The 72089-nt window shown below is 36.0% G+C and overlaps 2 protein-coding genes across 3 annotated transcripts; both read left to right on the top strand.

Moving 5' to 3' along the window:
• Positions 1-3732: 3732 nt before the first annotated feature.
• On the top strand, positions 3733-11266 carry LOC149842557 (uncharacterized). The gene is made up of 5 exons (XM_090001491.1): positions 3733-3902; positions 6065-6172; positions 6853-6999; positions 10794-10892; positions 10983-11266. Exons 1-5 carry the CDS (start codon positions 3765-3767, stop codon positions 11094-11096), a joined length of 606 nt encoding a protein of 201 aa, XP_089857617.1. The 5' UTR covers positions 3733-3764; the 3' UTR covers positions 11097-11266.
• A 26008-nt stretch (positions 11267-37274) lies between these two features.
• Positions 37275-71440, top strand: LOC149842556 (uncharacterized). Of its 2 annotated transcripts, XM_089999276.1 has the most exons (9): positions 37275-37593; positions 38683-38735; positions 45486-45545; positions 45649-45726; positions 52284-52413; positions 56495-56547; positions 69551-69736; positions 69847-70044; positions 71198-71440. In XM_089999276.1, exons 1-8 carry the CDS (start codon positions 37302-37304, stop codon positions 69991-69993), a joined length of 999 nt encoding a protein of 332 aa, XP_089855402.1. In that variant the 5' UTR covers positions 37275-37301; the 3' UTR covers positions 69994-70044; positions 71198-71440. The 2 variants fall into 2 exon arrangements, with proteins under 2 accessions (XP_089855402.1, XP_089855403.1); XM_089999277.1 differs by lacking the exon at positions 71198-71440 and having other exon boundaries at positions 69551-69746; positions 69847-69965.
• The last annotated feature ends 649 nt before the right edge of the window (positions 71441-72089 follow it).

The raw sequence follows: 72089 nt of genomic DNA, 5'->3' as shown, positions 1-72089 counted from the left end.
AAAGAGATTTACACTTGCACGAAATCTTCAATCAATTCACTTGTAAACTTCTTCAATTTTTTTCTTCTTTCTTTATTGCCATAGTTGAAATCTAGTTGTTCATCATCAAAATATCGTACTTGAATTATCGCGTACAGCTTTCTTGTCTTAACATTTTTCTGATGTAAAAATATGATCTTTTGACATGAAAGTTTGGCACATTGTGGGCCGTTGATTTTTGAATCCCTTTAAAAACCTAATTACTTGTCATAATCATATGATTCAAAATAAATTTCTTACACAAACCATATAGATCATATCATTAACATTTGATCTACAAAAATAAAAATAAAAAGTGAAGAAAAAAATAATTTCTAATCACTAGTTTGTTACCTTTGTTAGTAGCCAATATTTACCTATATATATATATATATATATATATATATATATATAGAGAGAGAGAGAGAGAGAGAGAGAGAGATGTAGCTTCCATACGGTTTATCTACTAAATCGCTCGTACACCTTTAAAAAACATACTCATGTTTTTTTTGCTTAATTTAAACTCATAGATGTGATATCTATGCTTTATTTAGTAAAAAACATGTATTAGTTTAAACATTTTTCATGTTTAGATGCGTTCTTAGCTCAACAAAAAAAAGGTCCATATTATACAAAAATTTTGATTAACTAAAAATAAAAAATTCTTGTTATTCAATCCAAAGCATAGTTTTTATCCAAATTATAACGAGATTGTTATGATAACTTATCATTAACTTTAAACTCTCAACAAGTCTTACAAATATTTAAACTACAATAGTCATGTGATTAATAATTTGATCTGAGAAAATGCTTAATATTTGTTTATTTTTCTCTAAAAAAACTCTAGAGAAGCATGTTGAAGCACAAGAAACCCACACGAGTTTGAATGACAGGATACAACCATCCCTCTGGACGATTGTGTCCAGATCAGTGTGGAACCCACGTCTCACACTAAACAAGGGACATGGGCGTCCTTTCAAAATGGGATACAACTGTAGTGTTTCTTCAGGACAAATTATCGGACCCCGTGCGGACAAAGCCGTCTAAGATGCATTGTCCTGGACGACTTGTCCAGGGCATCAAACACGCAGCCAAGAGACACCACGTGCCTCAATTTTGCCTAGCCACAAGGAGAAATATATGAATGTAAAAAGGGGAAGGAAAAGAAAGAAGGTCACGGGTTAATTAACAAACAAACAAATGGGAATGCCAACAATAGAATAAAAAAAAATACCAACAGGGGCTCCACGTGGTTGGTAGGAGCTGTTGTTGCACGTCACTTGTGGTGGGATGTTGCAGGTTCAAAACCCAGTGGTATGCCTTTCAAAAAAAGAAGAAGAAAGAAATCTTATAAGAAAACTTGTTTTTCTTATGGCTTTGGCCAACTACTATCGACTCTTTATTTCAGAGTACTCGCTCGTAACTGCCCCACTCCATCATGTTGTGTCACAGAGGACCAACATAAAGACTAGATGTTGATCCAACGCATGGGTTATGGCAGAGTCCAAACTCCAAAGCCACCGCCATGAGATTGTTTCAAAAGGAATATATGAATTGGAAAATAATTTGTTATATGAATTTTCTCCCAGTTCGGAGTCTTTTACAAAAAATGTCAATATGCATTCGTTAAAAAGAAAACTCAAAAATCTGACAGATTTTGAACAATATGCAGAAAATTATGCCAAAGAAGTCTAGAGACTAGAACTACATAAATATCAGCATACCAATATGTAGTTTCTAGCCTCTTTGCCAGTGTCTTCGTCAAAGATAGGCCGACTATCTTTAAACAAACTGTCAAACCTTGAAGACCTATGAGGTCGAGAAAGACTTCTTCATGACTGAATTGACTATGCCTTTGTGACTCTTCTATAGACCATGACATACTGTAGTCAGCAACTTTTGTTGGGTCCAGTTTTTCATGTACATGTATTTCTTCTCTTAACACTGGGACTTGGTTAACACATATTTCATGAAACAGGGGGTGAACATATCTAGGTTGGTTTCATGGACCATGATATGAGATAGACAAAACATCCTACTATCCATTTCAGACACAAACAGGCCTCCCCATGACAAAAAATTGTTAATCCTAGCAGGTTCGTCTGTCCTCTCTTCTGAAAGCAATTTGGATTCAAATGTAGGCAATATCGGAGCATATATATATTGCAGTGACAGTCAACACATCATGAGTGACTATATAGGTACTACATATTTTTGGTTTTTTAATTTGAAGACTAGGGTTTTGGATAATAGGAGGAGTAGCAATAGTAAAATCCATGGCTAAATTGAAAGAACTCTTCTTCACAAACATACATACTCCAGTTCACATGTTACCAGTTAACAAATTCTAGTTAACACACATATAGATCACATCTGCATGGTGAAATTTTCAAAAGAAAAGTAAAAAACCTATGACAATAAACATATTTGGTTGATAAACATATTCCAGTAACCCTATATATATATATATATATATATATATAGGGTAACTGGAATATGTTTACCAACCAAATACCAAATATGTTTGCTGGTTATATGAATTGAGATTTTTATAGTTTTTTTGCAAATCTAACATCATCGATGCATTCAGCGTGGTCCATTTGCTAAGAATTGACTGGTGAATCATCGTAATAGGATCAAGAAATGTGATTTTTTATGCTTGAATATTTATAAAAATTCTAAGCGATTGATTTTCAACCCTTAAAAGGTCCTTATATATCATAATTGGGTGATCCAATATCATAATTGGATGATCCAAGAGTTTATTTCTATAAAACCAAATGTCTAGATCACATCCATATGGTGAAATTTTTAAAAAAAGTAAACAACCAATGAAAACCTTGTTTCAACTCACTAAACATATTTTTGTTACCCATATATATATATATGATAACTAATGTGTGAACCACGATTTTTATGGATTTTTTTGTTCTTTTCTCTTGAATCTAACTGTACAAATGTGATCTGAATGCTTGGTTTTATGAGAACCCGTTGTTGAATCGTCCGATTTTGATGCCTAAATAAGATTTTTTTATGGCTTTAAAATCAATGGCTCATAATCTTCATAAATATTCAAGCATTCAAAATTCACATTTTTTTCATAAAAAATACATGATCCAATGGTAGATTCCTAGCATCATCATGCCAAGCACATTCGCATGGTTGGATTTAAAAAAAAAGGTGTTGAAAATGCTCATATTTCTAGTTCTTTATATATATATATATATATAAAGAACTAGAAATATCAGAGCTTCAACCATGTGGATGTGCTTGGCATAGTGAATTTGCTAAGAATCAACCATTGGATCATGTATTTTCGATGAAAAATATGATTTTTGAATGCTTGAATATTTATTAAGATTATGATCCATTGATTTTAAAACCTTAAAAAAATCACATTTATGCGTCAAAATCAGATGATTCAAGAGCAGGTTCTTATAAATCTAAGCATGCAGCCGTATGGCTAGATTCAAGAGAAAATGACAAAAAATCCATGAAAATAGTGATTCACAATTATTTATCATATTTTCAGTTCTCTCTCTCTCTCTCTTTCTCTCTCTCTATATATATATATATATATATATATATATATATATATATATTTGTTCTTTAGGCCCAAGGTCTCATTAGGCCCCTTCAAAAATCATAGTTTTAAGTAAGTATATATATCTATAGGTTTTGTTTAGTGGAAATCAACTTTTGGATAACCGAGAATGATTTGGAGGGAGGGTTGAGGAGGAAGACGGATGGGAGGCGGACCGCCGGCCTCACTTCTCTCCAGAAGCGGGCAGTCGCTCATTGTGGGGTTCCTGGCCTTCCACGGAAGAGGCAGACCCCTCACCGGATACCTCTGCCGTACCGTCTCCATGTCGCACTCCCAGCAGGCAGGTCCCCCCCCCCCCCTCACATTTATATTCCTCTTTCTCTGTATTTGGTTTCTTAATTCTGGTTCACTAGAGGTGAAATCGATGCTACACATTTCCGTTCTCTTCTTGTGGGAAGGATAGAGCGGGGAGGGGGGGGATTGCAGAAATCATAGTGCGCTATGCTCTAGTTCTTCATAGGTTTGAACTCGAAATTTTCCTCTATCAGATCTTCATCACTCTTTTCAATGGCCATTTATTACCTTGAATCGCAAAGTTACATTCCCTAATCACACCTTGGGATATAAACAAACCCTAGAGCGGATTGTTGCCTAATCTGCACCTAATTTTTTTAGACGCATCCCTTGAATCTGAACAAAATATATGGGTTGGAGTTTTTACGACCATTTAGGATCTGAGCTTTACTTATACTATGATCCAGATGAGTCTCCTCGATCATCTTCGTTACCTTGGGTTTAAATACAATACCATGACATGGCATGATTGTATGAAAGATGGCACTTTCTAAAAGGCACTATGTGCTGCTGTTTGGAATGAATGTTCCAATGACTTTCCAAATCTTATATCATCATAGCAAAGTAGAATTGGATGGAATACTCCCAACAATACCATATGAAGCAAGGTTAATAATAACCATCTGACATGCTCATACTCTTGATCCACCGGATCATCAACCGAATCCTTATCTCTGAGCCAAAATGTGTAACTTATAATCACGAGTTAAGTAAATGACGTGGAAAACATGATAGGATATAATGCAGATTATGGAAATTCTAGGTTCATGTATATTACTGGTGCATGAAATGACATTGTGAAAAACTGCAAAGTTACTCAAAGTAGAAGGCAGATCTCTTCAAATTAAACGATTATAACTTTCTTGTAAAGTAATCCTCATAAACCCATGGTCTTGACTGGAAACCTCCAGCTGTTTTGGTGCATGAAGAGTGTTTAAGGAAAGAGGCATATGCCTAACCATCTATGAGAGGCCTATGCCTCCCATGAATCAGTGAGCATATGGTTCACCTCCAAGGGGCTGCATCTCACTTTATGCCTCGAGAGTTGAGGCTTACACTTTTTCAAGATGATTAAATTTTGTTAGTGTTGTTTTTCCCAAAGGTTTAATTTATATTTGTAGAGTTTTGGAAATAATATATATTTTGGGCTTTTCTACCTTCAAGCGTTCAAAGATACAATGGACTTTCATTACCATTTCATATTTTTATCTTTATTTATCTATTAAAAAAAAAACTTCACTTTTTGTTTGACACTTCATGTCACATAGATAATGATATGGAAATGTGGTACAAAACAGGAGCTTTTCTAAGGGTGCTGAAATAAAGTTAGGATTATCAATGTGAAAACACAATTCCAAGTAAGAAATGGGTTAGATTTGGCTTAATTTTTTTATAACATATTCAGATTTGGGGTAGGTTTCTGGTTAGGCTTAATACGCATTAGGCACCCAACCTGACCCACTCAGCATGTAAACATTCTTATAGGTGAGATGCAGTCATGCAGTCAATGTATTCTTTGTTGCAAGTGTAACAGTTGGGCTACTTGAAATCTCATGTAAAATAATTATAAATTCATAAATGCATCCATACCTACACAAGCACACATGCACGGATGCATGCACATGCAATAGTTAGTTGGCAATGTCAAGTCTATTAATTCATTTCAGTCTTCTGAATTATCTAGATTTGTGTAGAAGGGGAACTTTACCATGATTCTCCAAGTACAACTCATTCGATTTTATATATTTAGGGGGCGTTTGCATGTCATGGAAACTGGGACTTTTCCGCTGAAACACATTGATGGGCGTGCATTTCTGTGGGCCCCACCGTGACCAAACAAAATGGGCACTCCTTTTCCTCGTGAAAAAAGAGCCCAAAATCCACGAGAACCCCCCACTTTCAGCGGAAAGGGTTCCTGTGTGGGGTGCCCTGATTCCTTTTCTGCGGAAAGGAAAGGGCAGAAGAGGGTGCGTGACACGCTAACACCCCCTTATTATTTCTAGGATATGGTTGCCATTTGTTTCTTCTTGAGGATTTATAGTGTAATTAAAGAATAATACTGAGGTCATGCCCTTCATTTGATCATCAGATCTTTATAGTAGTTCTTGCAGCATGTGTTTGCTGAAGTGTACCTATCATGTAGGACAGGAGCCAGAGATGTACAAATTTGGAGAAAACATAATTGATAGGCGTCAAGTGTTCTTAACCACAAAACTGTCTTTTGCATTAGTCAACATCAAGCCGGTTGTACCTGGTGAGATGTCTTATTTCATGTGGAATCTGATGCCAGCTTTGTTATAGCCTGTTGTTTTTGTTTTTCCTTTTGCTTATTCAGTCCCATCTGCTCTCTGAAGGAATACGATTAATGCATGCATGACTTAAGTCTTTGCTTTTTTGTCAAATAGAATGCATTCTTTTTATTGATAAGGTACATTTGGTTTTTTTTTTGCAGGTCATATCCTCATGTTTGTTAATATAAAATGCTCAAACATGTGAACAGATAATCAACATTTCACTTTAAGTGAGGTGGCTCTGGTTAATGTATGTTGAGATCATCTATCATATTGTTGTTTATGACCACTTTATTTGTATACATGTGTGTGCTGTTGTTTCTAATTTCTGCATGCACTTCTTAAGTTTGTTTGTAGTTTGTATCATATTTTGAGCATTGATGCTATGGCTGATAGAATACAGTGTTCTCATGCTTGGTCTATCTTGCATCATCCATCCTGAGATGCATGCCCTGATACATGTTTTCCACCTATATAGGTATCATCCTTCTGTAGGTCATTCGGGATGGACAGCATTAGTGATCAAGCATGATACAGTTCACTTTTGTATTATGTAGGAATGACTGTATTATTACCCCCTCGCATTTAGTTTTCAATACCATTATTTTGCGCTCTTCAAGCTTTTTCTCTCCTTGACAATGAATACATGTTTTGGTGAGTCCAAAGCGGTTGGCAAAGCGGTTTGTGGATCTGACTGCTGAAGAAACTGCCGACCTTTGGCTTGCAGCAAGGCATATTGGTTCCAAAGTAGAGAGCCATTTTGGTGCTTCTTCTCTCACATTTGCACTTCAGGTAATACTTCTTGAAATCTTTGATACTGCATGTGGTATTTCAAGACTCATCTCCTCTTTTCTCTTTTTGTATCTCCAAAAAGATAAAATTTTATGAAATGGTTTCTATTTTTTTTTAACACTTCTTAAATTACATTGTGAAACTTTGAGTGAGCAATGATCTATCTGAAGGCTAAGAAATTGGTGGGATCTTTATTAAATGAATTCATAATTTCTAAGGCCATAAGGTTTGATTTTTTCTTGTTTGAACATATGTGTGTGCTGTGTATTTTATAAATCATATTAAAATTATATCATGCTTGTTCGAAAATGTTAGCAATACTTAACAAATCACAATGTGATTTTTTTTTTCTTTGCATGAAATTGGTTGCTTAATTTCTTATTTTTGAATTTGAAATGTTACTTCTATGTAAAAAAATATCAACAATCTTTTTCCTCTAGAGAATTTCCTTCCCTCAAAGTTACCAAGATTTTCCCAACAAAAAATAAAGTTGCTTTCAGATTCTCCTTAGAAATTTCATTGAGAAGTTGTTGATACCAATAACACTATGATACATATTATGGGTGTATTCCTCTAGCCATGTAAACTTGCAAGGTTTCATTTTGGTTCCTTATGGGTCACATTATGTTATAGATCGTGTATAGTTGGAAAAAAGAGACTCTTTGAGGACTACTTGGTGATTGATTGATTGGTGGATTGAAAAGAAGAGTAGGCCCTATTTATAGTGTTTCGAGCAGGAAACCTTGCCACAAATACTTAAAGGGTTAGATATGTTAAGGCATGTTAATGCTTGTGAATGTGAAGCTACTGGTCTTATTCTTTGTGCGGCTGGCATGGGCCCCTTTTTTGTGACTCCACTTTGGTTGGTTGTTGCTCCCTAGTTGGTGATGCTAGGTCTAATGACACCTTTTAGGTGATTGGAAAAACAAAAGCACCTTTTAGGTGACCTGTTGAATGTTTCAACAATTTCTTGATAACAATCCACAGCCTGGTCTGTCCTTAACAAGCTTTGTTCCTGATATAGTCGCTTTTTGCTTCATGAAATCGACATGATCAACTAAGACTTGTTCTGCACCTCATACTGATACAGGCACTTTCCTTTGGGAAGGTTACAAAAAAAAATGGAAACGGTAATCTTGGAAAGATAACAGTCTACCAACCATTTTTATAAACTTCCTGGCTACCTGACAAATAAATGGTCTACTGATTCTTCGTCCTTCAAGCAGAAAATACATCCATTTGCCATTTGAATGCCCCACTTCTTCAACTGATCTTGAGTGAGCATCACCTTATCGATAGCAGTAGCACATTTAAAGGTGATAGCTGCTCTAGGACTATGTTCCTTCCACCATGTTATATTGCTGAATTTCCATTTCTCCCTTTGATGTCTAACAGAATCCCAAGCTGATGCTGTGGAAAATGTGACTGCTTTAGTCCAAATTAGCTTGTCTTCCTGGTTTTGATTGTGGGCAACACCATTAACAGCTTGAATAATGGCTCCATTACCTGCATAAAATCTATGTAACCATGACACACCAAAATGGTCGGCGGATCCATGTCGACACGGGGGCGGTACCGGACGCATTATGGGTACGCCATGGGTCGGGTCCCGCACTGCTTCGGGTCAGGTCCAACCCTGACCCAAATTATTTTTTTTTGGTTTGATGCATGGTTGCCTGTTGAGGAAGCGGGAGTGAGAAGCGATACGGGAAGCGGGAGTGGGAAGCAAGGCACTTTCAAAATTTTAGGAAGCGGGAAGCGTGGGATGACTTAGAAGTGAATCACGAACCGTCTCGGAAGCGACCTAGGAAGCGAGAGGGAAGCGAAAAAAGAAAAAAGAAATAAAATAAAAAATGAAAAAAAGAGGGAAGCGTGCTTCCCATAAAAGGAAAACGCGCTTCCGAAACGCGTATCGGGGAAGCGCGCATCAGGGAAGTGCGCTTCCCCTACTATATAGGCGCTTCCGGTAACTCTGGTTTGATGTCGGTAAAAGTCAGGGAAGAAGAAGAAGAAAGAGAAGGAAGAAGAAGAAAAAAAAAGAAAGAGGTGGAGAAGGAAGAAAAAGAAAGAGGAAGAGGAGAAGAGAAGAGATAGAGAGGGTTTAGATGTGGAGTAGAGAGAGAGAGAGAGGTACCTTGCTGGAAGGGTTGTGTGCCTCGTGGTGTTGCTGCCCGGTGTGTGAAGGAGGAGAGCAGGAAGGAAGGAAGAGACTCGGAAAGGGGTGGGGTTGCGAAAACCTGCCCTAATCCCCTCTTTCCCCTTTTCCTTGTCTCTCTCTCTCTCTCTCTCTCCAACTTTTAAAACACATGGCTCAAGAAGCAGCCAGGTGTTACCTGAGTCTGATCCAGGTCAGGTTCAGACCTGACTCTGATCCAAACCTGGTTCTGATCCAGATCTAAATCATGCCTGATCTGACCCAAGTCTTAATTAGGCCCAAGTATGAATCAGCCCTGGGTTTGATCCAGGTCTGATTTCGACCTGAGACTAACACAGGTCTGAATCAGGCCTGGGTATAAATGACCTGGATCTCTTTAGACCCAGGACTGGTTCAGACTTGGGTATTTGGACTAGACCTGGATCTGTTTTGGTCCAGGTCTAAGTCAGACATGGATCAAACTCAAGACTGATTATATATATATATATATATATATATATATATAGAGAGAGAGAGAGAGAGAGAGAGAGAGAGAGAGAGAGAGTGGGGATTGTGCTACTTCCTGTTTCATTAAGTTACCTGCAAACCTGGTTCTGATCCAGGATCCAAACACTTTCTTCTCTCTCTCTCGTACCCTCATTTTTTAAAATTGCTGTGTTGTACCCTCCATACCCGAACCCAGGTGACATAGCATAAAAGAGTTGGATAACACACAGGATTGACACGATGACTCTTCTAAAACATCCCTTACTTTGACTTTTCATAGACTTGAATTCTCTTTTTGACTCTAACAGGCTAGCTAAGTTTGGAAAGGGCCACACATGTAATCCATGACCACAGGATTACGTGTGTGGTCATGGACTGACACAGGACTAGTGGTCATTGATCTTGGTTAGTGGCCACGGATGTAATCCATGACCACTAGGGATGGCACCACTGGCTGGTAGGAGTCTCATGACTTTTACCTTCATATGTATTCATGTGCTTGCACCCATTTTAGAAATGCAACTATCAGCAGTAGCATTTTCTTTTTGGTGAATAGAGCTTCATATAATTTCTAAAAATAAATTGCTGAATAATTTTAGTAATTGAGAGATAATTCTTTCTTTGGGGTTTTCATTGTTTCAGTCTTTGTTGTAGGATTCAGTTATCTTGCATAAGCCTCCCAACCACATGCAAGCTTGGGGAAGTACGTAGATAGATCACTTCCTTTACATGATTTAACATCATCGTAGTTTTGCCATTTTTCATTGGAAATAAGTGATAATTTATCACAAGGCCTATTTGTAAGAATGGATCATTTCAGTTTCTACTTGATCAAGGGTAAGAGTAATACTACCAGCTCGAGGCACTGAGGTTCATTAAATTAGAGATTTGTAAATCGGATGCAATGGTTTCACTTTGTTTTGCAGGAATCCAGAAAAGAGTCTTTTAGCAACTGACATCATTTCTTTTCTTCTCCCTTTTTCTTTCGAATATCACAATAATTTGTTTTATGTAATTTTCTATGCTGAAGAGTTTTTCCTCACATTTAGCAAATAATATCTCTGTAACACATGCTGTGTGATGGTTATTGAATGGGTAGTTACACTAGGTGTCCATGAGACTGTCAAATATTCTAACGACATGATTGTGACAGGATGGTCCAGAAGCAGGTCAAACTGTTCCGCATGTTCATGTCCATATCCTCCCCAGAAAGGCAGGTGATTTCGACAAGAATGATGACATATATTATGCAGTAAGTTTGGTATTCATTAAGTTATTTCTTTCATCATCACAAGTGTTAGCCACAAAACTGTTACAAAAGTGATTTTGGAGTATTCTTCAGGTTGATGAAAAGGAAGATGGTTTCAACCTAGATAAGCAACGGCGGAACCGCACAATGGATGAAATGGCTGAGGAGGCAGAAGAATTGAGGAAGCTCTTCTCTGATAATCAATAATCCATTTCCTTGTTTATGAGCATGAGCACTTATATTTGTAAGTACTCAGCTCAGTGGGATTTAGAATATTTTGTCAAGTCACTTTAAAGTAGTATAAGCTTGCACCAACACATAAGCATTAGATTGAGAAGGATGTTTTTATTTTTATAAAGATAAAGCATTTGTCTGTTTTTCTTGTTTTCATATGATGGAGCAGAATGTATTTCATCATTCTTTGGGTTCTCAACTCAATGAAAGCAATGACGTAAAGAATCATCTAAATCTTTGTTGGATCATTGCAAACAGATCATCCTCTCTAAAACCTGCTCCCTCCTCCCATTCTTTATTCTACATTGGTAGAGCCACCCACTGGTTGGGGCCAAGGTTGCCAAGAAGGGAAATGGAAACGAGAAACATATTGGGAAACGGGAACAGGAAATGAGACTTCAAAATATGTGAAACGGGAAGTGATTACATTGATGACAACTATAAAGCCATTATAAAGTGTTATATTTTATACAAATGAGTACATAGTCAGCTTACTTTCGATAAAACATGATCGTAAAGTATTGAAATTCAAGATAGGTTGAGATAGAATCCAAAACAAGAAAAAAAGTAATGTAGTTAAATTAAAATTTGAAAATTTCTAATTACAACCAATACTTTACATTCTTTTAATATTAAAAATATATGACATGCGAACACATTATACTGGGCTAGGAGTTTGACTAAGTCTTGACTCTCTTTTACGCTCAGTGAGATTCTTATCCGAACAATTTGGTTTCTTAGGTTGGCTTCTATACTTTCTTCCTTAACTATGGGAGAAGACTTTTTCTGTCTTTCAAAATTTTTTCTATACTCAGAAAGTTTTGTGATGTCCTCATCGGGTTCTTCTGCATCATCACACTCTTGGCTTGGAACATCTTCGTTTGCAGACTCAAAAGATTCGTTAGTGTTAGATTTTTTAATTTTTGTGTTTTTTTTGGATTTTTGAATTATCTATTTTTTTTTTTTGGTTTTTCAAAAAAAAGACAGAAACATTGACAAAAAGGGGAGGAGCGACGAAGACCTCCTGATTCATGTTCGCAGATACAAATTGATTCTGGAACAGGGAGGAAGTGATGTCATCTCTCGACAGACATGGACACTTTTTTGAGATTTTTATTTTTAAATTTTTTTTTTTGAGATTTTTCATATAGTACAAAGTTAGGTTTAGATTCACCTATTTGTGGATTGGGTAACACCACCCAGTTCCTGTTTGCACTCATGATCATTTGCTTCAGTGGAGTAGCCGGCTATATAAGGAGAACCTGTTTCACTACTTGAATCAATGGTCATGTCATCTTTCAAGGTTTATGGGATTTTCAGAGGAAACACTAGGGAATTGTGATTTTGAATATTGGGTATTCTAGAGGGACCTAGGGTGGAACCTGCCTTTTGGGGAATCCTCCAAAATTTCTTGGGAGGGACATGGATCAAATCTCGGTCTACTTGGAAGAGATCCTGTAGACCATAATCTGCCCACTGTGAGTCAAATGGTCCAAGCAAATTTTTTCAAAACCTCGTGTGATTAGAGATGGACAAATCAACCATGCAGTGGCTTTTCAAATGGTTTGTATTTATAAGTTTTTTTTTTTTGCCGAATCTGATACCTTCTTTTTAGTACCACTTGACAACTTGTATTGTACCCATTGCGAGCATGTGCTCTCAGCTCCATCCTCAAGCTTCTAGATACACAGGGTAATGGTCCTCAGATCCGAGGGATTGCTCATCTTCTCATGAGTTTTCTGAATCTGAGGGAGGGAGAGTGATTAACTTGTTCTCCTCGTTCATCCGCTCCAACTCATTCTGAATATGCTGTTGAGCTTCTTCCTGAACCATGCTTTCTGGCTTTTGATTCATTCTTCATATTCCTGAACCATGCTTTCTGGCTTTTGATTCATTCTTCATATTCTTGTTGGATCCTGGCAGTTGTATCCAAATAACAAGTCAAACCATAAGACTGAGAGTGATTTATGCCCGAGATGCTGGCTGCGTGAGTCAAAGGATTGGGCTCAAAGGGGAGTCTTTCAGAGTCACCATTGCTTTCTGAATCATCTGCTAAATAATCATCTTCGGATAGATCCATACCCTAGGGATACATATCTTCAAGAAAAGATCATTTATGTTGTCCTGGATTTGACTTGCTCTGATCCATCTTTGAGCATAGAGATCCTGGCAGAACCTTCTTAGAGACTCATATTTTTTCATCTCCTGGCAAATATCGTTAAAAGACTGATCTAAGAATTCTTGCCATTCATTTTTCTTTTGTTCCAGGACCCACCGTGCTCTCAGCTGAGATTCTCATTTATGAAAATCATGATAGATCCTTTGCTCCTGCTCGTGATCATCTTCCCTTTGGGTTTGACCTAGGTTGGTTGCAAAGGCCCTGATCTCTGCCCTAACACTAGTCTCTACTTCATTTATTCCTCTAGAGATCATGTGATTGAAAGGTTGTGTGACAGGGTCCGCTGGACATGGCTCATCATTTTCTTCTGAATCAGATGATCCACATGCAAGCACCGACAAGGCTAAGACATTCGGGTTCTTCGAGAAGTTCATCTATGGCTCTCACCAGAGCTACGACATGCTCTTTGGCTGCCTGCGAGGCTGGGTATTCCTAAACATGATTTTCCACTGCTGCTTTTAACTGGTAGAGTGCTTTCTAGAGGTGGAATGTCCAACAGTGATGAGGGGGATCTGAGAGAAATTTATCTCTTAATTTTCACTCCCCGTTTCAGTATTCAAACTCGACTGTGTGCTTCATGTGTAACTTTTTTAACCATTGTGGGCATTCCATCCAATGGGCATACATCTGGATTGCTGCTTCGGGATACTGCTCCTTAATCAGTGGAGGAGGTATCCTTGGATTTTGGCTCATGAGTCCAACCGCAATCACCTTTGATAATAATGATCACGAGACTATTGAGATTCATCTCTTTCAAAGTCCTATTTGACGGAGGTCCACCGTGGCCAATATGCAGATTTGATTCTTGCTTCATTTTTCCATTCTTGTTTTGCTTGCAAATTGATCCATTTCTAAGTGAACTTGGATAGAATTGGATTGGCCAGATCGTGCAGGCCCCTTTCCTGATTTCCTCTGATTGATGACTACGATTTTGTTGTCATGGAGGTTAACATCTTGAAACAGAGATGCCAGTCCTTTAAAACCTAATTCAGCTCGGATAACATTTGGGTCATGTTCGAGGTTCAGAACTTCTCCTCAAACAAAATATGGAGGATTCACATGTTTTTGTACTACTGTTTTCTTTATTATGAAGATTTCTCACACATCAAGTGAATTATTCACTCATATTTATTTATCATATTTATTTATACTTGAGTCATATTTGACTCACATGTCTTGCAAAGACATCTTCTGAAACTATCTTCAGCAATGGATCAGCTACCATGTTCGATGAAGGTAAATAATTAATTAATTGTTTGTCCTTCTTTAGTATACATAGCTAAACATCAACCAAATAAACTTGCACATTTTCAGGAGTTATATCATATTTTTAATCATGAGATTTTTCACACATGTTATGGATTATTAATCACATAATCATGTGGACTATTTTATCATACCAAAATTCATCATTCTATGCATGAAATAAAAATAATCATAACATCTTGAGAATATATTCATCAAGAATTATGAATTTATCAAGTTACCATACATATATGATATGACCATGAGACTTATTCACATATACTATGCTTTATTCATGACATCATGAGGTATATTGCACGCATTTTCTTTGAATTTCAAGTGTCTATTATCATTCATATTTTGCTATCTATAGCTCTAGAGCAAACAAATAATATTACCATGATAAATTATTTTGCACATGTACAGATTAGGTTGCCTTGCCTACAACTCATCATAACATATAGGTCTCACATTCTTAGTTAATCATGAGTTCTCTTAAGGCTATTCTATGATCATTGGACATCATACGTCAATTATCTTGCACATAGTTCATATACATACTAATGGGGTATTATAATTTTTCATCAAATCATGGATCCATAATCAATTTTGTTTTGCTAACCTTGGTAAATACTCTCACTTTCAAGTTTTTACCATAGACTGTACTCTCAATATTCATGTGCATTATACTTAATATCTTATGCAACATGTTTTAGTTTCATCGGGTTAACTACCGCATGATCATTTTGGATCAATCTTATCCAAATCCAAACTATAAAAAAATAAATACAATAATGTTGCATATCGTGCATAAAGCTTACAAAGCATGAAAATATCCTTTCATGTATTCATATAAGCAAATCATAAGGAGCACAATTTATGATGATTTATTTATCATCATATGCAAATAAATATTCAATTGCACATACAAATAATAGTTCAACTCTTACTTTTCTAACACATTGCAATTAAGCAATATATGCTCATTAGAAGCAATGTGCATTAGGACTAAGCTTAAATCTTTATATGCATGTTTGATTTAGATATGCACCTGATCCATAAACAATAGGAGTTGTCTTATTCTTTCCTATAAAGCTCATTCAATTTCAAGGCTTTTAATATGATAATAAGTAATCAAACGACAAACATGTCACAATATAAGTGTAGATTCGTTAATAGATCTGGAAAAAACATTTATCCAAATCCATTGGATTTTTATGGGTCAATCATCAAAACCGACATAGCCAAGTCCAAACATGACCTATAAAGATTTCATGCATATTTAGATAGCTCAAATAAAAACCATAAGTCATATAAGATTTAACTATAGTCTAAATTCATTAGATTCATGGATTTATTATATTCTATTATTTAGACTCATCATCTAAGAGTGGACACTTGACCCATAACATGGACTATCCATAAAACATTTTTAGCAAGCTATTCTAGGATCTCATTGTGTTGTTATTAATTAAAATAATCAAATTAAGACAATCAAAATAATGCCCAATTTCAAGTACAACGTTCATGCAGATTCAGATCATGAGTCTATTACTTGGATTTATGCAATATTATGGTTCAAACTGATTATTTATCAAGTTCATTCTCATGTTTAATCGTAGGTTACTAGGATTTGACTATAATCCAAATTTGAGTCTTAGGATCCAAAGACAAATGAATCCATACAACGTACATAATTAGATTCAAACATATTTAGCATTATACTATCCAAATCCATTATAAAAACTAAACCAATATTAAGTCCATACTATAAAGGTATCCAATGAAAACATACATCAAGATGTCTATAGTCACCCAAACTAAATAATCTTAAATTCACATAATGGTAGTTTGGATCCAAACTCACCCATATCAGATAGTGATCCAATCTAACTATAATTGAATCCAAAGTATACTCTAAGTTTAGTGTCAACAATTCTAAAGTTGGATCTCAATATTCAGATCCAATGTTAGGTTACTAGACCCAACCCAAAAATTCTTATAAACTCATAAGTTTGACCCAACCACATATAATAATCAACACAAATCTAAATCATCAAGTAAATAGTTGAGGACTTACCTTGATATCATTCAAGTAGTAGTCCATCATACCTGTCCATGGATCTTGCATTGATAATTTATCCAGCTTTGGTCCTGGTCCCATCGATTTCAAACAAGTCCATTGAATTCAATTCGATTCAACTATAGCATTGAGCCTGTCGTACTTGATCACAAGTACCTGGATCCAATTTGATTTGGTCCATATCCATAGATCTATTTCATTGCAATTATCTAACCCATATTGGGTCATCATATCTAGTCTAAGGAGGCTCACACTAATTTTGATTCAATAAACTTGATAGATCTGATATTTTCTAAAGATCTTGTCTGATCTAAATACGTTTGGTGGATCTATTAAACAACCAACGAAGAGTGAGGCATCATATGGATCATCCATGGTCCATGTGGGTTTTAGCTGCCACATAAGGTTTCATGAGATCCATCTAATTTGATTTGAACCCAAACTGAATAGAGGCTTTGCACATATAAGGTCCACTTTGAAATAGGTTTGATCCTAATCAGTTAGTTCAACCATAAATTGTACCTTGATCTTGAACTTCGATTATTTTCTCAAAAAACGATCATGCTTATAGGATTTGGTTTAGGTAGGATTTTTTTTATTTGAACCCAATCATCACAAATATGACCAGATCCCATTCAGTCAATCCAATGCAAGACTCATAAAAGTCTGATTCATTCTTATTTTCAACAAAAAAAAATTGTTTTGATGCAGTTAATGCCCAACCAGATCCAAATATAATTATGGATCATCAAATCACTAGATCAACTAATATCTAATCTGGTTTGACTCACTCCAATTTAACCAAATCCAATCTTGTCGGATCTACTAACCATATCCATTCCTTTCCATATCCATTCATTTTTTACGAAAAAGGGAAAAACGTTGAAGAGAGGGAGCGACCATAGGGCACGACTCACCGGCGATCGGAGAGTCGTCACCCACTCTACACTGTCTTCTCTTGTGAAACTAAGAGGGGGAAGGGAGGAGCAGCCTTCGAAGAGCACATCACTGGCACTGACTTCTGCTGTGGTGCCTCCATTTATGAAAACAAGAGAGAGAGGGAAGCAACCTCTTTGCGCTTCTCGTCGGCAACCTCCTGAGCATGTCGATGGTGTCATCCGTTCTGAGCAACCGAGGGAGAGGGTGTTGGGTCCAGCCCTATCCATCATTAATAGTGTGGGGAAGTGGAATAACCACCCACTACTTCTCATTAATGCAGGAGAAGTTAAAGGGCCAGCCCTATCCCTCCATTAATGATGTGGGGAAGTGAAATAGCCACCCACTTCCCATTAATGCAGGAAGTTGAAGGGCCAAAACCCCTTTGGTTTCTGGAATGAGTCTAGAAGACTCTATACCATCTATAAATAGGGGTGCAGAGGCTATGTGGTGGTGGGAGAAGAGCAGAGTGGTTGTGTGCAACGTGCAGAGAGAGAAAAAGTAAGAGAGAGAAAGAGTGGAGAGAATAAGAGGAAGGAAGAAGGTTCGTCACCACTCATTGATCCTCAGAGAGAGGTGTTGGTTGTGGTGTGGGTTTTGACTGGGGTTATGTACCCCAGAGGTAATCTTGTATCCCTCTCTTCCTGTGATTCTTTTGTTGTTATTCTCTTTAGCTTTGGGCAAGCTATTAGACGTTGTACTCTCTACATTGTACTCTCTACTTTTATTATAGTGGATTATTCTCTCTGTGCTCCATGGATGTAGGTCATGTTGACCGAACCACGCAAACCCTTGTGTTGTGATTTGATTATGCCTTTGTTAAATCCTATATTGCTTCCGAGTGAATTTTTGTTACCCTCATTACGCAACAAGTGGTATCAGAGCTAGTTCGTGAAAAGTCATGTCTTCTAAGTCAGTTAGCTCCAACCATTCTTAAAACGACGGATCACACAAGCATGCATATGATGTGATCATCTTTGATCGACTGCTCAGGCGTTATTGACCTTTATGAGCACCAGCCTAAAGAGGCACAATAACCACTCTAGCATAGCAACGCTTACGAGTACTTCGCCAAATTTAAGCAAAGCCTACTCTGACATAACTATGCTTACAAGTACTTATCAACCATTCTGGCACTACGGTGCTTACGAATATCATGCCTATTTGAGGCAGATTATATGAGCCTTCCAGGGTGGGGTCTCAAACAACATGCATTCGTACGACAGTAAAGTTATGTCATCTTTGCTCGAGCATCCATAGTCTATAAGAGCACTTCGTCGATTGAGGCAAAAAATTCAGCATCATAACACCTTAACAAAATGAGAATCCTTTTGTTGGAGAGATGCACATCGTTGTGCTTTTATTGCATCTTTTGTGATTTATCAGAAACTTTGGCCTTAATTAGGTCTTTAGTTGATGACTTAGTGATTATGTGAAAAAACTAAAGCACTTTAATATTTTGCGCAAATTTAAAACCCTTCACTTAGGAGTTTCCTCATCAAACATTATTTTGTATGGAATAAGGTATGTGAAATGCTTGAGCAATTAGGAATCTATCACTATATGTATATCCTATACATATACGCTACTATTGTGCAGTTATATTTATAAGCAGAGCAGGTAAGCTAAATACATATATGCCAAATAAATATGTATAGTAATATATATTATTTTTATGTATATAATGCGTAAATATTATGTAAAAGCATGGCAATGCATAGAAATACGTACACACCCAAATAGATGCATACGTAATCATAAAATAAGCATGATAGTATACAGGAAATGCGTACATGCCCAAATAAATGCATAAACACATGGCAAAATATGGGTTAGTAAAAAAGAAGCAAAGGAGAGAGAAAACTAACCTGGCTAGGTCAAGTGGGCATGACCCTCGTAGGCTTGGTCTAGGTCAAGCTTATTCAAGCTCACCTCAAGTGGGCTTGATTCAAGTCAAATGGGCTTGACCCAAGCAAGAACCAAGAGAGAGGGAGGAACTTAAAAGCAAATGTGTTTTTCCATGAGGATTCACCTCCATAGGCAAAATATGGGTCTTGGATATGGGTATGGATTTGATTCAATCAAGATCCAAATCCAAGTAGTAAAAGTGATGTGACTTAAGGCTTATCCATCCAAGACTTAGGGGAGAAGCAATAAAATAATATTTGTGTCTCTGTGGGATCCACTAGTTGCTTTTATGGAATATCTTATGTGGGGCCCACAATTATTTTATGGCCCGCATATTTCGGGGGTCCATCGATATAATTTTGGAAAAAACAAAAATTGATCGCAACCTTCATCTCATCGAGACTAAGTGGTTTGGTTCATTAAAAACATCATACATTCATATGATGGCAAAGTTATGCCATCTTTGTTCAAGCATCCTTAGCTCGTGAGAGCACTTCACCGATTGAGGTAGAAATTTCAGCATCGTAACACCTTAAAAAAATGAAAATTCTTTTATTAGAGAGATGTGCACCATTGTACTTACGTTGTATCTTTCATGGTTTATCAAAAACCTTGGCCTTAATTAGGCCTTTAGCTGATGACTTAGTGATTACATAAAAAACCTGAAGCACTTTAGTGTTTTGCGCAAATCTGAAACTCTTTATTTAAGGGTTTTTTTTGTCAAACATCATTTTATGTGGAATAAGGTATTTAAAATGCTTGAGCAATAGGAATCTATCACCATATGTATATCCTATACATATACGCTACTATTGTGCAAATATATTTATAAGCAGAGCAAGTATGCTAAACATGTATGTACTAAATAAATGTATATAGTAATATATATTATTTATATGCATATAATGCATAAATATTATGTAAAAACATAACAATGCACGTAAATGCATACACACTCAAATAGATGCACACGTAATTATAAAATAAGCATGATAGTGTATAAAAAATGCATACACGCCAAATAAATGCATAAATGCATGGCTTAGGCATAGAACAGTGCATCAGGCTAAATAAATTGTGTAAGCACATGGCCTAGGCACAAAATAGTGTACCAGACTATATAAATTGCATAAAAAACATATATAGTATGTGTATTATATATATAGGAACTTAGTCACTAGGATACACAAATGAATACCTAATGCAAGCATACACGGTGGCCTAGATGGCGTAAACCAAGGATTAAGACCCTATATCATACGCGTGGAAACGTTGTGACAATGATACTCGAGTGGACACTTGGTACAAGTGCACACAGTGACCTAGATGGCGTAAATCGAGGACTAAGACCCCTATAACATGAATTTCAACATATTAATATGGATGTCATCGATGTACAAACCTACCTTATATTTATAGATGAGGTTAAGCGTAAGGTCGCTCCTAGGTCACGGTCGGCACATACTTTTGTCTGGTACGGTAATGACAAGGCCAATTTGCGTATGAACAAGGATAGAAAAGGAAAAAAGAGTGATAAAGGTGTTGTCGACTCATGATGTACACCTTTACGTACTTGGCTCATGAAAATAGCAAGAAAAGAGGGATATTGGCCAAGAACGGGTCAGACCTAGCTTAGGTCAAAGTAGGTTCAACCCACTAGGTTGAGCCTAGTACTGGTTAGGGAGAGTCGTACCTATCTTCAAAACTAACCTGCCAAGGTCAAGTAATTTTGACCCAAGTAGGCTCGATCTAGGTCAAATGAGTTTGAGCTCACTCCAAGTGGACTCGATCCAAGTCAAGTGTGTTTGACCTAAGTAGGTTAGTCAAGAAGAAGCAAAGGAGAGCGAAAACTAATCTGGCTAGGTTAAGTGGCCTTGACCCAGGTAGTCTTGGTCTACGTCAAGCAGGTTCAAGCTCACCTCAAGTGGGATTGACCTAAGCCAGAACCAAGAGAGAGAAGAGAGAGTGAGGAACTAAAAAGCAAATGTATTTCTTCATGGGGGTTCACCTCTATTTATAGGCAAAATATGGGTCTTGGATATGGGTATGGATTGGATCTGGTCCAAATCTAAATAGTAAAAGTGTTATAACATAAGGATTATCTATCCAAGACTTAAAAGAAAATCAATAAAATGACATTTGTGTCTCTGTGGGACTCACTAATTGCTTTCATGGAATATTTTATGTGGGCCCTGCAATTATTTTGAGGGCCTGCAAATATAATTTTGAAAAAACCCAAAATTGGTCACAAGCTTCATCTTGTCAAGACTAAGTGGTTTGGTTCATTAAAACTTCTCATTTCGCTTAACGAACTTGGTATGACTCTCTGAACTTTTTTCAGTGAAAATCATCGAGGAGATACGTGTATATATTCTAAGCATAGTTGGCTCATAGAAATTTTTTATTTTGTATCCTTAGGTCAATACAACGAATATACATAAAATACCTTCTATATTTAACTCAAAATACTACAGAAAATTCACAGATCTTATATCCTCCCCCTTAAAAGAATTTTGTCCTCAAAATTTCATCATTGATTACTACATGAACAGTTCTGGGTATTTCTCTTTTATATTTGATTCAGGCTCTCAGGTGAAATCTTCGATTCCATGATGTTGTCATCTCACTTTGACAAGTGGGTGTCCTTTGACCTAAGCACCTAATCCCTACAATTCATCATTTCAATTGGTCTTTCCTTTGAAGTTGTCTTCTCAGATGTTGATGTCCTCATATTGAATGATGTGGGAAGGGTCATAGACGTATTTTTTAAGCATTGATGCATGAAAAACATCATGTATTTGAGCATATTTGGATGGCAATGCTATCTAGTAAGTCGTCTCTTTGATTCTCTTTAAGATCTCAAAAGGATCGATGAATTTGGGACTTAATTCCCTCTTTTTTTCAAAATGAAAAACACTCTTGGTTGGAGAGATTTTAACAAAAACCTTGTCTCCAACCGCAAAAGTGAGTTCCCTACGCCATTGATTTGTATAACACTTCTATCGGCTTTGAATGGTAAGCAACTTTTCTTGAATCAAACACACTTTTTGGGTATAGTGTTATAATATGATGGGTGTGTCTAGAGTTTGCTCACCAACTTCCCCCTAATAGATTGGTGGTCGACAAGGCCTTCTGTACAAAGCTTCATACGATGCTATGTTGATACTAGCATGATAGCTATTATTGTAGGCAAATTCAGCAAGTGCTAGGTGTGAATCCCAATCCCCTTTTTCATTTCAATATACAAGCTTGTAGTATATCTTTTAGAGTTTGTATTGTGTGCTCAGATTGCCCATCTGTTTGGGGATAAAATGCATACTAAATTTTAGTTTTGTCTCCAACGTTTTCTGCAACTGCTCTCAAAAGTAAAAAGTAAATTTAGGGTCACGATTGGAGATGATCGAGACTGACACTCCATTCATTTTAATAATCTCTCTTACGTAGAGCTCTACCAGATTCTTCGTTGATTGCTTGGTATGGGTCAACATAAAGTGAGCAAACTTGGTGAGTCTGACCATGATCATTCAGATTAAATCATGTTGTCTCTTGGATCAGGATCACCCTACGATAAAATTTATCGTAATGTCCTCTCATTTTCATTATGGAATTTCAATTTGTTGCTTCCTGGAGTGTTTCATTTCTTAGCTTAGGGCTATTTGGGACCCATAACCTATCATTCATCCAAATACTCCCATCTTTCTTTAAGCAAATAGGAGTGTCCTCTTGTTGAGTCCTTGCTTTCAACTTCTCCTTTTGAGGATCTTTTACTTGTTTCGCTAGAATTTGAGTGAGGATCTCAGGTTGCATTGTCAGATTTGATAGTTGAATCTTTCCTAGATTTGCTAGAAAAGACTTCCAATTGACGAAGTCCTCCATCAACCTCCATTGACCTACAAGGCTGGCGAGAGTGCCTCCAGCCTTATGGTTGAGGGCATCAGCTATAACATTCACCTTTTCTAGATAACAAGAAAGCATGAATTTGTAGTCCTTTAAGAATTTCAAGCAACGTAGGTGTTGCATATTTAACTCTTTTTGAGATAAGAGATACTTTCAGCTCTTATGATCCGGCAGGACCTCGAACCTCTCAATACAAGTAGTATCGCCATATTTTTAGCATGAACACTACTGTTGCAAGCTCCAGGTCACGGGTTGGATAGTTCTTCTCATAAATTCTTAGTTACCATGATGCATACACAATCACCTTCTTTCTGTGTTGCATTAACACGAAACCCAAACATATCTCTGAGGAATCGGTATAAGCCATGAAGCCTTCTTAACCAGAAGGTAAGGTCAAAACAAGGGTTATAGTAAGCCTTTGCTTAAAAACTTGAAAACATTCCTCGCATTGATCATTCCACTCGAACTTAGCTCCCTTTTTCAAGAGCTTCATTATTGGTAACGCAATTCGAGAGAAATTTTATATGAATTTTTTGTAGTACCCAGCAAGGCCTAAGAAGCTATGAATGTCTGTGATATTTTCTGGTTGCTTCCAATCCAACACAGCGTCTACCTATTAGGGTATTCGAGTTTTATTTAAAACAATCAAAATTCAAAAATTATGAACTTAAGAATTTTGCGTAGATTGGAAAGAGATTTACCTTGGCTAGATCTACGAATATTCCATCCTTGGAGATCATATGCCCTAGAGGCATTACCTTATCGATCCAAAACTCACATTGAAGAAAGTTTGTGTAGAGATAATGCTCATGGATAATCTTCAAGACAATTCTCAAGTGCTCCTAGTGTTGTTTTTCACTTTTAGAGTAAATTAAGATGTCATTGATAAAAACTATGACAAATATATTGAGATATGACCTGAATATTCTATTTATCAGGTCCATGAAAGCAACTGACGCATTAGTGAGTCTGAAAGGCATTACTACGAACTCATAATATTCATACCTCGTCCTGAAGGCAGTCTTGGGGATGTCCTATTCTTTGATCTTGAGTTATTGATATCCAGATCTAAGGTCGCTTTTAGATAATACTTTAGCCTTTCAAAATTAATCGAATATATCTTTGATTCAAGGTAACATGTGCTTATTTTTTATGGTCACTTGGTTGAGCATCCTGTAGTCGATGCACAACCTTAACGATTCATCCTTTTTCTTTATAAACAACACAGGCGCTCCTCAAGGCGATACACTTGGTCTAATGAATCCTTTCTCTATTAGCGCTCCTCAAGGCGATACACTTGGTTTAATGAATCCTTACTCTATTAACTCCTCCAGTTGGTTTTTTAGCTCCCTGAGCTTAGTTGGCACCATCCAGTAGGGTGCTTTAGAAATTGGCATCGTTCTGTGTAACAATTTGATTCCAAACTCAACCTCACGAAGGGGAGGGCGTCCTAGCAACTCTTCAAAAAAAGTACTGAAAATTTCTCACACTACCTCAAGGCTTTCAAGTGATGTACATGTCAACTCAACAATCGAGAGATTGACCAGGAAGGCTATGCAACCCTTTCTGAGGTACTTTTGTGCCTTTAATGATGATATCACTTATTTTTGCAGAATAGATCTGGATAATCTAAATTCTACCTTGGGTACCCTGGGTCGAGACAATATGACTCTACCATCACGGCAAAAGATTTTTGCATGATTCTGGCTTAACTAACTCATGCCCAAAATGGCATCATACTCCATCATCTCAAGTAGAACTGCGTTAGTAGGGAGATGCTGGACCTCTAGCTCTACGTCTAGATTTTTACATATTTTATACATATAATGCGATAACCCAACGGGTTAGTCACTTCAAACATGTGATTCATCAGTTCCATCTGGATATGAAGTTGATTGACAAAATCGTAAGAGATAAATATATGGGTGGCTCCATAATCAAACAAAACAAATGCAACATGGCTATTGATAAGTAGGTACCTTCGATAAGGTCGTCATTGAAAATTTATTTGATCGTAGTGGCATAAACATGACTCGATGTTGGTTTCTGCTCTGTCTTTGGTGGAGGCGGCCGCTGGGACGGAGGATGTTGATGTTGTTATTGGGAGGGTCGTGTTGATCTGGTATTCCCTCATTGATTGTCCAAGGCCTTCTTGCGATAATCTTTCACAAAATGGCCTTGCTTTCCTTAATATAGGCAACCACCTGTATCATGGGGACAAGCTTGTTTGGGGTGATGTGAGCTACACCTCGGGCAACTAAAGTTGGATTGTTGGTAGGGTTGATCAGCTCTCTACTCTTACGATGGCTTCTTAGCTGGTGGAGCTGAGTTCTTTCCATGATACTTTTTCTTATTAAAGGTCAATCGTGATTCCTGCCCACCAAGGGATGACCACTTGTTGTTCCTCTCATTCCCAACAGGTTTCTTTCCTACGATCTCCTTGGTTCATTCTTAGTCCTTGCTCAACATGGTTCTTGCTGCTACAACAACGTGGAATGTTTGTAGCATACTCATTAGCACATGAGACTGCAATCCTTCTTTTAATCCTCGAATAAATTCTTCTGCTCTCTTGGTCAATTTTGAATAATGTAGGGCAGTAGCGTTTGAGGTTTTAAAACTTGGTAGTGTAGTCAATTAGACTCACATTGCCTTGTCCCAACTCAAGAAATTCTATTTTCTTTTTGTTTCTAGAGTGCAAAGAAAAGTAGTTATCAAAGAAGGCCCTTCAAAAATCTCTCCATGGGATGACAACAATCCTTAAAAACTGGATATGTCTAGTGGTGTCCCACCACTTACACGCATTGTCCTTAAGATGGTAGGTGCTGAAATTTGTTTTCTTCTCCTTGGGCACTGATAACACTTGGAATGCACGTTATGTTTCTTTGATCCAGCTCTTTGCAAGCTTTGGATTAGCTTTGTCGGTGAACATTGGCGGATCAAGTTTGAGGAATTGTTTGTAAGTGATTTCTCCTACGCTCTTGTTGCGAGGCAAGACTTGTGTCTGCCTTGTTTATCGTATTGCCATAGCCAGGTTATTGAGGGTTTCCAAGAGAAATCCTTGAGTATTGGACTCCTTGCTGGATACAGTCCTCCTTCTTGAGGGAGCCTTTGTTCTATTTCAAAAGTACAAAGAACACCGGTTATTTTCTTTTATCATACATATCAAGACAAGAAGGATATTTTCATATATATTCAATTTACAAAGCAACATATATTGTCAATCTTAAAGTCTCTCACTACTGACATAGATAAACGGCAAAAACATCACACATGAGTCCACTGACTCAAAAATATAACAAGTTTAAGAACTAGGTTTCTTTTTCAAACTAAACAGCCTTAGATAGGTCTGTCTATTCTCACAATGCCTTGGCTTGGGCAAAGGAGGGTGAGTTGGAGATGGCATATTTAGAGTGTACTCTGACGATATCTGTGTATGAGTCGTTGAAATGTCATCTATGTTTGAAAACATTTTTCAAAGTTAGAGTCTAAAATAAGTACTTATAGTGCAATGTGAGCATAACAAATCTTGAACCAGGTCTCTCAGACTTACGCTCTGATACCAATTCTGTAACGCCCCAAATTTTTAGAATCAATACTAGTTAAAATATCAGACCTTTTTTTTAATACAGCAAAAAGACAACAGTTTGTCATCGGTTTAGAAAATGTCGTGCGGGTAACAGTTATATATCCAACAATATACTCGAATCTTAAACAATCCAAAATATTTTATTTACAAGTCTTTATTATAAAATTGTACTACCCAGTAAAGCAGTACCACAAAAATAGTGTCTACTTAAGTCGATATCTAGTGAAACCCTGGATCTCAATGTCGCTCTGCTCAGCACCTCGCATAACGGGTCAGCTACCTTGATTCTCTAAAAATGGAGTTAGTACCATACTGAACTGGTAAGAAAGCATTTCAGTTTCAACAAGTATAATTTGCTAAAGCATAATTGGTTATTCAAGGGCCCCTATTAAAAACATCAATTTTGGATCGTAGCTTAAGTTTTTGTGACTTAATGTAGTATCGTTAGCAGGCATCTTGTACCGAAGCATGAGCTCTTCGAAATCATCTTAACCATGTTAACACAACTTGGGTCTTTCACCCATTTGGTCCAATAGTGTATTGAGACAGATGCCTTATATAAAGCAATGCTTGATTGGCACTAATGTAGATCCATCCATTTATTCATTCATCCATCAGTGAACATATAACTAATGCATTGTTTTGATATTTAACAAGATCACCCCTAGTACATGGGAAAATTAACTTTTGCGTCTGACGAAGCATTTGAGTGTCTTTTATGCTATGTATTTTCGTGCCTAGATACTTGACTAACCATACTCATAGCAGGGCAATAGATTTTGCTGGAAGAACCCATGCTAGGTCATTTCAGATGCATCTTGCTACTATAGTACTTGAGGTCTATCACCTAGGACAAATGGATAGCCTGACCTACTAACCTCCGAGTGACTGGAGACTGTTAAACACTTTGATCAGTAATAATATATGTCACTCGAGTAGTACCACCATCGTCTCCACGATGAGCGTAAGTCCTAAAGGGGTTCTACGATATAATCTGGATTATAGGAACGTGTCTCATAGACAACCAATGCATCACGCACGAAGGGCAATATATACCCTACCCCACTAAGTCAGTTCTGAAGCACGAGCCTTATCTCGTGTGGGCAGGGACCATCGTTATGTTTGTTTATATGCATGCAGACATCGCTCTCGGCACCTTTGGCCTTCACAAGCACTTTAGCCATTTGGGTGGATGACCAACTCCAGCACAACGACACTTACGAGTACCATTCTTAAAATGGTGGATCACAAAAGCATGTATATGATGCAATTATCTTTGGTTGACTGCTCGATCGTTATTAGTCTTTACGAGCACTAGCCTGAAGAGGCACAATAACCACTCTGGCACAATGATGCTTATGAGTACTTCACCAAATTTAGGCAGAGCCTACCCTGGCACAACGATGCTTACAAGTACTTTGCTTGCTCGAGGTAGATCAACTATTCTGAACTGCAATGCTTACGAGTATCATGCCTATTTGAGGCATATTCTACCAAGCCTTCTGGGGTGGGCTCTCACACAACATGCATTTGTATGACGACAAAGTTATATCATCTTTGCTCGAGCATCCTTAGCCTGTGCGAGCACTTTGCCGATTGAGGTATAAAATTTGGTATCGTAACACCTTAACGAAATGAAAACCCTTTTGTTGGAGAGATGCACACCGTTGTGCTTACGTTGCATCTTCTGTGGTTTATTGGAAACCTTTGGCTTAATTAGGTCTTTAGCTGATGATTTAGTGATTACGTGAAAAACTTGAAGCACTTTAGTGTTTTACGCAAATCTGAAACCCTTCACTTAGAGGTTTCTTCATCAAACATCATTTTGAATGGAATAAGGCATTTGAAATACTTGAGCAATAGGAATATGTTACCATACATATATCCCATACATATACGCTACTAGTGTGCAGTTATATTTATAAGCAGAGCAGGTATGCTAAACACGTATGTGCCAAATAAATGTGTATAGTAATATATATAATTTCTACGCATATAACACACAAATATTATGTAAAAGTATGACAATGCACAGAAATATGTACACACCCAAATAGATGCACACGTAATCATAAAATAAGCATGATAGTGTAGGGAAAATACATACACACCCAAATAAATACATAAACGCATGACAAAATATGGGTTAGTCAAGAAGAAGCAAAGGAGAGAGAAAACTAACCTAGCTAGGTCAAGTGGGCTTGACCTTGGTAGGCTTGGTCTAGGTCAAGCAGGTTCAAACTCACCTCAAGTGGGCTAGATCCAAGCAAGAACCAAGGGAGAGAAGAGAGAGGGAGAAAGTTGAAAGCAAATGTGTTTTTCCATGGGGGTACCTCTATTTATAGGCAAAATATGAGTCTTGAATATGGGTATGGATTGGATCTAATCCATATCTAAATCCAAATAGTAGAAGTGATATGACTTAAAGCTTATCCATCCAAGACTTAGAGAAAAAGCAATGAAATGACATTTGTGCCTCTGTGGGACCCACTAGTTGCTTTTATAGAATATTTTATGTAGGCCCCACAATTATTTTTTGGGGCCCGCATATTTCGAGGGTCCGCCAATATAATTTTGGAAAAAGCAAAAATTGGTCACACGCTTCATCTCATCAAGACTAAGCGATTTGATTAGTTAAAAACTTCTCATTTTGCTTAATAAACCCAATATGGCTCTCGAACTTTTTTTGGCAAAAATTGTCAAGGCGATACATGTACGTATTCTAAGAATAGTTGGCTCATAGAAATTTCTTTTCTTTGTATCCTTAGGTCAATACGACAAATATACATAAAATACCTTATATTTAACTCAAAATACTATAAAAAAATCATAGATCTTACAAAAGTGGATCTGGATCTATTTTCAGGAATGATAAATGGACCTCTATGGACATCTCAACCTAGATCTGATCCAAATCCAAATAGCATGGTCAACAACCTAGCCGGAGAGACAACTTGGGTTTAAATCCATATAGTATGGATAACAAGTGGGCTTGGATGACAATGTATGGTGACAATTTGGTTTGGGCGACATCTTGAAATGGATCTAGATTCAAAACTAGTTCCAAACTAGATATATTTTTTTGTTTTGGCCATAACTTTTGATTCTGATATCATTTTAAAGTGGCTTTTAGTGTGTTGGAAAGCTTATGATGTCCTCTGCAATTCTTCTTTTGAGTGAAAAACTTGAAAACATCATTTTCAAAGCCAAAATACATTTGAAGAAGATCTAGTTGTTTTGGACAAGGGACATCGGTGCTTTGAGAAAATAAACTTTAGGACAAAAATCCTTAATATGAATTTTCAAAATTATGGTATCTATAAAACTTTATTGATGATTTTTCAAAATGTGAATATGTTTATCTCATGAATCTTTTGAGAAATTTAAGATTTTCAAAGTAGGTTGAAAATTATCATGATTGCAAAATAAAAAATTTTAAATCTAATAGAGGTGGTGAATATCATTCAAATGATTTCATTGAATTTTGTGAAATTCATGAGACTCAAACAAAATATCGGTCTATATACTCCTTAGCATGACAATGTAGCTAAACATAAGAATAAGACTCTAGTGGATATGGTTAATGTAATGCTGATAAGGTTTGGAATGAAATATAATCTATGGGTCAAACTTTACTTAGTTACTGACATATTTTAAATAGAGTTTCATATTCTAATTTGAATACTACACCTTATAAATTTTGGAAAGGTAAAAAAATAAATTTGAGTTATTTAAAAGTTTAAGGTTGCATTGTTTATATAAATCTTATTGGACCCAAATTAACCAAAGTTGGTCCAAAAGCTCGAATGTGTGTTTTTATTGGATATTCTCAAAGCAACAAAACCTATAGATTTATGGATATTAAAACTAAAGTGATTTTAGAATCTATCCAAGTAGAATTTAGAGAATATTTAACTTTAGAAACACTTAAAGTTTTAAAAGATATTAAAAATAAGCTAATTTCAAGGAAAAGAATTTGTGAGCCTAAAATTCCCAAATTTTGAAAAAGTAAGAGATTGAGAAAACTAAAATATTTTTGTCTTGATTTTTATCTTTATATGATAGATAGAGATCAAGTTTCTTTTTCTAAAGTTATGACCTCTCCGATGTCCCTTCTTGGAAAGAGGCTATACAGAGTGAAATAAATTTTGTCCTCAAACAAAAAACTTGGATTTTGGTATACATAAACATTGAGTTGTTATTTATTGAGTTCTGAAGTACTTGAGAGGAACTCTAGATTATGAAATATTCTATGAGAGGAAACCCATTGTACTTGAAGGTTACAATGATGCAAACTAAAATTCTGATTCCAATGAGTCATTTCCATAAGGGTGTGTGTATTTACCCTTGGATCTAGTGCAATTGTCTGGGGATCTAAGAAGCAAACTATGATAACTCATTTTACAATAAAAGTAGAGTTGATAACACTAACTTCAACTAGTATGAAAGTCGAATGACTAAAAAATCCCTTAATGAAAATACCATTGGCCAATAAGTCGGTACCCCTTATAGCTATGCATTACGATAGCCAAGCAACTATCTATAAAACAAGAAATAATATTTATGGAGTAACATCTAGACATATCAGTCTAAAGTACAATGATGTGAATAGTTTACTTAAGCAAGGAATAATCTCTATTATGTGAAATCTTGTTGATCCATTGACAAAGTGACTTTTTTGAGAATTGTCTTTAAGACATTGAGAGGAATGAGCTAAAGCTCATAAAAACAATCATCTCTAATAGGAACCCAACTATATGATATGGGTCAAACCATAGTTCAATGGGAATAACAAGTTAGAGAGTGATTGTATTAAACACTTATAAATTTTTCTTTTTTTATGTCAAGTGCTCAAAACCTATATATGGTGGTTGAGTTCAAATTGAACTCTTAATGAGATCTATAGGTCTTATGGTTGTGGTGTTTTAAAAAGATTTACACTCTTTATATATTCACCTATGTGAGTATAAACGTGGGAGTGGCCTTTCATGGGACTTGCTCTTTGTCTCTAAAACACTCATGAAACTGGAACACAACACATAATTCTTAATGTGTAACTTCTATATATTGGTGCACACTATGATCACCTGAAGTGAAAGTATGTGTTATTGTGTCTAAAAAATGCAATTAGGATTCTCAATTCAAAACTAACAATATTAGGGTCCCTTATTGACTATAACTATAACATCTGCAATTTTCTTGAAATTCTCAATTTTCTTGATTTTGAGTTATTATGAAATTAAGACTCAAGTTATAAAAAAAAATCAAGAATAATTATAAAATTTAAAATATGTGGCTTAAACAAGAGAATAAACGGTTTTTGTAAACATTTGTATCATGGATCTTGGATTGAGTTAGGTTCAGATCCAAACCTGAGTTTGAATCCAGTGTTGTTTTGGATTTGGCATTTAGATATGAATCTTTAATTAGGTTTTGGATTTGGATCTTTTTATTTGGCTATTAGATCCAACCCAACTAGGCTTTTGGATCTGAATCTGGTTTTTGGATCTAGATCACTTTTAGATTTGGACCCAAGTGAGATCCACTCCAGCCCTTAGAGAGTCTTCTTCAAATCCTAGAGAGTTCTAGAGACGGTGGGACGCCTCCCCCCCCCCCCTAGTGAATCTCTAAATAATTAAAGTAATTAGGGATTAATTAAGGTTAAAATAATAATAAATAAAATTAATTACTTAATTAATTAAAGAAAATAGTTAGAATATATATGGAATAGAACTCTTAGGGATCATCCCTAGAGAGTACCACATGAATTGGTACTCCAAGGAGGGGACACCCCCCTTGGTGGATTTTTATTATAAAAACACAAAAAAAAAGAGAAAGAGTTCTCTCTTATTCTTATTTTTTAACTCTTTTCTTTTTTTTTCTTTCACTTTCTTTTTTTTATTTCTTGAACCTTTTCCATCAGCCATTGGAGCTCTTCCAAGGTGCTAAGAAGGAGGACGAAGGCTGATCTATGGTTGAAAACTCAATTAAGGTAGGTACATCAATCGCGTAAACAACGATTTTTCCAAACACATGAAATATGCGTAGGACAATTTTCAGATCTGAACTAATGATGGATTAGACCGTGAAACACCTCTCTAAGATTGATTTTCAATCTAGAGAATATGTTTTTATGGATCTATGCTATCAAAGAATAAAAAAGAAAAGTGGTTTTTGAAACAGGATGATTTACGGGCTTTTAAAGAAAAAAATGATTTAAAGAAAGTTTCTTTATTGTTCTTTGTTAGATATTATTGTTCCAACATGATTAATATGTTAATATTAGTTTATATTGATGAAATATAGGTTTGATAAGTTTGGAAATTTGTTATATGCTTAAATCCATATTCTTGTATGCGAAAGATCAATTTAAAGAAGGTTTTGGTAAAAATGTTTTTAGGGCTTTATTATTTTTTATAAAGAAAGTTGATCTGAGCATGTATGATGGATTATTTTATGTTTAGCATAATTAAACAACATATTAATGCATAAAAAATCCATGTTTCAGGATTATTTAGGGTTTATTATGAATCTTGCATAGATGTAATCTTATTTGAGTTATTTCTTGATGGTTTTATGATTCTTGGATGTTGCAAGTTATTATTTTAGCAAGATAAACATGGATCTGAGCAAATAATTATTGCATGAGGATGTAAACATGTTTAGAGCATAAAAAATCTTGATATGCATGGATCTTTACCTTAAATCTTGTTCTTTCTTGATAGATCTTGCATGATTTTGGATCTTGATTTTCTGCCCTCTTTTTTATCCTGACCTATTTCAGAAAAAAATCAGTAACTTCTTGAAAACGAAGTCAATAAATTAAAATAAAATACACACCTAGGGCTTGAATTTGGACTCTTGAATCGCTTTGTTTTGAGTAGTATTGAGGTTAAAATGTCCTTTACAACAGAGCACTAGTTTTCTATCATGTCTGTAGGACTGTTCTGACCCACTAATAAATATTGATCAAAATAAATTGAGAAAAATCTGGGTGAAAGAAAATAGGTATAAGAAGATCCTGTAAAAAGTGTTTTATAAAAAGATTTTTTTGTAGGCCTGAAGAAAGTCTTCAAACCGGGATAAATTTCTATAGATGACAGGATCTGGTTTATATTTTTCTTGAACAGGGTTTCGTTTAAGAATTTTTATGATTTTTGTATAATAAATTTTTAGATTTTGTTCCTTATACTGTTTTCATAAGACATAAGGGAACTATCAGTAAATTAAAAAAGTATAATTCGGTTTCTAAAATTTTTGATGGGTTTTTCAAAAATGAGTTAATAGGGACCCAAATTTATACAAGGACATGCATGAATGCTTAAATGTAATTTACATTATGCAGCATAGTTATAGATGCTTATCTTGAAATTTAAGCTGATATGCATGCAAACTGAATGTATTCCATGTTATTCTTGATTTATAATCATTCATATGACATGCATATTAATGAACATTGAATATCATAAGGCATGATCAGTGTAAAATGAATTATTACACATATTGTTGCTTGTTTAAGCATGACCATCAATTGCATGTGGTTGTGTGATATGAACATGTATGTGTGGCTTGGGTATGAGCATGGGTTCAGTGAAACCTATGGGTGTCGGTAGTGCACCAGAGACAAAAAGGATATCTATACACATAATCGCCTCGTGGAGTCCGTGCCCACAGTGTTAACTATGAAAACTGAATGAGACTTGCTTATGAAATCTCTAGTAGAGAGATTAGGCCGGTGAGCCTGGGTGCATGTGTGATATGCACACGATCGGGTGACCGTTGAGTTGTTATGGAGAGCGGCGGCGGCTCCTTGTCCCTTGTTTCCGGTCATAGGAGGGCTCAGACTACCATGTATCCTAGGTGGTAGGTCCAAAATCTCTGCAGAGTAGGAATCGATTTTGCACTAGACCACTGAGAGTTTCTCTCGGTTAAGGGCTACTCTAGTGGGACCTTGGTGAGAGGTTGATAGGTTCTTTCAGTTCATTGAGGTTAATAAAATACTTGACATAATATACCCCTCATTGGATTGGTTGAATCGAAGTTAAGAACCTGAACGTGTACCATCGGATATGAGAAAAAGTGACACATAAGAAATCAGAATAGAATCATGGTAATATTTCAGTTATGCATAAATTCTTATTTCATTGGCATAATGCATTGTAGCATGTTTATTTCTAAAATATAAATGCGAGCAGGATTAGATGTGAATTATGCTTAATTATGATATTGTGATATTGCATTACTTAGATGATATCTGAAAATATGTCAATGCTTATTTATGTGATTGAAATAATTGTGTTCACATGTGTTGGTGATTACCTACTGAGGTTGTAGACTTATGCATCTACTTATAATATTTCAGGTAATAAGTAGGCTGATGGTTGATGACCGTAAGCTCGAGGTGATGCCAAGAGGGTAATAGTTCTTTACAGTTTTGAGAGGACTTGATATTTTGTTATTTGTTTATTTGATTAAGTTTTGTTAATTCTGATAAAGTTTTGAGACCAGTATTTGATTTAATTTCATGCATACCATGGTTTGATTTAGTTATTCTAGTCTTATACGTGTGTGTTGTGCCTGTAACCTGTCCAAGGTTTAAACCATATTTAAAAAGAGTTTCTGCTGTGTTTCTTGAAAAAGTAATAATGTAAGGTTTTTTGTCATTTGGATGCTTTGATTTTGAACTTGGTTCTATGAAGCTATTAAACATCAGTGCATGTGCAAGCTGACTCCCTAGAGCTTATTTCGGTTAAGGTAAGACCAATGATGAAATATCGAGTTTAATAATTTCTTATATGTAATGGTTCAATGGGATTTGTTGATGGTTTTTCGTATTGGATCTGGTACTAAGAAGCTAAGACACGCTCACACTTGCGCTCAGACGGGCCGTCTAGTACTTGGTACGGTTAGAACAAGTCCGTTGATGAGATCATTGCATTATTACATTTAAAAAAAACCATAAGTTTTTGGTTTAAAAAATTAGGGCATTACAATAACTAAGTGACACTAATATGAAGTTTCAAACTCCCAAAATACCTTCATTTGTGCACTGGATCTTTGTGAATAGCCTATTGAGTATTTTCATGGGTTTGATTCACATGGGAGATTGTTGGGGTTTTGTATCAAAACTATTGAGTTAGAATTTAGGTTTGCCTACTTATTTCCTACCGTTAGTGGGTGTTCATTTATTCCTAAAAGTTTAGTCCTATATTGAAGGGTGTGAAGACTTCACTTGTGTTTATATAATGGGGAGTTACATTTATGGGGCAAGGCTTATTGAAGTCATGTCAATTGAACTTTGGACCTTAGATTTGGATTTAGATATGGCATTGACTTTGAACTTGGATTTGGGTGATTTTGTTTCAGTTTAGCCCGACCCAACTCGGTTTGGTTTGGTTTAGTCTTAGTCTTTAACTAATCATTTTTAACCCTTGACCAACTCATTATAAGCCTTGACCAAACCGTTACCTATTGGAACACTTTTGACCTTGACTAGAACCTACCCAATATCTTCTACATGGGGCATTTATGGTCAAACAGTCCATTAGGCACTCTTCCTTATTTACCGTTGACCACAACCCAAAATTCGAACCTTCTTGACCTCAATAGGGTTGTTTGGAACCAATGTTATATCCTTTTCGTCTGTTAAGCTCGTCTAGCCAATGTATCTCTCTTGACTAGACGTTTGGGCCATTAAGGTTGGCCATTTGGCCAACCTATGCCCTTTATTGCTAGTTGTTAGGGCTGAGGCCTATATATACCCCAATCATTTTTTATTTCCTTGATCACTAATAACTCTCTTATTTCTCTCTCTATATCTTTCTCAGACAAGCCTTCTCTTGAGTTCCCTAGCTTACTCAAGCTCCTTTTTTTTCTCTAGCAATTTTCTTATATCTCACACTAGTGAGTTGAGACATCGACTTAGTCAAGACTCTACCTAAGTTATGCTTATAGTTTTGCTAAGTTACGTTTAGGGTTACCTAAGCTAGTCAAAAGATTACTAAAGGTGATCCATGTCAAGTTGCTTGGTCTCACTTAATACAGGGCATGAGTCAACATCCACGATTAGGCAAAATCTAGTTTATATCATGAGAGCGAAGTTGCATGAATACCCATTGTACTAAATACCCATAATACGTCTAATTCATGAATGTACCTGGTTCAAGCTAGGTTGCCATAAGTTTCCAACACGTGAGTTGTGACAATCTAAACCAAACCACGAATCGGGCTTGAAGACGAGCCCAAGCATGATAGCGTCGGTTTCATATCAGATCCAATATCCAACCTACAGGCAAAGTGAAAACCCAGAAAAAAAAATATTCGTTGGTTATCCATCTCTCTCTCATGGCTGCCACTGCTGTCTTCTCCTCTCCTCGCGTCTGCCTCTGCTGCCATGGACTTTCCATCATCAGCAAGACTTCCTCGATCTCCACCCATCTTCTTCCTATCTCTCGCATCGGAACCGAGCGCCCGTTCCCGCGACTCTCCGCGAAGGCTCGCCTTGAGCCCACCGCAGCGGGTGCGGAGGAGAAGGACGAGTCAGAATTCACCCTCCTCGCCGCATTGACGACCCCCCACAATGAGATCGTAATCCTTGACAACTCCGATGCCAGGATTTTGCTACTTGACCCTTCACGTAAGCATCGGCCTAATTCTCTCTCTCTCTCTCATGCGGTCTTAGTACCATTTTAGAATGGTGGTGGTGCTGTTTTTCTCCATCGTGGTTGTCTATTGGTATCATATTAGAATGGTAGTGTTGTTATTTTTACATTGTGGTTGACATATTACAACGGTGCTGCTGCTGTTTTTTCGTTTTTCCCTTTCTGGCTTGTCATTTCACATTTTTCTTTCTAGCATTCTTTTTTTTTTTGGAGAGGGGAGGAGGGAGTAGTTTTTTTCTATGGTTATTGGTCCCATTGCTTCTTTTGGTGGTGAAGTGTTTCTCTGGGGCCACTGAAGGAAGAGGAATTTCCTGATTTAGTTCTGAATTTTGAATGTGATTTCCTCTTGTGAACAGAAAATTGGAATGCAACTTTCCGTCTTACATCGGCTAACTGGCTAATCGTATGGATGACCAATTTTAGAATTTCATGGTCTTCTTTGTAGTTCGGTTTTGTCGTGAAACAGTTGTTTGTGTGCCATTTTAGCTGCCTAAACTGGAAACTATGTGGAAGCAATATGGACTACATTGGGTAGGATGGGTTTTCAACTTCTTAGCTTATGTTCTTGTTGGTCAACGTTTCTGAATACTGAAACGTAGAGAGCATTGATAATTTGTGGAGCACAAAGTTGAAAGAGACGATGTTCCACGTTATGTCATGATTAAAACTGTTTGTTTCATGAAAAATAAAGTTAATTATGCAGCCGTGCGGCCTATAATGGCGTGTGCACAAGTAAAAATAGAGTTAGAGAGTCTGTGATTACATCTCTGCATGTGTTGGTTAAATGGAAGAGAATTAAGTTATTGCATTTTGCTCAATATGTTCTACTACCACTTAAATAATGTGCCAATTGACATTATGGATAAATTAAATGCAATTCCACAGTGACACCTAAGCATTCTATTCCTCTTGTTCTGATATGATAATTAAGATTGTGTCACTTTTGGATTATATTCTGTTGTTTGTATCTTTCATTGTGCTTTTCTGTACAAAGGTGTACCTTTTGTTTGAATTTGATAATTTCTGCTATGATTATGATCCTATCTCAAAATGCTTTCATGCAGATAGCATTCATAGCATGTACATGAAAGGAAAAAAATGGACAGGTTCATATTGGGTATGGAAGGCTTCTGTTATCTTGAATGGCTTCATCATTTTGCTCTGGAAGTATGCATTTTTTTGTCTGACACAGACATTTTCCTATTCATGTTGTTGTGCTCTTACTAATTTTTTAGTAATTTGAAATGTCTATTTTTCACTTGGTACATTGATTAGTTATCATGACAAATGCCATATTTGCTATCGGGTGCATTTGAGATACGAGGATCTTAGATTCATGTATTTCTGGACCTATTTCTAGTCCAACTTCTCGCAAAGAAATGTGGGGATCCAATACAATGTTTGAACAACCTAACTTTGGTGTGGACCCCATGCCAAGTCCAATCCCTCGGATCTCAACATTGTTCTTTTTTTCCCTCATATTGCTTACATTGTATGATGTTCTTTTGCCATTATCTTGGGTATTTTCATCTCCAACTTGTTTCATATTTTAGGTTTTCTTCTTTTCAGTCATTGCCAATATTTCTTTGTTTCTGCTATAGATGTATTGTTTAGGAAATTGTAATGACCCCAACTTATTCTCGTAAAAAGTGAACATTTTTTTTAAAACAATTGCGAAAACCAAACCCAAGGATCCGGGGTCTTACAGATTTAATAAATACCAAACCATAAGAGATAGTGCATTGAATCAACAAAGGAATAATCAACTTTATTAATCAAATAAATGTCATATAGCTGAAATAAATAAACAGTCTATCACAAGGAACTACTCTATCAAGAACTCAGAAGATGTTACGCAAAACTCGCAGGCTCCATAAAGCAAGTCACCCCATCACTGTGTACCCGGTTTTGAAAAACAGTCTTGAAAATAGGATAAGAACCAAAGTCCTTTGTACGAATTCTTCTAAAAATCCAAACAAAAAGGAAATAGCATAAACCAATTTTTTGCATAGTTTCAGAGGAATATAATAACAACAATTTCATAATCAACTTATCATTCAAGCATTTAAAACAGTATCATGCAATAACCAATATCATGCGAAACATAATAAGTATGAATGTATGAACTAATGTAGAACAATAAAGATGCATGATTCAATGCACATTCATGAATAACTTATTAAGTTATTATCAGAGTTACCTTTGTATGCATGTCCCTATTAAATGCACATAATTTTTGTTTTCACTTTTCTTTAAACTCGCGGATACTCAAAACAGGTATAACAATTCTCAAATTCCAAGTTAGGTTCCCAGTGGTAGCTTAACACACAATTTGTATTTTATTAATGGGTTTCACACTTGTTCATCGATCGATATCAGGAATCCTCACATTCCATCGGAACATTAGGAATCTTCACCTAATGCCAGAACATCAATGAAAATCCTTAACCATCGACGCTACTTTCTTAGTATACCAAAACTACAGTTGAATCAAACACCACCACCCCTAGGCAAAGTCGCTGAAATCTCCCTAAAACTATGGCTGGGAGGTGAATTACCACATCGGGTTCAGGAGCACAATCACACATAGAGTTTTAGTATCCTTACGGTCTCTCATGACCGCTATCCAAGATTCTCACACTTTAAAAGGGATATCAAGCAAGAGATTAATTATACTACTTGGTCTCTTTTACCGTTTTAAAATAAATTTCAAGTTCTTTACACGAGAACCGTTTTGCAAATCCACATGCAAAACCCAACTCGGGCCCGGGCTCATCACATTTTAACAGTGAAATTAATTTTGAAAAGCCAATTATTCCATAAACAAATTTTGCAATGCATAAAACAATTTTAAAGCAACACATGCTCCTAGCCCACCTGGCCTGTGGTGGTTCACACCTGACTATATAAGCATCTTAAGTGATATATGCATCTTATGCAAAATTTTTAGTGAACATGCACACACTTGTTCAAAATATGTCCACAATGCACATTCAATCACACAACAAGAATGCACATAAAACCAAATTTCATACGCATGCGAACAAATGCTTGCACTATAACATGATCTAATTCATGCATAAACTCCAAACATGCACATTATCACATTTATGCAAACATCAAATAAATTTCAGAATTTTCATGCGTATGGCATGCATATTTACATTATAATAATTGAATGTATAACATGCACAAATAAATCCAAAACATGTAGATGGCACCCAACGGTCTATATGATTCAAATCCGAAAATAACTACACTGTTCAGAAAAGATAACATGCCAACCTAGTTCACGTGCATGGCTGTGCACAATGAAATCTGATTCATGTGCAAACCGTGAACACACACACACACACACACACATATATATGTATATGTATATGTATGTATGTATGTATTCTGTATCATCCAGCACTATGACCTGCAGTAAGCCACAGGTCACTGCTGTGCTAAAGCAAGCAACAGCATGTTGCCCGCAACATGCTGAACATGCTGTGTTGCCAAAAGTGCACATTAATGTGCTGTGAACAGTACTATGTGGCTGCACAAAAGAGGGCAGCACTGCTGCTCATAACAGCTCACCAAAAGCAGCTGAAAATAGGCCGCATCCATCAGAATTATAGGCAGTTCATTGTAACATCATCACACATATTTTTTTTTATAAGGTGAAATCAATGTTGATGACAGTCACATATATCTGAAAAAAATCAAGTTGCTAAACAGTCTGCAACTTTTGAACATGTTCATATATGCTGCCAATAAAAAAACAAGCCTATACAGGTCCGATGACAGCCAACACTTGAGCAAAATATTCAGTTTTGAAAACCGTCATCAGGACCTGCTCATACTAATCTAATAACAGCCTTCATAGCAACATATATATACAATTCCGATGGTGGACAGCCTACAACATAAAATGAACAGTTTTGACAGCAATACAGATTCTTATTCTTAACGACAAAACCTTTTGATATACTTAACAACAAAACATTTTTTATATACTTAACAGCAAAACAGTTTGGTATGCATAACAACAAAACAGATTTTTGTATGCATAACAGCAAAAACAGTTTGATATGCATAATCAGCAAAACAGTTTGATATAACATGAATTCAAACTGATAACAGTCAGCCAATAATATGACAAAAAAAATATGCTCAACACAGTCCACGGTAAGGCATGTAAAAATCTGGTTATCAGCCCAACAATAATGAGTTTAATAACAGTCCATAGTATAGTCTATCAAGTCTAATTGTCAGTCAATAATATGACAAAAACTAATGAGTTCAGCAACAACTTGATAGCTTCTCAAAAAGAAAGGCTTTACAACAGCCAACATAGCGACATCCAGAAACTGTTTTGATGCCAATCTGAACGACAACATCAAGACAGTCATGATGTCACACAGCATACATCAAAATCGTGTATAGGTAAGAAATCACATCATGTACTTGATTAAAATCAACCAATACAGTCCGAACTCACAAATCGGCAGAGCAATATATATATATATATATATATATATACACATATCCAGCATAAAAAGAATTAGATGTAGGAAAGCAATAGCATATACGTAAACCCAAGAATACTTAATGTTAAACCCATGATTAAACATAAAAATCGTTGGTAAGATTACTTCAACCAAGGATATACAAAACCGTGAATCAAAACATAGGTTTAAACCTGCTTTTAGAAATCAGATTTGGTTTTCCCCTTAAAAATTTTACATGAATCGGATTTAAACCCGTTTTCCCCGTTCGAACCTAGAGAGGAACCCGTAGCTTATTTTGGAAGTGAAAATAGGCCGAAAAAATCATCGGATTCGTATTCTTCTTTCCTTCTCTTTTTTTTTCTTTCTTTCTCTTCTCTTCTCTCTCTCACAAGTTGGGCTCCCTCTCTCTCTAAAATATCAATTCTAGAGAGGGGGAAATCCAGCCCCTCTTATATCTAGTTTCTAGAATATTTTATTTTTCTTATTTTTCTCTTTTTTTTACCTCTAAAAGATTCCTCTAGAGTTCTCTATCCTATAGAGGGTAGAGTTCTAACTCTATCTCTCTAACCTCTCCTTTTTATCTCTTATTATTTTATTGTTTTTATATTAATTAATTAGAAGTTTATCTATAGGGTGACATCCCTCTAGAGAACTTATCTAGGTAGAGTTCTACTTCATGTAGAACTCCACCTTATCTAAATAAATAAATTTTGAAATTTAATTAATTATTATATTTAATTAATTATTTAATATTTAATTATTAAATAATTAATTTTAAAAATATTCCAGAGGGTGTCGCCCCCTTCTGGAAGTCCTCTCATAATAGAATCCTTACTCAATTTAACCTTTAAATTAAATTTAAAGTTTTAAATTGGTTATACTTGGATTTCAGATTCGAATTTGGATTTGGATCCAGATCCAAGATTCAAATCCATATCTAAACTTCATATAGATCCAACCTAGACCAAATCCTAGTTAATATGGGTCCTAGTCTGGGTCCAGATCCATATCAACTTGGATCAAACAGATTGGATCCGGTTCGATCCAATCCAGAAAAAATTTAAAAATACAGGCTAGTCATTTTTTAAAAAATGCGATTTTCGGGCCAACCGTAACCCGATTTTTGAATAACAGAATACCAATGTTCTCAGAATTATGAGACACATCTAACAATATACTTACCTTATTTTGGCTCCGAATTTTGCCTGAATTTAACCTGAATTTCGCTTGATTTTTGCTTTATTTTAAACGTTAAAAATGAAAAGTTTTACAAATATTAATCGTCACAACTAGGTCTTGTCAGTGGGCCCTGGGCTACGCCCAGACCTAGCTGCCGTCACCTACTTTCAAGGTTATTTTGCATGATTTTTATCGATCTCATAAAATACTTAGCCAAAATTTCACAGTTTTCAAATTTAAAAACCATATAAACACACACGATATTACAAAAATGATATTAGCAAATGGGATGCTTGATGTTCCCACTTGTCCAACCACCCCCACCTCCTTGGGTTAGAAGCGGTTTGCTTTCATTCTGCTTTTATTTTGCTTGTATATTGTTCTTTGTTATTGTGCTTTTATTGTTGTCACTTATAAGTGGCATTTTATGTAGTTCATTTCTCAATTTCTATTTATTTGGGCTTGCCACTTATAGGTAGTGGAGTTGTAATTCTTTAATATTGTAATTTTGTGGTGTACTTCAAAAATTAGTGTTTTAATCAAGATTGTAAGTATTGTATCGTTACCCGTATTGGTCGGGCCCAAAGTAACATTGTATCGTATTGTAAATGTATCATAAATTTTTAATAAAAAGTTTCCGAAAAATCTAAAAAAAGAAAAAAAAGAAAAAATTAGCAAAAATTCTAAAAAAATCATAAAAGATGAAATAATGATGAATTGCACAAAATACAACCATAAAATCACATTTATGTCTTTTTGAGCTATATATGACATCATCAAACATCAACTAATATAGAATCATAGATAATATTGCATGTATATCTCACAAGAACAATGCCACAAGACTCATACTTTCATATTACATAAACATAAACAAAATAACCAAGTTTATGAAATACGATTAAAAAAACAAGATACATATCGTACAATATCGTACGATATGGTATGATACAGGGGTGTATCGTGCGATACACCCAATACAAGTACGATACACAACCGTATCGAGATAGGGGTGTGTATTGTATCATTTTCCCCCAAAGTAACGATACGTATCATACGATACGGTACGATACTTACAACACTGATTTTAATTTTATAAATAGGAAACTAATCGTGTAGCCCCTTAACATAGAACAACTTTAAGAGTCACTTCTCCAAAAAGATGGTCCTACATTTTCATAGAAATAGTGCTACTATCTGAATTTGAAACAAAAGATGTTATATTAGTGCATGGTCTGTCTTAAAGCTGTCCATTGTCATTTCTCATGGAAGAATGCAGTCAATTGTTTGATAAATAGTCTTGGCTTTCCATGTCTTTAACATCTTCCTGCTGCCCCGGAGAATGTTCACTCTCTCTATGCAGGTTAGCTAGGCCACCATTAGTTAGATCTACTGCAGCGGTATGCTTGCTTTTAATGTTTTCAAGTTCAAGCCACTTCATGTCACATATATCTGATGGTGAACATTAAAATCTTAAAGCGAAATGCAAATCCCTGAGAATCATACATTTTCCTAGTTTCTTGCTGAGTAATTTATAATTGTGAAAGCTTTTTCAAAGCTTTTGTTATTTTTTGCTTGTTTATACCTATACTTTTGCACATATGTCTCACTTTAAGGGGTTGAAATATCTGTTGGATACTGGAATATTTCCAGAGTTATCAGAAGCTTCTTAGATAGGTAAAAAGCCCGCTTCTCGGAAACTCGCTTCGTAAGCGCGATACTCCTCGCTTCCAAAACTTGATGGGAATCTCGATTCTCCCACGCTTCTTCTATGCTTTCCACACGCTTCATCTATTTTTCTTATATGTTTTCTCACTCTATTTTTCATGTTTTTTATGTGTTTCCTCACGCTTCTTACTTACTTCCATGTGCTTTCTCTAAATTGGCAGTCATCATTTTTGGATTTTGTTAAAAATTTAATTCTTACACTAAAAACTCATGAAATTTAAGAATAGTCACTTTTATTTTAGTTTTTATTTGTGTTCCACTTCTATTTCCATTCAATTCTTATATTGTTTTTTTTTATTTCTCGCTTCCTGCTTCCTATACATTTTAAAATGCATCGCTTCTTGCTTCCGCTTCCCGTATCATTTCCCGCTTTCGATTCCTAGTGTGACAACCTTAAATATGTCCCACTATATTGTGGATGATAGTCAAAATTATTTTAACTGTGTTCTTTTTATATAATTCAGGATGAGTTTGCCAGCCTTCCAGCTGTTGTGCCTTCAGGTCCTATCGCTATGTTGGGTTTGGTAACTTACGGTCTCTCCTGCTTGTTACTTGTTGACAGGAATTCATGTACTTTAATATGATTGTATGCAGATTTTATTGAACTATAAATTAATCTATCTCTAGGGTGGTGGGACTGCAGCTCACTTGATGCTTGATTTTTGGCCTTCATTGGAGCTTCATGGTTGGGAGATTGATGGAATTGTAAGAAATTCTCAAATGTTGAAATACTTAGTTGCATCCTTATTTTCTTGTAATTTTATTTTGCTTTGCATGAAATCAGGTTCTAATCCCATAGAGATGTTAAATCCTTCTCTGTAATTTTGAATTCAATGTGATAATCAGATTATAATATCATGAATAACAATACCTGATCTATCAAATCAATTCATCATCAAGAATTGAGTCGTATAACATTTATTGTGAGCATGCCTATAGAGTTCTTGACTGGGATTCCATCTTCCAACACCTGTTCCTCAATATATGCAGAATATTCTGATAAATGGTATTTTCCCCAGCATTTTCTGGGGTTTAATGCAGGACAAAAATGAAGAGTATCATAGCATTTGGATTGAAAGAATAAATGCATATCATTTTTCTATCCAATAAGCCTCAGTAAATCACTTCATTGACTACTAACCTTTTCCAGAAACTGTGAATATCAATTATTTTCCGTCAAACAGGATATTCATGCCCATCAAAAAGCCAATTTAAAAATTACTTGAATCTTGAATAACTCCTTTATGGGTTTCAGTTATGATGGTCCACAGAGTTTCAATTTACCAACTACTAGTAGCTCTTTTATCACTTTCTTTCTCAATTCAATCAAATCACCCCTATTTGTTCATTGATATTCCATTGTTTGCAAATTTCTACCTTCATATCTGCATGTAAACCATGTAACATGGGTACCTCAAAATGACCAGCATGCCTGTGTCGATGCTGATACTTTTGGGTGAAGCTGGATACTCATAAAAAAATACTATGCAATGTATAAACATACATTGTTTATATCTATAAATACTTTATACTTTTCTGCATTTTTTATATTTTAGAAGAGCTCCAATTTGTGATAGATATGTATATTTATTTATTTAGATCAGACCTTCAGTTGCGGTCTACGTGTTTGGTTTAGTAAGTATTAGCCCTTGGATCATTTTTTCTGACTTACGTGGGATTTTTTGGATATTGAAAACTCAATGGCCTACAATGTATCAATAAAAAATTGTATTTTTACATTGAAAAAATGCAATCCAAATGTCAGTTCTCTCTCTCTCTTTATATATATATATATATATATATATATATATATATATATATATATATATATATATATATATTCTGTGGACAACATGCACAACCCAGACTGCACCTCTTGCACCCTTCTTTTGGAAAACAGCAGTGTCGTACTGGCCATAACCATGTTGTACCACATACCAACACCTGTACCTATGTGAATAGTTGAGACATGACAAAAGAGAATCATCACTAGTGTTACCAGTCACATGCAATATCGCCCCACTTGTGAAGAATAAAAAAATAATCAATAAATAAATAAACAAACAAATATATTAGTTCGTTCACAAACACCTGAAATTCTAGGCATTTAGATCATTGTTGTTATTGTGCAAAATTTCTAGTGCAACCTGATTTACTTTTTTCATTCAATGAACATTCTTTATATTTTGGCACTTACAACTTGATCACATTAAAGGTAGTTCCACCAGAAAGCATTTTCAGGGAAAGTCTCAAAGTCTTTGATCCCTATCCAGCCTATGATGAGTGGCTCATTGAGGATTAGAGCTAGTAGAGTAAATCACTCTTTGTGAGGACATTCTTGCACAAGTAGTAGTCCTATGAACAACTTTTGGTATCAAGTTTCAGTAGTAATGTTGGCCCAAACCTTGAAATATCTTCCACTCGACTCCTTTGCAATTTGTATCAGTTTCAATCTACTCGGTTCTTTTAGTACCACACCATTTTTGGTGAAAACTGTGAAAATGTCTTCAAAGAGACTATATGCACAAGAACACTAAGTTCTCAATGTGTGATGTATGCACAAAGGCACAAGAAGAACACTTGGAACAAGTGTGCACAAAGGCACAACACATACAAGAGATCACAAATGCACAAAGACAGAAATAATATAGGATCTTTTATTAAAGAGGAGAGAGCTTTTGCTAAAAGCTTAAAAGTTACAAAAGGGTATGACCCCTATTTCTACACACATAAATGGAGGCCTTGGAGGGGCTCCATATAGACGTTGGAGCCCCTCCAACGGTCACAATTATGACCGCTGGAGGGGCCCAACATCTATATAGTGGCCCCCCCAATGTCTGAAAAAGAAAGGAATTAAAAATTAAAAAATAAAAAAAATAAAAGAAGAAAAATTGCAAGCATATTCAAAGGAGAATGTGCTTAAAATAGGAAATGACAGTTTTACCCTTATAAGGTATTACAAGAAGTATATATAATATATATGTATATCTATATATATACATATATATCATACATATATATCATATATATATATGATATATATATATATATATATATATATATATATATATATATATATATATATTACATTTTAACATCCCCCCTCAAACTTATGGTGTGATGACTGAAAGTTTGCCAAAAAGAAAATTGAATCTAGAGGAACAGAGCGCCTTAGTAAAAAAGTAAGCCAGTTGATATTCTGATGTCACATAAGGAAGATCAATGACTTTCTTCAGGTATTTTTCTCTAACATAGTGGTAATCTATCTCGATATGCTTCGTGCGCTCATGAAATGTGTGATTCTTTGCAATGTATATTGCACTTTTGTTGTTACAACACAATTTTGTAGGTCCTTGAACACGAACCTCCATATCTTTCAGCAATTGCCGAATCTATACAATTTTCATGGTTGTAGTTGCCATGGCTCGGTACTCAGCCTCGGTAGAAGACAGGGACACCTTTTATTGTTTCTTGCATCTCGAAGAAATCAATGATTCGCCTAAAAAGGCATAAAAAACAGCGGTGAAGTGACGGTTATTTGGGTCACCTCCCCAATCAGAGTCAATATACGCAATTAAATTTAAATCAGAGGATGAAGATAAAAATACTCTCTTATTTATGGTCGCCTTTATATATCTGATAATTCAAAGAATGACACCTATATCAATCGATGTACGGGCATGCTGAAATTGACTTTTAACATGAACTGCATAAGAGATTTCTGGCCTGGTAATATTAAGATACATCAATGATCCAACGAGTTGCCTGTAAGGAGTAGGATCTTTTAAAAGAATCCCATCATTAATCTTCATTCTTGTTCCTACCACTTCAGAAGTTTCACATATTTTATCATCTGTAATGCCTGACCTGTCAATAACCTCACAAGCAAATTTAATTTGAGACAAAAAATAACCCTTGTGAGAATAGACAACTTCAATGCCTAAAAAATATGTCAGAAAACTTAAGTCCGACATTTCAAATTTTTCTGTTAATATAGACTTGCTTCTTCAAAAAATTTATGTTCCACATATGAATGAATAGCACTAAGACATGCTCTATGTTTAGGTGAGAAGGATAAGGATTCATAGGATATAAATCTAGAAGGATTTCTCCTAGTTCTCTCGGTTCTACGAGGATTGTTTATTGAGGAAGGTTTATTAGATTCACTATATTTTTCAATTGCGCTTTTAAAAGTGCTTCTATCTCTATGTGTATATGTAATTGGTTCACTAGATATTCCTTTTTCGCTAGTGTGCTGAAGAAGTGGAAAATGCTCACTCTCTTGAATATCATTAGGAGTATCAAATATCATTTCATCATCACTAGAAATATCCTTATTTCTAGACAATAATTCAATCAAGAAGGAATAATCATCATTATCCTCATGGGGTTTATGTTCTTCAAAACCACTTAAGTTTTCTAATAATGTTACATTTCTAGAAATATATAGTTTATCATTTTTGACATCATAACACCTACATCCTTTTTGTGTTTCCGAATATCAAGGAATGCATAAGAAATGACTTTGGGTGAAAGTTTATCATTTTTGTCGGTAAGAACAAAACATTTGCATCCAAAATCGAGTTTCTTTTGATACAAAATTTCAAAAGGTGATATTTTATTTAAGTTCTTTGAAGGAAAACGATTTATAAGATAGACGGATGCAAGCGCAGCCTCGGCCCAAAATCTTTTAGGAATTTTTTGAGAGATAAGTAAAGTCCTAGTGGTTTCAACTATATGTCTATGTTTTCTTTCGGCTAAGCCATTTTGTTGGGGTGTTTTGGGGCATGATTTTTGATGAATCATTCCATTAGTTTCAAGATAATTTTTAAAATCATTTGAGAGATATTCTCTTTCGGAATCGGTCATAAGAATTTTTAATTTACCATTAAATTTATTTTTTATCTTCATGTGATATGTCTTAAACGTCAAAAAAACCTCATATTTATGCTTAAGAAAGTATATCCAACAAAATCTAGAATAATCATCAACAAAAATAAAAGTAAGAAAATCCTTCTTTAGATATAATGGGTGCCGGTCTCCATACATCCGAATGCACAATTTCAAAGGGTTTGGTTGAAAACATAGTTCTTTGTCCAAAAGGTAAGCTTCTCTTTTTTTCAAGAATGCAGTAAGTTGTCTTTACATAGATCTTTAGCAAAATGCAAATAAGAAAGCTTGACAATATTGGGATGCCTAAGACGCTTATGCCAAACATTTATATCTTTATGTTGGGTAATGTTACAAAAATAGTGTTTTGGAATTTGGAGAAACTTCATGTAATATAGATCTCCTTTTCTAGAGCCTTCCCTAATAAACTTCCCGAACCGTCGATCTTATATTCAACATTTATTTGATGAGAATTTGATATTACACCCATGGTCCGATAGTTGAGAGATCGAAAGCAAATTTAAATTTAACTTAGGAATGAATCTAACTTTAGGAATAAAAAAACCTTGTTTTTCAAAATTTTCAATTTTTTTAATTTCAAGAGAAGCACCATCCTCGATTGAGACAAAAGAAGGAGATAAATTTTTTGTGTATTCGGAAATGACTAAAATATTTGGAGTCATATGAAAAGAGACACCTGAATTTAAAAGCCAAAGAATCTTACCGAGAGGAGAGAAGGTTGACATCACGGCCCTGAATACAGATCTCTTGAGAAGAGGTTATAGAGCTTCCATGATTTGACTTAGAGACAACGTTCCATTGTTGGAGGTAGATGAACCCTCATCCTTATGTGGTTGAAATGTTGTTGACATAGCCACCATCTTCTTCCATTTAGGACACACCGGTTTAATATGTCTCAGTTCTTTGCAAAAAGAACATATAGTTTTACTATAGTCTCTTCCTTGGTACCTTCCATTTTGGCCACCATTTTCTCGTGCTCCTTGATTTTGATTTTGGAATTTATTAAAATGAGGGGGTTAGTATGTTTTTACATTATTCCCCGGTCTAGAGACGAGATAGGCCCCTTCATTTTCATCTTTAGAAAAAAAGACCAACACTTTGATTGGTTTTGTTCATTCCCAATCTAGTTTCTTCTCCACTTAATTTAGTAATATATATGATTGGTTTTGTTCATTCCCAATCTAGATTACATATGAAACATCATCATTCAATCTTTCCAATTAAAGAATTTGATTGGACTACCATGACTAAGTGATTTATTCTTTTGCATACTCCAGTTGATACCCTTCACTTCCTTTTCCAAGAAATGATCTTTTCATTGAAGCCTTTTTTCAATTGAAATCTGCAAAAAAGGAGGTCACCTGATATTACATCTATCTCCTTCCTGTTTTCTCAATATTCATTGTAGACTTCATTTATTATTGTTACTGCCTCCAAATTATGTCAATGTTGTTGCATAACAGCTTCAATCTGCAACAATCTGTGTTCCTAACAGATGCTATATGATGTGGGATTTCTATACTTCACTGACTATTTGCACATTCTTTGAGAGAAAGAAAAGGGGGAATAAAAGAAAGGTCTTCCCCTCCCTTAGAAAATTGTGGTCTCTCTCTTTTTCTTCAGCAATTCTTTGGTTGTTGTTATGATGAGTGATGTTGCCAATTCTTACCTCCATGCTGAGTATGTTCTAATGATAAAGAGAGTATTTACCTGCAGGGCCTTCCAGTAAGAAACCAATGCGAAAAATGCTTCAACTGAGCAATTTTAACAAGATATTTCTTACTATTGTGAGAGGGACTGAACTGATTTGAGGGCCAAAGTTTTATAAAAGCTCAAGATGAATGTGCAAAGATTGATTAAAAGAATGACTAGCATACCAATTTTATGGCTGTGGATTTTTCGTGCTTATTATGAGAAGTTTAAAATAGCCCGTGTCAGTGACAAAATAGCTAAGCTGATTCTCAGGTGTCTGTAGACTTAGGTGAGTCAGTCTGAGTAGGTCTGCATGTATGAACTTTAAGCCAGTTTCTGGACATTCGAATATCTAATATGAAACTGTGTTATGCAAAAGTTGAAGTCAAGCATGTGTTGGCATATAATTCTGGTTCCCAATACTGAATAGTCCAACTTTTTTGTGTTTTCATAGTTATACTCCAGTTAAGAGAACTGGTTGAAAGATTTTAGTGAAATTTCATGTTGTTTAGTTTTGATTCCTTTTAAACCTGGAATTGCTGACCAAGGTAATTCGGTATTGTCCTTTGGTGATGCATACTCTTGTCTTCTAAATTGTAAATGCCTTGCAAATGCAGCTCCATGCATGATTGTTATTTCTATAATTGACATCTATGTAGCTGATAGATAAAGCAAGGGAGCATTTTGGCTTGTCTGTCTTAGAGAAGCATAATGAAACTGGTGGAATACTCCATGTTCATATTGGTGATGCACTTTCTCCAGATGCTGCTGTCTCTGATGGATTTGCTGGTAAGTTACTGGAAGACCAAGGTTATCTAATGTCATTTTCTGAAGCAGCATGCATTTGGACAAGAAAATCTACTAGTTATTATACTGAGTGAGTTTATCTTTTTGTTGTGTGTTTTCAGCAATTCGGCACTTCATATTGTAACGCCCCGAAATTTAACCCAAATTTTTAGGGATTTTTTTTTTTCCAAGCGGAAACAACTAATAATTCTCGGGTTAAGCATTTCAGAACGATACAGGAAGGTAAAAGCAAACCACACCATTTATTTCCACTTCAATAATAATAAAATCCAACATCAGAGTTTTCACATTGAGTCTCAAAACAAAAATCTCAATCTGAAAGTAAGCAGAACCGCCAGGGAACAAATAGATCAAGTCTCGGTCAGCGCCTCATCCCGCATCGCTCATAGAACTACTCTTCTCCTGAAAATAATAGAAATTATAGGAATTAGACTACCACGTCTAAGTAGGAAAACTGTAATTATTCTTGCAAGTAGATCATATGTCAAGTGTGATGTGGGTGTCGTGTTTGAATTACAGTCTAAACATAACCACATAAGGATTTCGATGCAATAGCAATCATAGACATATATCTGAATAGAAAGGTAGATTATGTAACAATTATACTTAAGCACAAGAAGCATTTTATGCAACTACAACAATTAAGTAAGGTATTAAGCAATTAAAGCAGAACTTACACTAACATGAACAACATCCATAATATGAATTCAATTAACTAATAAATGCACAATTTAGGATGTCGTTTCATCATAAGCACCGAATATAAAACATGATGGAAGAGTAAGCAATTGTCTCTTTAATGACTCCCATACAGTGATACCTAACTGTTCTAGTTAGTGTTTATCTTTTCTTATCCCGCGGGTACACACGGGCCAAGGCAACCATCACAGAAGAGAATGTCCGGGAGTATATTATTCAGGGTTGTTTTATTAACCCGAACATTCTAACTGTGACTGAAATCCCAAGGGAGCGGCCAGTGACCGAGAGAAACTCCCAAAGGCCAAAACCAAACCAGGATGCATCCCTAACTTCTGCAGGAGAAACAAAGAACTACCACCTAGGACAAATTGGTAGTCTGGGTCCCCCAACTCCGAGGACTGGGGACCAACGAGTCACTTTAGCTCGAAACCAAAAATTATGTCCCCGAAGTTTTGTACCACTTACCCTCTCCAAGGTAAACCTGAATCTGAGTGAGTAAAACTTTTCATTTAGTTAACCTTTCAGGGTGTAGGGGCATTTTTTTTTTCAACCCCAATATTATCACTGTATTAGATTCCCAACCTTAGTCATTTTACCCCAGTGTATGAATTAACCCCATCATTTTCCATATTGTTTTCATAAACTCACTCAGAGTGCTCCGGTGCCTTTAAATCGTTCAAGCACAGAAATTAATATTTAATTTTTCTTACCAGTATAATTAAATCAAATCACGTACCTACATTAGGTACCTAACCCGTATCGCCCATTGAGCAAGGTTTTCCAAACAACCCCCCTCCTACTAGAAAGGGATAACCATGACTTACTTAATCATTTACCTATTTAGGTTATCACTAGATTATTTCCTTTCTATTCACAATGCTCCAAGGAAAGAAATTCACATACTCGGAGTACGGGCAATATACAATATCAATACCTAACATTTCTTTGGTATGTCTTACTCATTTCCTACATGAAGAGATCAAGGAATTATCTTAAGAATTCACACTATCATTGGTGTACTGCTGCTACTCTAAGGTAGAAGTTGGAATGTAAGAGAACTTGCAGTTTTATGTGGAATCTAATAACAAAGACTGTAAAACCCATCCAACTTATTTCAGTAATACAAACACAAGAAAGTTCGTGCACAAAAGAAGTGACAACTAGATATCATTCAGCTAGCATACTGAAATTCTAAAATCCAACATACCAAAGCATAACCTTTTTATGTGTATCACCATACAGGTCAAAAGAAAAAAAAATAAAACTGTAAGCCCATTCTACCTATCTCAGTTACACATCCCAGGAAATTTCAATGTACTAGATCACCCAATTATTACAATGTATATTTTTTTTTTGAATAATTAAGTATAGTATAGCATGCTGGGTTACGCAATAGACCAATAACTCTAACTAGATACTGTTCAGCCATATTAATTTAAGTATCATTTAACATTACAGTTCACTAACACATAACATGTACAATAATTATTAGTTTAGCAAATTACTGTACTAAGTATAGCACAGCATGGGAAGTTACGCAAGAAACCACTAGATCCAACTAGACACCGTTCAGCCATATTCATTTAAGTATTATTTAACATTTCTGCTCATTAAATACAATATGTTGTATTATGCTGAACAAAAAAAAAAAAAACTAATAACCAACAGCTAAACATTCCTCCATGGTGTGATTCAGATAACTCGGCTGGACCCAACAACAAAAGCAGCTATCGGTTAGGTTCTTCCACAAGTTAAATTAGAAAAAATCAATAACTCCTACACATATCTGTACACACAGTAGTAAGATATTAATGCTACCCGTAAAGGAAAGTATTAATGGAAAGCATGCGGTATTCATTATTCAAGTATCCAAAATGATTTCAGCTATGATTTAATGCAATATCAGCCCTAAAATTGAAACAGTCATACACATTTTAGACTTGCACGGATTGCAAAAGACCCATCAGACTCTTAGTTAGAGTTTTCAATACCAAGGTCAAGAAAACCTGATTCAAACTAGGGTTTTCGATTAAAAAGAAGATAAATTTTTTTCCATCTAATTTCGGTCGAAGTAGCTAATCCGAGAATGAAGGGTAAATTTTTAAGCAGCACACCCAATCGGTTCAAAACAAAACAGGCTCCCCCAATCTCCGATCTTATTAACTGTCTGGCAACAAAACCCCCTTTATTTTAAATCAGTTGATTTGGGTTTTAGACAACCCACACCCCACTAACCCATGATTAACCTGAAAAAAATTACAGACCCTACCATTTTCCGGCGAAGTTGTTGCGGCAGCTACGAGAGAGGAGGTCGGTTGCGTCTCCTAACACGGCTTCAACAGCAGGCTGAGCTCGGGGGAGGGGAATCCGAGGGTTAGAGAGAGAAGAGAGAGAGAATGAGACCGCGAGAGAGGGAGAAGAAAGGGTTCGGGTCCCCCTTTGTAGATGGGTGACCTTCCAAAAAGGAAGGAAGCCCGGCGGCTTCGGCTTCCTCCCCCCCCCCTTCCCATTTCCAAAATGTTAGGGTTCAAAAGAACCCTAACCAGCGACTTATCGGGGGGGGGGGGGTTCCCCCCTTTATTTTTATCGGGCAGCCCCTGTATCCTTTTTACAGGGTGTGGGCCGGGTCCGAACCGCGACCCGCGACGCTGGACCCGGTAGCGATTTGGATCCGGGAAGAAAAAAAAAATGTGGATCTGTGTCGTGTGAACAATAGTGGATCCATGGGTTGGATCCACTTGGGTCCAACGTTGGATTCGACCAGTTTATTTGCTATTATACCCATATTTTTTTTTCTTTTTGGATTCGGGTAGCGGATCCTAGGCCCAAATCATGCTAAAAAAAAATATGTATATACACAAATTTTCTAGGTAATTGTATAAAATTTGCGATTATTACACATATAGAGTCAGCAAATTAAGTCAATCAAGTACTTTTTCTTTTAGAATCACAGAGTGAGATTATAATGGCAAAGAAATCATCAAATGCATCAACAAATGAGTCATCATAGGACTGAAAGACACTGTCAAATAGAATAAAGATCGCAGCAAGAAATCATCCAACACATTAACAAATGAGTCATCATAGGACTGCAAAACACTATTTAAGAGACCAAACCAATTGGAGAATCCTGGTTCGTTACACAAGAATTTACTCAAAATGTGACAAAGGTTGAGCATTGGAACTCAAACCAAAGAGTATATTTTGAATATTTTTGTTGGAAGATAAGAAGTGATACAATTTTACCTGAAGAAAGCACTTGCTAATTAGCTGAACAGTAAATGTTGTGTAGACAGTTGTAACTAATTTTTTGCCTTTATGTTAAATATTTTGTTTATTGACTGTGAGTTGTGTAAACGTTCAGGTATTGTGGTGGACTTATTTGCTGATGGGATGGTTCTGCCACAATTGCAAGAGGTTTATTTCACATACCTCTCCTGTTTGTTGAAATACAATGCAGTTCCTGTTAGATTGGTTTTTTTATGCTCTCACTTGAATAAAGGAAAACATTTTATGTATCCATTAATTTTCCAATCAATGCAGAGACACCCAACCTTCTTAATTTGCTTTGTCCTTTACATGTGCATAACATGTCCTTTGCTTGTCTTTATGCTAACACACTTTCCTTTCGGAAAGAAAACCCTTATCCTTTTATAATCTACTGATCTATACAAACTTTAATGGTATTTGACTAGATGACAAAAGCAGTCTGAAAACTTGGTTGACCATGTTGGAACTGGCATCCTTGACTTGAATTGAATGCTATTACAGGCTTGCTAGTACACCAGATTCAGAACTATTCAACCTTTTTTCGATGTCAATTTTGTGATTCGTGTCATTTTGTTTGCATTAATCAGGGTTCTGTCTATCCTTTCATCACTTTAACACATAAAGAACTAAGGGATTAGTGGACCAATGTTACTTTAGCAGGAAGCATTTGATGCCATCTCCAATGAGTGGTTGGCTTTGATCAGCAGCCAACTTTATTTGATGTCATTGAGGCAACTTCTGTAATTGAAGTCTCTTGTTACTATTTAACTGTAATGACCCCAACTCATCTCCGTTGAAAAGTAATTTTTTTTTTTAAAAAACAATTGCGGAAACCATACCCAAAGATCCGGGGCCTTACAGACATTACACAATCCAAATCACAAGGAATCTTACATTAACTCAATAATCAACTAGTTAAATTTATTCATCAATAATTAAAGTTTAAGAATATAATCAAATAAATGTCAATAATAATGGAGCCACTCTGTCCCAAAGAAAATATCATAAAGTAGTCACGCAACCTCGTAAGCCCCATATAGCAGATGTCCTTATCATTGGGCTTCAGGTCCTGTGAAAAACATAAAGAGCACAGGGTCAGAATCAAAGATCTTGTGTACGAAGTCCTCTAAAGATCTCAATAAGCAAGAGAGGTATAAATCAAATCCATGCAATATTTTTAGAAGAACATAACTACAACTATCTCATAATCCAAATAATCGATCATGCATTTAATAACAATTAGCATGTAACAACACTATCTCATATGGAATGAAAACAGGTAAAGATGTATGAACTAATTGAGGAACTATAAATATGCACAATATCAATGCACATGCATGAGTAATTTATTAACATATTATCAAAGTTTTCTTTTGTATGCATGTCCCTATTAAATGCACACAAATTTAGTTTCACTTTTCATTAAAACTCGTTGATACTCAAAACGGGTACAACAATTCTCGATGTTCAAGATAGGTTCTCAATTATAGCTTAACACACAATTTGTATTTTATTATTGGGTTTCATACTTGGCCCTTGACCGATATCAGAAATCAACACCATCCATCGGAACATTAGAAATCAATATCTAATGTCGGGACACCAGGAAAATCAACATCCACTGATGTCACTTTCTTGGTATACTAATAACAACAGTTGTGTCTACACACTCCCCCCCAGGCAATGTGGCGGAAACTCTCTAAAACTATGGTCAGTAGGTGAACCACCATATCAGGTTCAGGGGCACAATCACAGATGGAGTTTTAGTATCCTCATGGTTTCTCAAAATCGCCATCCAGGATTCCCACATTGTGGAATGGACATCTAGGAACAATATTAATTACATTATTTTATGTCTTTTATCTTTTTATCAAAAGACAAGTTCTTTACAAAAGCTTCGTTTTGCAAATCAACATGCAAAACACAACATGAAACAGTTGCTCGTTATAAAATTTAACAACAACAACAACAACAACAACGCCTTCATCCCAAAACAATTGGGGTTGGCGATATGAACCAACAAAGAAAATCATTCTGGGTCTTCCACATGAATCCTTCTCCTCCAATCATTTTTATCCAATGACATGTCCTCGGTGAGGTTCAAAGCATTCATATCCTTTCCTATCATCTCCATCCAAGTCTTCCTAGGCCTATCCCGACCTCTTTTAACTAATATATTTTCTCATTTCTCCATCCTTTTAACTGGAGCATCATTAGGCCTTCGCCGAATATGTCCAAACCATCGTAAACGATTCTCTCTCATCTTATTTTCAATGGGTGCAATGCCTACCTTCTTACGTATCTCCTTGTTCCGAAACTTATCTTTTATTGTATTTCCACACATCCATCTAAGCATACTCATCTCAGCTACACTCATTTTTTGAATATGATGTCTCTTGGCAGCCCAACATTCCATACCATATAGTAAAGTGGCCCTAATAGTCGTCCTATAAAACTTTCCCTTCAACCGCAATGGCATTCTACGACCGCACAACACTCCACTTGCACTTTTCCATTTCATCCACCCAACCTTTATCGTATGATTTACATCTCCATCAATTTCTCCATACTTTTGAATGATAGATCCCAAATATTTGAAACAATCATCTACCGGTATTTCTTGCTCACCAAGCTTCACTATACTCCCATCACTACTTCGTTGCTTACTAAACCGACATTCCATATATTTTGTCTTACTCTTACTCAACTTAAAACCTCTTGCTTCCAATGTTTGTCTCCATAATTCTCACTTAGCATTAACCCCAGCTCTAGACTCATCAATCAAAACAATATCATCAGCAAACAACATACACCACGACACATTTTCTTGAATTGATCTCGTAAGCTCATCCATCACTATAGCAAATAGGAAAGGGCTTAAAGCAGATCCTTGATGTAACCCAACCGTTATAGGAAAATTGGTTGTCACCCCTCCACAAGTGTAGACATTGGTTACTACTCCTTCATACATATCCTTAATTATACTAATATACTTGAGAGAAACACCTTTTTTCATCATTGTCCAGCAGAGAACGTCCGTAGGTACTCTATCGTATGCCTTCTCCAAATCAATAAAAACCATATGCAAATCTTTGTTCCTCTATTTCTCGCAATAAGTTGTCTAAGAAGATGTATAGCTTCCATAGTTGATCTTCTAGGCATAAAACCAAATTGATTCTCCGATATCATGACAACCTTCCTCAACTTAAACTCAATCACCCTCTCCCCAAGTTTCATAGTATGACTCATGAGTTTTATACCACGATAGTTTGTGCAATCTTGTATATCACCCTTATTCTTATATAGAGGCACCAAAATACTCTTCTTCCACTCATTAGGCATCTTATTTGTCCTCCAAATCTTGTTAAAAAGATTTGTCAACCATTCTAAACCTTTCTCTCCCAAGCATTTCCAAGCCTCGATAGGTATACCATATGTGTCAACTGCCCTTCTTGATTTCATTTTCTTCAAAGCCTCTGCAATTTCTTTCTTTTGAATCTTGCGCATGAAGTCACGATTCATCTCATGAAAAAGAATGGACAAGTCTCAAAGATCCTGGGCATGACTTCCATTAAATAGCTTATCAAAATAATCTTTCTATCTCTCATTTATCTCCTCATCTTTAACTAAAACCCTTTGTGTTTCATCTTTGATACATCTAATCATACCCAGATCCCTCGATTTCTTATCTCTCATCTTTGCAAGCCTATAAATATCCTTCTCGCTCTCTTTGGTATCCAACTTGTCATAAACCTCCTTATATACCTTATCCCTCGCGTTTCATACTACTTTTTTAGCTTCTTTCTTTGCTATCATATACTTCTCCAAATTCTCATTATCACGACTCTTACTTAGATTTCTATAACACTCTCTTTTAACCTTAATAGCTAATTTGACATCCTCGTTCCACCATGATATATCCTTACCTAGCGGTGCACCGCCTTTAGACTCGCCCAATACCTCCTTAGCCACCTTTCTCATATCACCCGCTATCTTATTCCACATTGATTCTGAATCCTCCTCGAGACACCAATTAACTTCCTTAACTACCTGCTCTACAAATATTCTTTGTTTAGCTCTTTTCAGTGCCCACCACTTAATTCTAGGATCTATCCTATGTCTATCCCTTTTGCGGCATTGTCTAATTCTAAGATCTAAAATTAAGACTCTATGTTGTGTAGCTACACTTTCTCCCGGTATAACCTTACAATCGATGCAACAACCCCTATCTCTCTTTTTAAGTAGGAAAAAATCAATCTGACTCATATTAACCCCACTTTTAAATGTTACTAGGTGAGACTCCCTCTTCCTAAACCAAGTGTTTGCTAAGATCATATCATAGGACAAACCAAAATCTAAAATCATTTCTCCACTTTTGTTTCTTTCTCCTATACCATAGCCTCCATGGATACTCTCAAATTCATCCCTACTAATGCCTACATGTCCATTAAGGTCACCGCCGATGAAAAGCTTTTCACTGTCGTTATAAAATTTAACAACGGAATTAATTTATAAATTAATAGTTCAAATAGATTTTGCAATGCATAAAATAAAATTTAGAGCAATACCTGCTCATGGCCCACATGGCCCTACAGTGGTTCACATCTGACTACTGGTGCATCTTACGCAAAAACTACAGTGAACATGTGATCACACAATTATCCAAACATGTTTGCAAATGCACATTCATTCATACACACACTATGAATGTACATATAAAACAATTTAAATATGCATATGAACACATGCTTGCAATATACATTTTGTTTTTATGATTCATCTCATGTATCTCATTCATATATATACATAATCGTATTGATGCAACATCAATCAAATTTCAAAATTCATTTGTTCATGATATGCACATCTATGCTAACATTGTTAAATTATGTAATCGAATATTGTAATCCAATATATATTTTATATATATATAATAGGTAGATACATATACATATATTATATATATATATATATATGTATATGTATTACCTTATATATATATAATATATATACTATTAGTTGTAGGGGTAGTTTCGTCTTTTCTCCCTTTTTACGCATATTCAATTCTTGAATATGTTTTTTGTAAATTCTTTTTTCTTTTTTCAATATACTTTTATACCTTAGGGGGGCCACCACTAGTCGTTGGGCCCCTCCAACGACTATGTGGGAGCCACTCCAAGGGTCTTCTCTTGCCTTATAAAAAGGGCCTCCCTATATTGTTTTTTGTATGGCTTTGGGTCAAAGTCTAAGTGTTCAATAAAGATTATATTCTTTTTTTAGTGCATTTGTGAGATTGATTGATTTGTGCTTTTGTGCACAAGTATTCTTAGTGTTCTTATTGTGCATGTGTGCACTTGTCTTTCATCAAGAATATTGGGTCTTGATTATAGTATCTTGTTGATACTTTTACATGGTATCAGAGCAATGTTTGAAGAAGAAAGATCGTGTTATTCTTCACATTCTTGGGTGCCTCGAAAAACGTGCCTTCAAGCATTTAGAGATTGGTGTGAATCCATTCCTTCGTTCAATATTTTAGAAGGCTTCTTCATCAAGAAAGATCTAGATTTTCATTGTGGTACATATCTTTATTCACCTTCTATCCTCTCTAATGAGCAAAAAAGACACACTTCTTCCTTGGGTTTAAACTCAATGGCTTAAATTATCATGTTTGGGCCGGAAACATGGAAGCCCATATCAAAGGAAAGGGGCTTTGGGGATATGTTTAAGGTTCAATACCAGAACCCGAACAAAAAATTGCGATGGTTGAAAGAGGAGAAATAAAAATTCTTGAAGGTGAAGAAAGACAAAAGGCTCTTGAAAATTTTTCAAAGAAACATGACGAATGGGAAATGAGAAATTTCAAGATTCTATCTTTGATCTTCTCATCCGTTGAAACCAAGATCAATGCCAACATCATCAAATTCAAGAAAGCTTCTGAAGCTTGGCAATATCTTGAGAAGATGTATACATCAAGAAACTTGTCTCACAAGTACTACCTTCAAAAAATGACTTTTACCCTACAACAAAATGAGATATCTATTCGAGAGTACTTTGTCGAATTATCCTCTATTTAGGATGAGCTTTCCATGTTGGAGTCCAAATGGAGTGGTGAAGCTATTGAACTTAGATACAAGCAATTAGAGAAACATCACTTCTTTAACTTCCTAAACGGACTTAGGCCCGAATTCGAGCAAATTCGTTCCTCTCTACTATCCGCTTTCACTCCCCCCTCTATTGAAGATGTAATTACTAAACTAAGTGGGGGAACAGACACATATGGGTATAAGTAAGAATAACCCAAGTGTTCTACCCACACCTTCCAATCATGAAGAAAATGAAGGTGTTAATGTCGTTTCAAGACCGGGGAGCAATTTAAGAACCTACAAGCCTCCTCATTTCAAGAATCAAAACCAAAGTTTAAGGGACCAAGGAGGAAAAAAAAAATATAGCAAGCTCTTGTGCCACTTTTGTAAGGAACCGGGGCACATCAAGCCAATATGCCCAAAATGGAAAAAGTTGCTAGCCATGGCTACCACATCCCAACCTCAAAAGGAAGAATGCTCTTCATCTTCAAGTGGAGCTCTCTCATTGCAAAAAATTGTGGATGCTCTTCAACCTCTTCTCAAATGGGCTATTTTCAGAGTCGTCATGTCAACCTCTTCTCCTTCTGGTAAGACATCATGACTTTTAGACTCGGGTGTTTCTTTTCACATGACCCCAAGTATAAGTTCGTTTTTCGATTACTCAAATAATCGCTCTCCGTCCTTTGTTTCAACCGCGGATGGAACATCTCTTGAAGTAAAAGGAATTGGAAATTTTGAAAAACAAGGTTTTTTTATTCCAAAAATTAGATTTATACCTAAATTAAACTTAAATTTACTTTCGGTTTCTCAACTCTCGAATCATGGGTGTGATATAAGATTTTCATCTCACAAATGTTGGATACAGAATTTGTAACAACCCCAACTCATACCCCTTGAAAACGCAAAAAAAAATTTTAAACCATTACGAAAATCTTCCCAGAAACCCGGGGCCTTTACAGTTCCACTCCCAATTGGATAAAACAACCAACCACAGTAGAACTTACACTTATCATCCCAAACCATAACAAGTTATTATTTATTAATCATGAAAGAAAGAAAGAGTATCTAACAATAATTGCAAAAGACATATTAGAGTTATTTTAATGACATAAAAGTAAATAAAGAAAAAGACTGAGTCACGTTGTCTCTCTGTGAACTATCTAATAAAAACGTGACACTCGAAACTCTACCAGAAGCTAGTCGCTTCACTGGTCTCTTACAACTGTGAAAAATCATAAATAGAGGGCGTCAGAAATCCGAAGAATTCTGCGTACGAATCCCTCTAATAAAATAAATGAGTATAAAGAATACAGATAAGATTTCATGCAATAATTCAGATGAATACAATTATGACAATTACATAATTCAAGTAAGCATTCATGCAACAGTGAGCATTTATTAAGCATGAAGAAACATTTAACAAATAACATGATTACCATTTAAGTAAGCAAGGCATTTAACATGCATTAGAACTTAAACATAATGCATCCACCAACATGTAATAATTAAAAGAACAAGTAAAATGTGCATGATCTAATGCATAGCAGGAATATGCATGACTTATGTGCAATGCATGAACACTGTATTATCTTCCCTTAGAGTTTTCGTTTCCATATGCATGCCCTATTAACTGCATACAATTTAAGTTATTCTTTTTAATTACTGTTGCCCGCATATATACCAAACGGGTAAAATCTCCGAGGTCAAGTTAGGTTTCCAAGGTAGCTTAATACACAATTTGTATTTTATTACTGAGTTCCAAACTTAGCCCTCGACCGGTATCAGAAAATAACACCATACATCGGAACATTAGAAAACAACATATAATGTCGGGGATACTAGGGACATCAGCATCCACAAGTGTCACTTTTCTTGGTATACCAAAACAACAGCTGTGTCTACACATCACCTCCAGGCAAAGTTGCGTACTCTCCCTAAAACCGTGGTCAGGAGAAGAACCTCAATATCGGGTTCAAGGGTAATAAGTAAAGCACACAGAGTTTTTGTATCTTCATGGTCCTCCAAAACCGAATTTCTAAGATTCTCATTCTTCTGATAAGAGATCTCAGAACGTATATTACATTGTTCTTATTCATTATCTTTTTATTAAAAGCCAATTATTGAGTTTTGCAATTCAACATGCAAAAGCAAAGGCAAAAGCTCGCATCTACCCCTGCAAGAACCATCACGGGACTCCCGCCTGTGTAAAATATAGAACAGTGCAATATAGTGCAATAAAAATAAATGTGATTTTTGCGATGCATTTAAAAGTACATAGAGAGAGAGCAAACCATAGCTCGAGGCCCACCTGACCCACTATGATTCATTTCGATCATCGAGGCACCATATACAAAAACTATAACGCAGGCAATATCCGAAATAATGTCAACATACCTCCAAATGCACATTCATATATCTACCAATTAACAATATGCATGAAATATAACATTCATATATGCAAATTTAACCTGTGCATGTGCTCGGTATTCATGTGCATGTACCTTTATATGATCAATTCACAAACATGTTTCTATCCATGAATCATCTTAAGTTGGACAAGTGAGCTTTCATGCATTTATGTACATGCAAAACACACATAAATCTTATCTATGCCCATGCACTTGAAGCAAACTTTATCATAGAATAATGCTTAAGCATGTCACATCAAACATATAAACAATTCCAATCTTAACATGTAGTGAAATCAAAGTGCATGTATATAACACATTCTTGAAATTTATCATGCATAGAGAGATTGAAATTCCAGATTTCACTAATCACATAACCAGGCATTGTTTATAGAGTATGATTCCAATAAGAGATGATCTTCTTAATTGGACTAAAGCGAGGGACTGCGTTCTGTCAATGTGTGTTGCCTCAGGTAGCCCCACAAACATATCGTATTCAATCTCATATTATACTTAGGAAAGAAGGTTTCTCATCCAGATAATTAATTTCAGTTATTAATCTTACAACAGAAATTATTTCCTGTCGATGGATCTCCTATACAGTCACTTGGTCATTGAACCTAACAAAATATGTTCATGATAATATGTAAAGTTTTACCCCGATTTCCATTTAGACTATTTCAGAAAATGCAATAAGCAACACAAAGTTTTATCCATGGGGCCTGACACAAAAGGAATTCTACTACCTATACCCAGCCCATAGTTTCCGTCTTTATATACAGAAAGTTTACTAATATGAGCCCACAAATCCAGATTTTTGATTTACAGAAAAATCACCACTTTTGAAACACATAGAGACTGATTTTATTTATGAAACATACTAAAAAAAGAATGACTAATGTAACACTCGGGTCAAGGATGTCAATGTATTTATCAATGCCAAATAAGAATATCAGGATATTGAACTTAAATTTTTTTTCTTTTGATACAGGATGAAGGAAACATAAAATACATCCATATGTGAAAAGATCCATGTAGCTTAGGGACAAAACACCACCTACACATCCTTACATGGATTTTTATCCAAGTTATTGCATGGAAATTGAACCGGGCTTCGATTTCTCACCTATATTTAATAGAAAAACCCGTACCTTAGAACCGATGTTTTGGAGGGGAGGCCTAGGGATGCCGACAGCGAGGAACGACTCAAGCGAGGGTCGTCAGGGTGTCTGCCGAACACAAGGAGGAGAAGGTGAGGTGACTAGTGTGCTCGGGGTCGTCGACCGAGCTACCGGAGCGAAAGGAGGCACGACGACTGAGACCCCTGTCTGTCGCGAACCCCTGTCTGCCGCGAAGGAGTGGTCGGGGTAAAACCCCTGCCAGAACAATAGTGGCCTCCATGTGGCAGAGGGGTTCGATCCCGGTCCTCCAGCATGACACGGGCCCCTGCTTACCACATGGGATACCACTCGGTGGCACAAAGAAGGGGAAGAAGACAGAGGTGGAGAGAGAAAGAGGTAGCGGCTTACCTGCGAGGTCGCCGACGGGAGGAAGCGACGACGACGAGCTTACCTGCGAGGTTTTTGAATTTATTTTCTTAAACATAAGTCTGAAGTTTTCTCACACTTCCAGATATTTCATAATCTAGTCAAAAATCAATTTAAGAATGATATTTTCATCTTTCGCACTGATTCAGGGAGAGAGTTTTTATCAAAAGAATTTAAAGATTATTTAAATCTATACGATATCACACATCAAAGATCATGTCCCTATGCCCCTCAACAAAATGGTTTAGCTGAAAAAAAGCATAGGCATATTATAAAAACAATAAGGACTTTACTTATTATAAATCAAGTACCTAAATTTTTTTGGGTTGAAGCCACTCTAATTGCAGTTTATCTTATTAACAGAATGCCATGCTCTTCCTTAAAAGATATATCTTCTATTGAAAAACTTTTCAAACAAATCTCATATTACTCTAGGTTGGTTTTTTTATGCAAATGTTTCATTTTTTCTAACAAAAATGACAAACTCTCTCCTTGTGCTATTTCTTGTGTTTTTCTAGGATATGCCAATTATCAAAACAGTTACAGATGTTTTTACTTTAAAACTAAAAAGTTATATCTGTCAAGAAATGTATCCTTTTTAGAAAAAGAGTTTTTTTGAAAGTGAGAAAACTAAGGAAATAAATAAGCATTCTTTTTTGTTGGATTTAGTTCCAAAGATTGATGAGTGTGATATTGATGAAAGCCAAGAAGCTAAAAATGATATGATAAGTGAAGAATCATCTCAGAATTATCAAGATTGTATTCAATACTCTAGGCGTGGTAATTTAGAACATCCATGTGCTCTCGAAAAATATGTCAGTAATGAAAACAGGAAGAGTAATGAAAAACAAGAAGAGATACAAACAAGAAGGTCATCTAGAGTGTCAAAAATCCTTGAAAATTTTGTCCTATGAGTCTTTTTCATCTAAGTATCAAGCCTACATTGCATTAATACATTTCTACATAAAACCTTCCAACTATTATGCAGTAAAGGAACATCCTGAGTGGGTAGAAGCAATGACAGTAGAATTAAATGCCTTAGAAAAGGCAAATACTTGGGCTATTCAAGACATTCAAAAAGATAAAAAGCCAATAGGTTGTCGATGAATGTATAAAGTTAAAACCAAGAGTGACAGAACTCTTGAAAGGTATAAGGCCAGATTAGTTGCCAAAGGATATTTCTAAGAGTATAGAACAAACTATGAGGAGACCTTTGCTCTAGTTGCTAGAATGACCACAATTAATACCTTAGTAGCTCTTGCCTCTATAAAGAAATGACTATATATCAAATGGATGTTAAAAATGTGTTTCTCAATGGAAGCTTGGATGAAGAAGTTTATATGGAACCACCACCTAGCATTATTATTCCTAAATGAAAAGTTTTTCGTTTAGATAAGTTCCTATATGGCCTTAAACAATCACCAAAGACTTGATATGACAAGTTTAGTCAAGTTATGCTTAATTTTGGTTTTCAATCTTATCTGACTGACACAACTTTGTTTGTTAAGATTTCTGATGCAGGTATTATTATCCTTTTCCTCTACGTGGACGACATGATCATCACTGAAAGTGATAAACAGAGAGTTGAAAACATTAAACGGTTTCTCAAAACACATTTTAAAATGAGTGATTTGGGTTTTTTAAAAGTTGCTTATTCTTCTAGAGGCTATTTGCTGACTCAATCTAAGTTTGCTCTAGATATTGTTGACAGGTCTGATATCTCAGATGAGAAGTTCAACACTCCCGAAGTTGTAAATGTCAAAATGAAGATTGATGATGAAGAATCACTTGAAAATCCAACACCTTACAGACAATTTGTCGGGGCACTGTCATATCTCTCAATTATGAGACCTGATATTGCACATGCAGTCCACACAACAAGCCAATTTCAGCATGCTCCTACCACTGTTCATATGAGAGTTGTTTTACACATTATTAGATATATTAAAACTTCTATTTTTCGAGGACTTTTTTTGTCTGCTTCTTCCTCAGATTTAATTGCTTACACTGATGCGGCCCGGATATGAGATCCAAATAACTGACACTTAACTATTGGTTTTTTTATATTTTTAGGTGAATCATTAATTTCTTGGAGGTGCAAAAAGCAGCAAAAAGTCTCTTTCATCAACTGAAGCAAAGTACAGTCATGGCTACAACTACTATGAAAGAGGTCTGGCTAAGGAGATTGCTAAATGACATGGGTGTTCAGAGTAAATGAGCATCACGACTATACTGTGACAACAAAAGTTTCATTTACATTGCCAGTAACCAGACATTTCACGAACAAACCAAACACATTGAGATGGATTGTTACTATGTATGAGAGGAATTCTTACACGACATTATTGATCTTCCCTATGTTTCTTCATAATATCAATTGGCAAATTTCTTTACCAAACCTCTCGCAGCTTCTAGATTTCACTTTCTTGAACAAACTTTTGGTTATTCAACCGTAGGTTTGAGGGAGAGTGTTAAAAATAATGTATCTAGGATTTTTTACCTTTTTATTTTTTAGTTTAGTTTGTATAGGATTTTTTACCTTTTTACTTTTTTTAGTTTAATTTGTATTGGATTAGTCAAACATTTGACTAGTCAATACAAGAGTCGTTGAGAGCCCAGAGCCCAACGATTCTCTCCTCTCATCCTCTTTTTGTGTATAAATATGGGGTATTCTCTCCTCATTTGTATGTTTTTGTGTGGATTACAATCAATAATATTACTATTTTTTTCTCTCTTGTTCTTGAATACCCATTTAGTGGGTATTTGTGTATGAACCTTTCTTGGTTCTTTTGAGTGTTCATTTAGGTACTTTTAGTGGAACTCTTTGAGTGTCCATTGTGGTGATCTAGTGAACATCCTTGAAGGTGCTCATGTTCTTACAATGCCAGTATGAACTCATCAGGACAGGACCCAATAAAGAAATGGTCACGGATCACAATCACTAATTGTGATTCACTTATTTACCAGCATTTAAATTAATACTGGATGATATTCATTATAACTACATTGGTGCATGAATTTTGCAACATAGTTTTCATTTTCCCACGATAATGCTGACCAGACAGAAATTCCATAAATTAATCACAGCTTCTTCATCTTGCATGGGTTACAGGTTTCAACATGGTTAAAGCTTGATAGAAAGCTCATGACAAATGGCCGAATAATGGTGAATTGTGGTGGTGCTCTTTCTGAAGAAGCCAGCTTTGGTGATGGAACGGCCCATGTGCATCTTTCATCCCATGGTGTCTTGGGAGAGAATCCCGTATTGGAGGCAATGTGCAAAGCCTTTTCAGGAAAAGTATGTCCAGGTTTGAAAGGATCCTTTTCCTCTCATGCACCTTGGTATTTCATTGCCACTTGTAATATATATATAATCTGAAGTTCATTGTATCCTTTCTGTTGAAACAGGTTAGCTGGAAAAAAATGGAAGAAGGGGAAAGCCTTAATTTCCTTGCCCTTACAGGACCTCTCCCAGACTTGGACCAGTGGGCAGCAGCTGTTCCTGAGCAATTAAGTTCTAAAGTCAGGAAATGGAAACCTTGTGGGTTCCCGTAATCATATATACAATGTGGACATGATAGGTTCTTTCATTGTTTCAACCATCTGGTGAGTTATCTCTTACTTTTTTGGAAAATGACTTTACTACCCTTGAGAATAATCGTATTTCATAGAATAACCGCAAGATATCGCAATATTCCACAAATCTCACCCGCTCAATTTTTGCTAAATATGGGAGTATTCCTGACAATTTTACCCTTCCACTAGAACACCGTTCTAACAAAACTCAACATTTTAGCGAAACTACACTTTTTCCAGCGAAACTAAGATTCACCTCGAAACTCAGTTTTTGAAACATAACTAATAAATCTCAGTTGTGAGACCTTTTATTTTTACTACTTTTCTTTCACTCCACCCCCATCATCCCCATCACCACCACCACCACCTCTCTATTATTATCATCACCACCACCACTCACCACCATCTATCACCATTACCACCGTCACCATCACCATTGCCACCGGTCCACCACTTTCATCCACCATCACCATTATCACCATTGTCACCATCACCATCCACCATCACCATCACTACTAGGATAGCAACTAAGTTTAACAACTGAGTTTTACTATTCTACCACAACTAAGTTTCGCTATTCTATTGCAACTGAGTTTCACTAAAACTAAGTGAATCCCAATTTCGCTAAAACTGTATAGCCTTTAAAAGTTTTAACGAAATTCAACTTTCACCAAAACTCAGTTGTGAAACTTAGTTGCTAAAGGACTAGTGAAACCTAGTGGTGGTGGTAATGGCGATGGTGATGTTGATGGTGGATGAAGATGATAGCAATGGTAAAGATAGCGGTGATGGTGGTAATAATGATGCAGATGGTGGATGGAGGTGGTGGCAACGACAATAGTGATGGTGGTGGTGGTAATGGTGATGATGAAAATAGTGATAGGTACCGGTGGTGATGTCAACTGGAATGTTGAGTTTCATTAAAACGGTGTTTTAGCGGAAGCATAAAATCGTCAGAAATATCCCCATGTTCAGCAGAAATCGACCAGGTGGATATTCAAGAAATATTGTGATATCTTGTGGTTATTTGTGAAATAACATTATTCTCAGGGGTAGTACAGCCATTTTTTGTACTTTTTTTCTATAAATATTGGGTTGAGAATAATGGCGATATGTGTACTTTTATCATCTTCGTCAGCATTTCCTATATGGACCTTGTTTATATGGTTATTCTCGAATGCAGGCGAGCTACTCAAATGGGAAAGCACTGCTTCTGAGATTTGAGATAATGGTTCATTCAGAAGTGAATGTCAGGTGTATAAGTGTATTTGATGAGCTATGGCTGTTGGTGATAGGATGTATCAAGGAAGATGTTCTTTCTGCATAAGGATCTTTTTGTTTCAACCACCAAATCATATTTTGCTGTGGATGAATCTTACAACATTGTTAAGTAAATATTCTTCAATGCCAGTTTTGACTTTCTAAATCTGTTAAGATTACTGCTTTGCGAGCTTAGCTATCCTAGTAGTGTAATTAGCCTCGCTTGTAATAGACAAATGTGGACCTCTCTTTTAGGGTATATTTGGCTGACCTTTTCAAAAACGAAAAGGAATCACGTGGGAAATGGAATCTTGCGACTCCAAATCACATGATTTGGAATCTCATATGATTCCAAATCTCATGTTTGTTAGTGTGGGGGAAGGAATTCCATTTGCATCTCAGCAGATAGGAGGTGGAGATCGCTGGTGGTGATTTCTGGCAAGCTCCACCTCACCTCAGTTCACCCGCTAAACCATGTGGGAGGGGAGGCCGTGGCCAGCAAGCTCCAACCTGCTGCATCAACAGAAAAAAAGGAAAAGAAAGAAAGAAAGCCAAGGGGTCCTTGCTGAGAGGGCCGCCCTTTGCAGTACTGCAGGGAGGAGGTGAAGCTTGTTGATGATGATTTCCGGTGAGCTCCACCTCACCAACAATGTAGACAAAAAGGTGCTGCCCCTTTGCATCCAACCAGGGCCGGCTGGCCTCTGATATTTGAGGCCACCGCCTAGGGCCTCAAATGAAAAAAATATATAACGCTTATATTTCACATGCCAATGAAACATGGCACATGCATGTGCCTCATGCTGAAGGCCTCCAAT

This window comes from Nuphar pumila, chromosome 3, assembly GCF_984573655.1.
Source record: "Nuphar pumila chromosome 3, dmNupPumi1.hap1.1, whole genome shotgun sequence".
Lineage (NCBI taxonomy): Eukaryota > Viridiplantae > Streptophyta > Magnoliopsida > Nymphaeales > Nymphaeaceae > Nuphar > Nuphar pumila.
This window is presented reverse-complemented; position numbering and strand designations above follow the sequence as displayed.

What these genes read in the sequence shown, in the direction of transcription:
- LOC149842557 (XM_090001491.1), top strand. Translation starts at nt 3,765, where the DNA reads ATGGGAGGCGGACCGCCGGCCTCACTTCTCTCCAGAAGCGGGCAGTCG. An exon ending in TCAAGCCGGTTGTACCTGGT is followed by an intron (nt 6,173 to 6,852) that starts GAGATGTCTTAT and finishes TGACAATGAATA; the next exon opens with CATGTTTTGGTGAGTCCAAA. An exon ending in ATGATGACATATATTATGCA is followed by an intron (nt 10,893 to 10,982) that starts GTAAGTTTGGTA and finishes AGTATTCTTCAG; the next exon opens with GTTGATGAAAAGGAAGATGG.
- LOC149842556 (XM_089999276.1), top strand. Translation starts at nt 37,302, where the DNA reads ATGGCTGCCACTGCTGTCTTCTCCTCTCCTCGCGTCTGCCTCTGCTGC. An exon ending in CTATCGCTATGTTGGGTTTG is followed by an intron (nt 45,546 to 45,648) that starts GTAACTTACGGT and finishes ATCTATCTCTAG; the next exon opens with GGTGGTGGGACTGCAGCTCA. An exon ending in GCAAAGCCTTTTCAGGAAAA is followed by an intron (nt 69,737 to 69,846) that starts GTATGTCCAGGT and finishes CTGTTGAAACAG; the next exon opens with GTTAGCTGGAAAAAAATGGA.